Raw genomic sequence first — 72089 nt, forward strand, 5'->3', positions numbered from 1 at the left:
AATACCCGAATCATTCGGAACCTTTCCGATGTTCGAATATAGTCATCCAATATATCGATCTTTACGTCTCAACCATTTCGAGACTCCTCGTCATGTCCCCGATCTCATCCGGGACTCCGAACTCCTTCGGTACATCAAAACTCATAAACTCATAATATAACTGCCATCGAAACCTTAAGCGTGCGGACCCTACGGGTTCGAGAACAATGTAGACATGACCAAGACACATCTCCAGTCAATAACCAATAGCGGAACCTGGATGCTCATATTGGCTCCCACATATTCTACGAAGATCTTTATCGGTCAGATCGCATAACAACATACGTTGTTCCCTTTGTCATCGGTATGTTACTTGCCCGAGATTCGATCGTCGGTATCTTAATACCTAGTTCAATCTCGTTACCGGCAAGTCTCTTTACTCGTTCCGTAATACATCATCTCACAACTAACTCATTAGTTGCAATGCTTGCAAGGCTTATGTGATGTGCATTACCGAGAGGGCCCAGAGATACCTCTCCGACAATCGGAGTGACAAATCCTAATCTCGAAATACGCCAACCCAACATGTACCTTTGGAGACACCTGTAGAGCTCCTTTATAATCACCCAGTTAAGTTGTGACATTTGGTAGCACACAAAGTGTTCCTCCGGAAAACGGGAGTTGCATAATCTCATAGTCATAGGAACATGTATAAGTCATGAAGAAAGCAATAGCAACATACTAAACGATCGGGTGCTAAGCTAATGGAATGGGTCATGTCAATCACATCATTCTTCTAATGATGTGATCCCGTTAATCAAATAACAACTCTTTTGTTCATGGTTAGCAAACATAACCATCTTCGATTAACAAGCTAGTCAAGTAGAGGCATACTAGTGACACTCTGTTTGTCTATGTATTCACACATGTATTATGTTTCCGGTTAATACAATTCTAGCATGAATAATAAACATTTATCATGATATAAGGAAATAAATAATAACTTTATTATTGCTTCTAGGGCATATTTCCTTCAGTCTTCCACTTGCACTAGAGTCAATAATCTAGTTCACATTGCCATGTGATTCAACACTAATAGTTCACATCACCATGTGATTAACTCCCATAGTTCACATCGTCATATGACCTATACCCAAAGGGTTTACTAGAGTCAATAATCTAGTTCACATCGTTTATGTGATTAACACCCAAAGAGTACTAAGGTGTGATCATGTTTTGCTTGTGAGATAATATTAGTCAACGGGTCTGTCACATACAGATCCGTAAGTATTTTGCGAATTCTATGTCTACAATGCTCTGCATGGAGCTACTCTAGCTAATTGCTCCCACTTTCAATATGTATCTAGATCGAGACTTAGAGTCATCCAGATCTGTGTCAAAACTTGCATCGACGTAACTTTTTACGACGAACCTTTTTGTCACCTCCATAATTGAGAAATATTTCCTTATTTCACTAAGGATAATTTTGACTGCTGTCCAGTAATCTACTCTTAGATCACTATTGTACTCCCTTGCTTAACATAGTGTAGGGTATACAATAGATCTGGTACACAGCATGGCATACTTTATAGAACCTATGTCTGAGGCATAGGGAATGACTTTCATTCTCTTTCTATCTTTTGTTGTGGTCGGGCTTTGAGTCTTACTCAATTTTCCTTGTAACACAGCCAAGAACTCTTTCTTTGACTATTCCATTTTTGAACTACTTCAAAATATTATCAAGGTATGTACTCATTGAAAAAACTTTATCAAGCGTCTTGATCTATCTCTATAGATTTTGATGCTTAATATGTAAGCAGCTTCACCGAGGTTTTCTTTGAAAAAAAATCCTTTTAAACACTCCTTTATGCTTTGCAGAATAATTCTACATTATTTCCGATCAAGAATATGTCATACACATATACTTATCAGAAATGTTGTAGTGCTCCCACTCACTTTCTTGTAAATACAGGCTTCACTGCAAGTCTGTATAAAACTATATGCTTTGATCAACTTATCAAAGCGTATATTCCAACTCCTAGATGCTTGCACCAGTCCATAGATGGATCGCTGGAGCTTGCATACTTTGTTAGCACCTTTAGGATTGACAAAAACCTTCTGGTTGCATCATATACAACTCTTCTTTAAATCCATTAAGGAATGTAGTTTTGTTTATCCATTTGCCAGATTTCATAAAAATGTGGCAATTGCTAACATGATTTGGACAGACTTAAGCATCGCTACGAGTGAGAAAATTTCATCATAGTCAACACCTTGAACTTTGTCAAAACCTTTTTCGACAAGTCTAGCTCTGTAGATAGTAACACTACTATCAGCGTCCGTCTTCCTCTTGAAGATCCATTTATTTTCTATGGCTTGCCGATCATCGGGAAAATCCATCAAAGTCCATACTTTGTTCTCATACATGGATCATATCTCAGATTTCATGGCCTCAAACCATTTCGCGGAATCTGGGCTCATCATCGCTTCCTCATAGCTCGCAAGTTCGTCATGGTCTAGTAACATGACTTCCAGAACAGGATTACCGTACCACTCTGGTGCGGATCTCACTCTGGTTTACCTACGAGATTCGGTAGTAACTTGATCTGAAGTTACATGATCATCATCATTAGCTTCCTCACTAATTGGTGTAGTAGTCACAAGAACAGATTTCTGTGATGAACTACTTTCCAATAAGGGATAAGGTACAATTACCTTATCAAGTTTTCTACTTTCCTCCTACTCACTTCTTTCGAGAGAAACTCCTTCTCTAGAAAGTTTCCGAATTTAGCAACAAAAAGTCTTGCCTTCGGATCTGTGATAGAAGGTGTATCCAATAGTTTCCTTTGGATATCCTATGAAGACGCACTTCTCCGATTTAGGTTTGAGCTTATCAAGTTGAAACTTTTTCACATAAGCATTGCAACCTCAAACTTTAAGAAATGACAGCTTAGGTTTCTTGCTAAACCATAGTTCATACGGTGTCATCTCAAACGGATTTAGATGGTGCCCTATTTAACATGAATGTAGCTGTCTCTAATGCATAACCCCAAAACAATAGCGGTAAATCTGTAAGAGACATCATAGATCGCACCATATCAAATAAAGTACGATTACGACGTTCGAACACACCATTACACTGTGGTGTTCCAGGTGGCGTGAGTAGTGAAACTATTTCACATTGTTTTAACTGAAGACCAAACTCGTAATTCAAATACTCTTCTCCACGATCAGATCGTAGAAACTTTATTATCTTGTTACGATGATTTTCCACTTCACTCTGAAATTCTTTGAACTTTTCAAATGTTTCAGACTTATGTTTCATCAAGTAGATATACTCACATCTGCTCAAATTATCTGTGAAGAACAGAAAATAATGATACCTGTCGCGAGCCTCAATATTCATCGGACCACATACATCAGTATGTATGATTTCCAACAAATCTGTTGCTCGCTCCATTGTTCGGAAGAACGGAGTCTTAGTCATCTTGCCCATGAGGCATGGTTCGCAAGCATCAACTGATTCATAATCAAGTGATTCCAAAAGCCCATCAGCATGGAGTTTCTTCATGCGCTTTACACCAATATGACCTAAACGGCAGTGCCACAAATAAGTTGCACTATCATTATTAACTTTGCATCTTTTGGTTTCAATATTATGATTATGTGTATCACTATGATCGAGATCCAATGAACTATTTTCATTGGGTGTGTAACCATATAAGGTTTTATTCCTGTAAACAGAACAACAATTTATTCTCTTACTTAAATGAATAACCGTATTACAATAAACATGATCAAATCATATTCATGCTCAACGCAAACACCAAATAACACTTATTTAGGTTCAACACTAATCCCGAAATTATAGGGAGTGTGCGATGATGATCATATCAATCTTGGAACCACTTCCAACACACATCATCACTTCACCCTTAACTAGTCTCTGTTTATTCTGCAACTCCCGTTTCGAGTTACTAATCTTAGCAACTGAACTAGTATCAAATGCTGAGGGGTTGCTATAAACACTAGTAAAGTACACATCAATAACATGTATATCAAATATACTTATGTTCACTTTGCCATCCTTCTTATCCGCCAATCACTTGGGGAAGTTCCGCTTCCAGTGACCAGTCCCTTTGCAGTAGAAGCACTTAGTCTCAGGCTTAGGACCAGACTTGGGCTTCTTCACTTGAGCAACAACTTGCTTGCTGTTCTTCTTGAAGTTCCCCTTCTTCCCTCTACCCTTTTCTTGAAACTAGTGGTCTTGTCTACCATCAACACTTGATGTTTTTCTCGATTTCTACCTTCGTCAATTTCCGCATTACGAAGAGCTTGGGAATCGTTTCCGTTATCCCTTGCATATCATAGTTCATCACGAAGTTCTACTAACTTGGTGATGGTGACTAGAGAATTCTGTCAATCACTATCTTATCTGGAAGATTAACTCCCACTTGATCCAAGCGATTGTAGTACTCAGACAATCTGAGCACATGCTCACTAGTTGAGCGATTCTCCTCCATCTTTTAGCTATAGAACTTGTTGGAGACTTCATATCTCTCAACTCGGGTATTTGCTTGAAATATTAACTTCAACTCCTGGAACATCTCATATGGTCCATGACGTTCAAAACGTCTTTGAAGTCCCGATTCTAAGCCATTAAGCATGGTGCACTAAACTATCAAGTAGTCATCATATTGAGCTAGCCAAACGTTCATAACGTCTGCATCTGCTCCTGCAATAGGTCCGTCACCTAGCGGTGCATCAAGGACATAATTCTTCTGTGCAGCAATGAGGATAAACCTCAGATCACGGATCCAATCCGCATCATTGCTACTAACATCTTTCAACACAATTTTCTCTAGGAACATATCAAAATAAACACAGGGAAGCAACAACGTGAGCTATTGATCTACAACATAATTTGCAAAATACTACCAGGACTAAGTTCATGATAAATTTAAGTTCAATTTAATCATATTACTTAAGAACTCCCACTTAGATAGACATCCCTCTAATCCTCTAAGTGATCACGTGATCCAAATCAACTAAACCATGTCCGATCATCATGTGAGATGGAGTAGTTTCATTGGTGAACATCACTATGTTGATCATATCTACTATATGATTCACGCTCGACCTTTCGGTCTCCGTGTTCCAAGGCCATATCTGTATATGCTTGGCTCGTCAAGTATAACCTGAGTATTCTGCGTGTGCAACTGTTTTGCACCCGTTGTATTTGAACGTAGAGCCTATCACACCCGATCATCACGTGGTGTCTCAGCACGAAGAACTTTCGCAACAGTGCATACTCAGGGAGAACACTTCTTGATAATTAGTGAGAGATCATCTTAAAATGCTACCGTCAATCAAAGCAAGATAAGATGCATAAAAGATAAACATCACATGCAATCAATATAAGTGATATGATATGGCCATCATCATCTTGTGCTTGTGATCTCCATCTTCGAAGCACCATCATGATCACCATCGTCACCGGCGCGACACCTTGATCACCATCGTAGCATCGTTGTCGTCTCGCCAATCTTATGCTTCCATGACTATCGCTACCGCTTAGTGATAAAGTAAAGCATTACAACGCAATTGCATTGCATACAATAAAGCAACAACCATATGGCTCCTGCCAGTTGCCGATAACTTGGTTACAAAACATGATCATCTCATACAATAAAATTTAGCATCATGTCTTGACCATATCACATCACAACATGCCCCGCAAAAACAAGTTAGACGTCCTCTACTTTGTTGTTGCAAGTTTTACGTGGCTGCTACGGGCTTAAGCAAGAACCAATCTTACCTACGCATCAAAACCACAACGATAGTTTGTCAAGTTGGTGCTGTTTTAACCTTCGCAAGGACCGGGCGTAGCCACACTCGGTTCAACTAAAGTTGGAGAAACTGTCACCCGCTAGCCACCTTTGTGCAAAGCACGTCGGGAGAACCGGTCTCGCGTAAGCATACCCGTAATGTCGGTCCAGGCCGCTTCGTCCAACAATACCGCCGAACCAAATTATGACATGATGGTAAGCAGTATGACTTATATCGCCCACAACTCACTTGTGTTCTACTCGTGCAAATAACATCAATACATAAAACCTAGGCTCGGATGCCACTGTTGGGGAACGTAGTAATTTCAAAAAATTTCCTACGCACACGCAAGATCATGGTGATGCATAACAACGAGAGGGGAGAGTGTGATCTACATACCCTTGTAGACCGACAGCGGAAGCGTTAGCACAACGCGGTTGATGTAGTCGTACGTCTTCACGGCCCGACCGATCAAGCACCGAAACTACCGCACCTCCGAGTTCTAGCACACGTTCAGCTCGATGACGATCCCCGGACTCCGATCCAGCAAAGTGTCGGGGAAGAGTTCCGTCAGCACGACGGCGTGGTGACGATCTTGATGTACTACCGTCGCAGGGCTTCGCCTAAGCACCGCTACAATATTATCGAGGATTATGGTGGAAGGGGGCACTGCACACGGCTAAGAATATGATCACGTGGATCAACTTGTGTCTAGAGGTGCCCCCCTGTCCCCGTATATAAAGGAGCAAGGGAGGAGGAGGCCAGCCCTAGGAGGGGGCGCGCCAAGTGTGGAGTCCTACTAGGACTCCCTAGTCCTAGTAGGATTCCACCTCCCATATGGAATAGGAAAAGAGGAAGGGAAAAGGAGAAGGAAGGAAGAGGGCGCCCCCCTTCCCTAGTCCAATTCGGACCAGACCAAGGGGAGGGGTGCGGCCACCCTTGAGGCCCTTTTTCTTCTTTCCCGTATGGCCCAATAAGGCCCAATATGTATTCCCGTAACTCTCCAGTACTCCGAAAAATACCCGAATCATTCGGAACCTTTCCGATGTCCGAATATAGTCGTCCAATATATCGATCTTTACGTCTCGACCATTTCGAGACTCCTCGTCATGTCCCCGATCTCATCCGGGACTCCGAACTCCTTCGGTACATCAAAACTCATAAACTGATAATATAACTGTCATCGAAACCTTAAGCGTGCGGACCCTACGGGTTCGAGAACAATGTAGACATGACCGAGACACATCTCCAGTCAATAACCAATAGCGGAACCTGGATGCTCATATTGGCTCCCACATATTCTACGAAGATCTTTATCGGTCAGACCGCATAACAACATACGTTGTTCCCTTTGTCATCGGTATGTTACTTGCCCGAGATTCGATCGTCGGTATCTTAATACCTAGTTCAATCTCATTACCGGCAAGTCTCTTTACTCGTTCCGTAATACATCATCTCACAACTAACTCATTAGTTGCAATGCTTGCAAGGCTTATGTGATGTGCATTACCGAGAGGGCCCAGAGATACCTCTCCAACAATCGGAGTGACAAATCCTAATCTCGAAATACGCCAACCCAACATGTACCTTTGGAGACACCTGTAGAGCTCCTTTATAATCACCCAGTTACGTTGTGACGTTTGGTAGCACACAAAGTGTTCCTCCGGCAAACGGGAGTTGCATAATCTCATAGTCATAGGAACATGTATAAGTCATGAAGAAAGCAATAGCAACATACTAAACGATCGGGTGCTAAGCTAATGGAATGGGTCATGTCAATCACATCATTCTTCTAATGATGTCATCCCGTTAATCAAATAACAACTCTTTTGTTCATGGTTAGGAAACATAACCATCTTCGATTAACGAGCTAGTCAAGTAGAGGCATACTAGTGACACTCTGTTTGTCTATGTATTCACACATGTATTATGTTTCCTGTTAATACAATTCTAGCATGAATAATAAACATTTATCATGATATAAGGAAATAAATAATAACTTTATTATTGCTTCTAGGGCATATTTCCTTCAGGTATCTCGATACCTTGTTCAATCTCGTCACCGGCAAGTCTCTTTACTCGTTCGTAACACATTATCCCGTGATCAACTCCTTGATCACATTGTGCACATTGTGATGATGTCCTACTGAGTGGGCCCAGAGATACCTCTCCGTTTACACGGAGTGACAAATCCCAGTCTCGATTCGTGCCAACCCAACAGACACTTTCGGAGATACCTGTAGTGTACCTTTATAGCCACCCAGTTACGTTGTGACGTTTGGCACACCCAAAGCACTCCTACGGTATCCGGGAGTTGCACAATCTCATGGTCTAAGGAAATGATACTTGACATTAGAAAAGATTTAGCATATGAACTACACGATCTTTGTGCTAGACTTAGGATTGGGTCTTGTCCATCACATCATTCTCCTAATGATGTGATCCCGTTATCAACGACATCCAATGTCCATGGTCAGGAAACCGTAACCATCTATTGATCAACGAGCTAGTCAACTAGAGGCTTACTAGGGACATGGTGTTGTCTATGTATCCACACATGTATCTGAGTTTCCTATCAATACAATTCTAGCATGGATAATAAACGATTATCATGAACAATGAAATATAATAATAATAACTAATTTATTATTGCCTCTAGGGCATATTTCCAACACCCGGCGCACGCCTTTTATTGGTTCCCGCCTCCGAATCCGGCCTTGGAGCCTGGCTTGTGGAGGCGCGGTTGGTAGCCTCTCCGGGTATAGTCCGGCGAGCGCTCTTTTTTCTGAAAAGAAGGCATGTGCGTTAATATGCCTCTGAGAATAATGTCTTGCAATAAAGACGGCGCGCCGTACCGCTGCGCCGGTGTCTCAATCCGGACTGCGGATCTTTTCAGCCTGCCTGGCCTCGCGGCCCCTTGTTGGCTAGTTGCCACGGGCTTGGCCTTCTTCCCCGAGGACCTCCCCTGCAAAACACGGCTGTTATACGACAATCAAAAAAGCGCAAGGACAGATCCCTTTTTAAGTGCTGGGACTTCGGTCTCAGTCACCTGTGAGGCTGGAACTAGCCTAGGGTAATCGGCCATAATGGCCACCAAGGCGTTGTCATTACTCCATTGGTAAAATACCCCATCGATCAGCTCCACAGATATGTCCGGATCCTCCTGGGAGGCCGGGTCAAGGGACCGTCCAGGGTCCTCGGGTTGTGGGGGAGGGCTGTTTATCTCCTTTACTGCCTGGCGCAGCTCCTGCAATGAAATCGCTAGAATGAATACTTAACTACGGGAATACGAAATGGATGGGCGATAAAAAGTCTCCGCTTACCCAGCTCGGAGGATTGTACATAGAAAATTCGCCCTGCGGGTTGACACAAAGGAATTCCTCCTCTTCTCCCTTGTACAAAGTGGATAAGATCTTTATTAGATCGGCAGCTGATCCCGGCCCTTTGCGGCCGTGGCGGGTGGCGTCGTCCTCCCCATTGAAATCCCACATGGGGTGGCCTCTATACTGAAGTGGCTGCACCCCCCGCATGATGCATGTGGCCATGACCTCGATCATGGTCAATCCGGATCGAGCTAGAAAACTTATCCGGCTCATCACGTAAAGAATATCCCTGTCATCTTCCTCCAGGGAGCTCCGTGGACGCCAGCTCCGGCGCTTCTTCAAAGGGGCGTTATCGAACTCAGGAAGGCCGATCCGAATAGGATCCGAAAGGGGGACGTCTTCTATATAAAACCATTCTGAAGGCCAGTCTTCGGACGTCTTCTTTGGGGTCCCGGATAGGTATCCGGTCCCGGCAATACGCCACACTTCGGCTCAGCCCACTTCATATATTGACCCCTTCTGAGAACGGGGCACAAGGCAGAACTGATTCTTCCACAGAGCGAAATGAGCTTCATAGCCCAAAAACAACTCACAAAGGGCTACGAATCCCGCGATATGCAGCAGGGAGGCGGGCGTAAGATTGTGCAACTAGAGGCCGTAGAACTTCAGGAGCCCCCGGAGAAACAGATGAATTGGGAATCCGAGCCCTCTTACCAAATAAGGGACAAGGCAAACCCGCTCTCCCTTGGAGGGATTGGGAAGGCTCTCCGCTTGCTCTCCGCCATTATAGGTGGCAAGCCCGGCTCGAACCGGGACCAGGTACGCTGGGGGAAGAAATCCCTTGGTCTGAAGCATCACTAACTTGCTGTGCGTGACGGAACATCTCTCCCAATCTCCAGGCTTGGAGCTAGGGGCGTGAGAGGAGGAGCTGCGTCGACCGGCCATGATGGAATGGATCTCTGTCGAGGGCGCTCCGATGAAGGCTCACCGAGGGAGGATGGTGTGATTTGGATCTGAATCCTCATCTTTTTAAATAGGCGGCTAATTTGCATAGCTAGGGGGTAAATGCGAAAACACCCTGGCTCTTCACATTCGCTCAACACGTGGAAAGCGGCCATTATTGGGCATGGAAGCCAAGGAGTGCAACATTCACAAGAAACCGGACACTATTTCGATAGGTACACAGAATTTGGAGAGAAACCCGCCTTGCAATGCCGAAGACAATACTGCGCGCCGGACTCATCGTCATTGAAGCCTGGTTTGGGGGCTACTGAGGGAGTCCTGGATTAGGGGGTCTCCGGACAGCCGGACTATCTCCATTGGCCGGACTGTTAGACTATGAAGATACAAGATTGAAGACTTCATCTCGTATCCGGACGGGACTCTACTTGGCGTGGAAGGCAAGCTAGGCAATACGGATATGGATATCTCCTCCTTTGTAACCGACCTTGTGTAACCCTAACCTTCTCCGGTGTCTATATAAACCGAAGGGTTTTAGTCCGTAGAAAGACAATCATAACATACAATCATACCATAGGCTAGCTTCTAGGGTTTAGCCTCTCTGATCTCGTGGTAGATCTACTTTTGTAAACACCCATATCATCAATATTAATCAAGCAGGACGTAGGGTTTTACCTCCATCAAGAGGGCCTGAACCTGGGTAAAACATCGTGTCCCCTGCCTCCTGTTACCATCCGGTCTAGACGCACAGTTCGGGACCCCCTACCCGAGATCCGCCGGTTTTGACACCGACAGTCAGGGTCGTCGTCTTATAGCTACTCTTATTGAAATCCTAAAAACAAAAAAAAACAGTCTTACTCAGAGCGTGCCATTCCCACCACGAGTATCAAAGTTATATTTGTCTAAATACGAATATATCAAGTCATATTTTAGTATTATATATCCATATCTAGACAAATCTAAGATAAGAATTTTAGGACGGAGGACGTATATTCTTATGAGCACTTGCCATATATTTGCGTGATCATGAGCTTGGTCCGAGTCGTCTTAGCTAGTTTTATGCAGACCATGACATTTCGCTTTAAGTATTCATTCAAAGTTATACTATATACAACTTGGGAGAAGACGGGTATATCTGTGTTTGACAACGAGTTCTTTTTTTCTTTTGCAACTTATTTGTTTTAGAATATAATTTGAGATGCACGTCGGTCCAGAACAAGCAACCACACAAGTATGAGCATGACATTAAAATTTGTTAACGGGGCTCACCTACATCCTCAGACATGATTACGGTCACACATCCTTGTGTACCAAATCACATGATACAGATTGATGATAAGCCCTTTAAGGCCACTAGACAGCTCTCCGACCATCATGCCACGGACGGTCCTGCACCCCCTTCCATTGGCCCCAAACCGTCTCTCTCGTAATCTCTATCTTAACCTACAATTCATGTGTAGTCTATTTCACTACCTGGCCTGGGTTTCATGTGTCAGACTTAAACACCTAACCCTTTGCTAATTACAAATCCAACTGTAGCATACGTATATGCAATATTCTACACATATTTTAACACTCCACCTTAGCGAATATGACCTCACTATCTTGAAAACTTCATGAACGAAACCTCCATGTACCTTGGACTTGAACAATTAATCATAAGCTCTCCTACTAGTCTCTTCACATCACATGACTACGCCTGCAACTGTAGCCCCTTCCTTTTCTCCATGATAGTCAAAACTCCCACACAAATTAAGTTCTTCAAGTCCTGCTTGTGTTCCTTATCTCCCGAAGTACCTGTCCAACGCCATCACACGTCGCCCATAAAGTAACCATATCCTACAACATTGATGCTTGTCACCTCCGGTAGCATTTTCCTTGATCTGTGTGAGAGTGAACAACTCGCATATTGGATGTCACATATAAGAATTTCTGAACTCACCATTCTCGCTATTGTTGACTGCATATTTGAACTTGATGGAATTTTTTGTTGCTCTTTAGTCATCTCTAGTCAAATTCACATTTGTCTAGTCTTTTACATGCCTTACAGCCATAACACTCTGCCTGCTTTTGCATCTGTCATCCACACTTTGCCATGTGCGTTAAACATCACATAATATACTGCCATGTATTATCTAAACTTTTGACACTTTTTTCAGACTTTTCATCACTTTCGTAGATTCTTCATGGTCAACTTTCTTCCATCTCCAAATCCATCCATCTTGATAGACACAGTCACCAACTTGAACCTGATACTTGCCAAAACTGCTTCAACATCTTCTCCATGCTTAGTCTAGCCATAATATGACTATCGGTGTCTTGGTCTATCTTCGTGTTCCCATGCTTATCGCACACCTCGCTGTTATTACCGCGTCGAACCATCGTTGCCCCGATCGAGTATCAAGGGACGTGAACCAACACCACCTCAAACCCAATTGCGGAGAACCACCAATCTTCGCCGACCGATGCCGAGTTTCATGTATCCCTCGAAGCACTGGATCCCAGCCCGAACATGTCCGTCTCTTTTTCCAATGAAATAGTCTTTGACTTTCCGCCAACTTACGTTGTAGCATCTCCATCAGCATTGAGTGAAGTCTTCCATCATACTCTAGCTCCACCTTCAACATGACTCCATGGTAGATGATTGGTCCACCCTCGCGGTCGTTGACATCGAGCTCCAGTGTGTACACACTCTTGAATCGAACATGTGCCATCGCCATGTCAAAGGGCACAAGCCCGCAGACCTACACCACATTTCTCCACGCCCATATGTCGGTCACTATCAGCATCACGCTCAGACGCCGTCGTTGCTAAAATCACCGCCATCTTCTATTTCTGATTGACATCCCTGTGGATCCGCCAGATTCTCCAGGCCACACACCTTACAGTCAAACTCGTCCACTTCATCTTGCACCATATTAGCCCAGCACATCATCATGTATTGCTCGATGTCTTGTAGAACATGATCCCCACGCACGCACTCCAGGCTGCTCCAAACCTTATGCACATGTCCTTTGCCCCTGTCGTACACACCCCGAGCACTTCCCGCAAACAAGATCCACCAGAAAAAAATGTCCTTGCAAACTTGGTCCTGATGGATACTTTCTGTGGATTTTTTTCTCTTTTTCTCTTTTTGCTGGTACTTATGTATATGCAGACCTTTTTTCAGAACTTGTCCCTGATGGCCTTCTGTGTGTCTTAGCATAACAAGACCACATGTTCCACACGAAATGTTCCAATACAACAAGCATGTATGTGGGGCTTGCTCCATTTACTGGCGCTCACATCTACTTTTGCTAACTAAGGATAAGGAAAAACTTTGCCCTCTCCCTCCTGGGTCACTTGTGCGGGCAGTTCCGAAGGAGAAAACCCTAGCCCAGCAAGCCCCTCCTCCCTCTGATTCCCTGTCCGCTGCCGGTGCCGGCGGTGGTGGCGAGGTGTTGGTTTTCTACGATGTTATGGGCTCAATGGCGAGGTGTTGCGGCGGCGGCGATGTGACCCGACATAGATTGTGGCCCCAATCCGATGGAGGAGTGGGAGGTGTGCGACGTTATGAATGAAAATCATACCCGTCTTCGGTCGGTGATGGCGGCAGCGGTGCCCGTGGGCGTCGTTCCCCTCCTTGGAGGCGTCGCTAAGGTGTGTCGGCATCTTCTCCTCGTGCTTGGGTTGTATCTTCGGGCGAAAGCCTTGGTCTGTGTCGAATTGGCGATGGATGCATCTTGGCATTGTCACTCTGTTGGGAGCATCGCTTGCGGAGAGTTGGCTTGGAGCATTTGTGTTGTGGTTCTCCGATGCTCACTACTGGCCCGAGTAGATCTTCATGGGTGCTATGTACACAACTGCCGGTGAGTTCAAGATGATGGCTATCTCAGGACAGATAGAGTCCCGCCATCCACATGTCGTCTCCTCTTAGGTATTCAAGGGTGATGGTGTGTCAGCTAGGAAAGTTCAGCTAAAGATGTTGCTCTTCGAGGTGATTGGTGCTTGTCGAGATGCGACTTGAGGATTGGTTTAGGGTAGGCCCCTTTGCGTTGTGTTTGTAATAGTTGTGGTGGCTAATTATTTGATTAGTGGGTGTGGAGTTCACACTGCACTTGTTGTTCGCAACAAGTCATAGTCTCTTGTATTATGTTCGCCTTTCTATAGAAATACGGTACGTCATTGGCGACTCTCGAAAAAAATTGGCGCTCACACACTCTTTGGCATGGGCCGACCCATCAAGCGACGTGCTTTGCTCGCTCGGTCGTGGTTCCAGGCTTCATTCGCTCAATCAAGATTCCAGGCTTCGTTCACTCGGTTAACGGTTCACCAGTCAACCCTTCACTTTTGAAAAAGAATAGCATTTTAGAAAAGTGTTCATGAATTTAAATAATATGTTTGTGAATTTGAAAAAGTTTGAGTTTAGAAAAAACAAAGATTTTGAAAAATTGTGGATTTTAAAAAAGCTCCCAAATTGAAAAAAGGTTTGCGCATTTGAAAATTGTTCACAATTTTGAAAAAAAATGAATTAGAAAATTGTTCGCAAATTTGAAAAAAATCCATGAATTTGGGAAAACATTGACGAATTTGAAAATTCTTCAGGAACGTTGAAAATGTTCATGATTTGGAAAAAAACAGTTCATGAATTTGACTTGTGTACACTAATTTGAAAGAATGTTCATGAATTTGAAAAAAAGATTTAAATTTTGAAAAAATTGAAAAAAGTAAATGAATTTAGAACTATTCAAGATTTGTAAAAAGAGTTCAAGATTTTTTTTATGAAAAATCAAAGTGAAAACAAAACTGAAAAGGAAAAGAGAAAGAAGTAAAAACGGTTGGATGCTTCCCCAAACCGGGCAGCTGAAAAAACAATTGGCGTTAACAGGTCCACTATCAAACCGATCAACCAATCACCGAGCGTTCGCCTCTCACATTATATGGGCGGGCCCAGTTATTGCGACATTTGGAAGCAGGAGTGTGCACTGTCTACGGTTAGCGAAGTAAGGGCATCTCCAGCCGTTGGCCCCTCCAGGACGCATAAAAATCATCGCCCCCAGCTCGCCCCCAGGCGTCGAAATTGGCTCACTTTGCAGCTCAATTTTGGCGAATAAAGGGTCCATATGGGCGAGAATAGGCCCATATTCGGCGTGGTTTCGCCGTGTCTCGGTGTTCAATTATCAACAGAATTATTTCTTATCACATATTTCACCACAGAAAAATCAAATACTTCAACAAAATAGTACAACAACAAATAGTTCAATACAAATTATATAGTTCAACAAATAAAAACTCGTATTTTATCACACGGCGTCCCCCTTAGCCTCCATAGGTGCTCAATCAGATCTTTCTGCAGTTGATGATGCACTTGTGGGTCTCGGATCTCCTGACGCATACTGAGATAGGCAGTCCAAGTTGCCGATAGATGGTGATCAATTTCGGCTAGAGGACCCTGCCTGTAGTATGGTTCAGTGTCAAACACTGGGTCTTCTTGCTCGCTCCCGATGATCATGTTGTGCAAGATGACACAGCAAGTCATAATCTCTCACATTTAATCTTTGGACCAGGTCTGAGCGGGGTACCGAACAACAGCGAATCGAGATTGGAGCACACCAAATGCCCGCTCGACATCCTTCCTGCAAGCCTTCTGAACTTTCGCAAACCAGGCATTCTTGCCTCCTGCCGCAGGGTTTGAGATCGTCTTCACAAATGTCGACCATCTCGGATAGATGCCATCTGCTAGGTAGTACCCCTTGTTGTATTGGTGCCCATTGATCTTGAAGTTCACCGGAGGAGAATGGCCGTCAACAAGCTTGGCAAAAACAGGAGAGCACTGCAGCACGTTGATGTCATTGTGAGTTCCTGGCATACCAAAGGAGTGCCAAATCCAGAGGTCCTGTGTGGCTACCGCCTCAAGAACTACACTGCAACCGCCTTTGGCGCCTTTGTACATCCCCTGCCAACCAAATGGGCAATTCTTCCATTTCCAATGCATGCAGTCGATGCTTCCAAGCATCCCAGGAAATCTTCTTGCTGCATTCTGGGCTAGGATCCGAGCAGTGTTTTCCGCATTGGGTGTTCTCAAGTATTGTGGCCCAAACACTGCCACCACTGCCCGACAGAACTTGTAGAAACACTCTATGCCGGTGGACTCGGCCATGCGCCCATAGTCGTCGAGTGAATCACTGGGAGCTCCATATGCAAGCATCCTCATCGCTGTCGTGCACTTCTGGATGGAGGTGAATCCAAGAGCGCCAGTGCAATCCATCTTGCACTTGAAGTAGTTGTCGAACTCCCGGATGGAATTCATAATCCTGAGGAAGAGCTTTTGGCTCATCCGATAACGGCGCCGAAATGTTTTCTCGCCATGAAGTGGAGCATCGGCGAAGTAGTCGGAGTAGAGCACGCAGTAGCCTTCGAGACGATGCCGGTTCTTTGCTTTCACCCGCCCCGACGCCGAGCCACCTCGCCGCGACTTTTCATTGCTCGCCAGCAGCTGGGCGAGGGCGGCGAGCACCATGAGATGCTCTTCTTCCTGGACGTCGGCCGCGGCTTCCTCCTCCAGCAGCGCGGCGAGCTCTTCCTCGTCATCCGAGTCCATCGCCGAGTCAGCCAAAATGCCGAACACCTTGCGCTCGGTGGGCGTGTACCCACCGCTAAACCGCGCCTCCGCGACCGGAAACGGCGGCTGGAAACGCCCAGCTGCTGTGGGAGGGGCTGCCGCGGCGAAGCGCTGCTATTTTCTGGAGGGGAATGGCTATCTAGCGGAGTAGGGCGGCGGCCATCGCCGGGATATAGCTAGTGGTGGCCGAGGGCGCGGGGGGTGCGAGGCGAGTCCAGGGAAGAAAACCTTGACTTTTCCCCTGTCGGTGTGGGCCAGGCATGCTTTTCCCTAGCGCCAGAGCCCCCAACTGCTCCCCAGCGCGCCGGGTTCGGCCTGTAACGGCCGGGCAGAAAAAGGTCCGAACCGGCGATTTTCGGCGTCCTGGGGGCGCAACTGGGCCGTTTTTTCGGCGCCGGCGCCGAAAAAGTGGCCTGGGGGGGGGGGCTGTTGGGGGCGCGGCCAGAGATGCCCTAAGAGCATCTCGCACACCCCGTATAAATCGTCGGAACTATCAAATTTCGGCAATTATACAGGTTTGGGCCGTTTTATCTATAAGAATAGATACCGTCAACGTATCCTGACCCGTAAAACTTCTGCGGTGGTCCGGAAACGCGCCCCCTCGACCAGTATATATGCGGGTTCACCTAAAAAAAGTATATGTGCGGGTTCGGCTGCTAGATACGGGCTGGAACCCTATCCCTTCGCCGCCGCGGAAATCCCCAATCCCTCACCGCTGGTGCCTCAGATCCGCCGTCCGTGCCTTCAATCCGCTGCCCGCGCCTCCACTCCGCCCCCCGCGATGGCCAATTCCACCCGCCGTGACAATGAGGACCCCGAGCGGGCGCGTTGCGTCAGATCCGACGGGGCGCGGAAGCGCGCCGCCTTGCGGTACACACGCCACGGGAAGTCGTGGCCATCGTCGCTCCTCTGCCGCGAGACAGAGGAGTACGACCGTGCGCGCGGTCGCCTCTTTTCTGGCACCGACAGCTCCTCCAAGACGTCCAGCTCGCGCTCCTCTATCACCCCGGTGAAGAAGGAGCCTGAGGCCGAGGCGGGGCCGGAGCGACACGCTGGTGGCGTCGCCGGGCCAGAGGACTTCCTCTCCCCGGCGCAGGCGGATGCCATTTTGCCCGCGTTGCTAGCGTGCAGTGCGTGGGAGGAGAGCAAGAAGGAGGAGTGGTGCCGCGAGACCGTTGAGCAGGAGCGGATCTTTGTCGACCTCACCTCCGACGATGACTCCGATTGAGCATCCCCGCTAGTCAGCTGCCGCACGTGCTCCGGTGAGCTCCATTTTGTCTAGTGCTACGGTAGTGTAGCTCCAAGGAGCTTTTATGTAAATATATCTATGTTGTGTACGAATGATCTACCCCTATGTGAAGAATGATCTATGCTTATGCGAGTTTTTTCGTTAAATTTCTGGCGCGATATATGTTTTTTAAATTTTACACAGTTTTGGATACAGTTTCTGATCTGCCCCCCCCCCCCCCCCCCCGCAGACCCCTTATATCGCGGTTACAGTTCATGAAAAACCAGTTTTACGGATTGGCGCGGGCGGCGGCTGAACAGACCCCGTATAATCAACCTGTAAAAAAGAATATTATCTAAGGCCCTCTTTGATTCGCAGGATTTTCAAGAATAGGAAAAGTATAGGGTTGGAGTGGTATGCACACATGAATCCTACATGATTAGCATGGAGTGTTTGATGGCACAGGAAAAGAAAAGGAATTGTAAAAAGAGGTTGGAGTGGATGTTAGATTTCCTATGAAATGTAGTACAAAAGATTCCATAGGAAAAATTCCTATGTGATCCAATCCTATGAATCAAAGGACCAACATAGGAAAAATTCTTAAGGATTTCAATCCTCCAAAAATCCTATAGAATTCCTTTGAATCAAAGGAAATATACGTCTTCTTCTTCTTTTTCCTCGCGCCAATTTGAAATCGACCGTCGACCGACGTACGGACGAGGAAGATACGACCAGAGCGGAGGCCGATGAATGGACGAATGAGGGAGACGCGGGATGGCCACGACGTGTGGGCGGAGGCCAGGGCAGCACGGGCGGCGGCCGGACTTAGCTAGCTAGGTGAATCGATGCGAGCTACGGCCGTAGCTACCATGCAAACACTTTCGCCTCTCTATAACTTATGTCTAGTCTATTTGACTACTCCGTGATGCATATAAATAATAGGCCCGGGTTACGTGTGTCCGACTCAAACACCTAATCCTTCGCTAATTATAAGTCCAACTGTAGACTGATACGTACACATAATATTCCACATATATTTTAATAGTTTGACAACGAACTTGCTGAGGGTCAATATAAATAAGGTTATGTCTTATTTTGGAACTATCTATCTATCTATACCTATACTAATTACAGACTCCCAAGTAATTACCACGTTAATTAAAATCTCACGTGCAGGGCATCTCTCCGCCATGGATGATCTATATCGGCCGCCTCCTCCGTCTGCTGCCGGCGTCAACCCATCCCCTCACTCTAATCAGTCTTCTTACCGCCGTCAACGATGCCACAGGTCAGCATGGCCTCTTGCCTTCTTTCTCCATCATCTACCTCACGACCCACGTTCTTGGAAAAGTCGCCTCTTTCTGTGATCGACGCCGGCCTGCCGCAACAGGACTCTCCTCATCCCCTTGACACCGCCTTCTGTTTCTCCTCCGATTATCTCTCTCCTCCCAGGATTCCACTTCAATTACAAAAGACAACAATACCTTTCTCCATGATCTCTGTACTGGGTTCAGTTCAAGTCCATTGCTGAAGAAACTTCCTTTCCAGTCATGAGATCATCGATCCATGGCAGACAGATGCCTTGCACGTGAAAAATTGTGATCTCATGGAGGTGGAGCGGAGACGTGCACTGATTAGGGTGAGGGAGATGGCTGGTTGACGGCAGCAGATGGAGCAGGTGGCTGATGGAGATTGCCCACTAAGGATGGATGGCCTTGACGTGAGAGTTTGTGCGTAATCTAATCTGATGGAGGTGCAGAGGAGACCTGCGCGAGAAGCGGACAGGAGGTGTGGCGTGTGCGTGTACCTTTATCTAATGGCTAGATCTTTCTGCTATGGATGTTCATACCTCCCTTAAAAAATTCTTCCATGATCTTCTTGACGTTTCAGCTCACTTATCAATGTTCCAATAGCCGGCAAAATATTCTGTAGAATTTACAGCAGACTCAAGCACGACTCTTACCATTGTGCTCACCTCCCATGGACTCCTTCCGTGCAGGAGCTAGCTACACACACCATAGTTCTTCTCTCCCTCCTATCTCACTACTAGGAAAAGACCTACTAATGGCGCACCTAATTTGGCCATTAACGGCGCATTAGAGGTGCGCCATTAGTGCCACGCCATTAGTATATTTTATTAATGGCGCACCATTGATACGCCATTAGTATCTGGTATACTAATAGCGCACCTCAGATGCGCCATTACTATATACAACAGTGCACCATTAGTATGCCTCCCAGGGGGCCATGTATACCCAGGTGCTTTGGCATACTAATGACGCACAACAACAAGATGCGCCATTAGTAACTTCGGCATACTAATGGCGCACTGTTTAATGATGCGCCATTAGTATCCTTTGGCATACTAATGGCGCACTGTGATGTGATGCGCCATTAGTATGAATATTAGGTTTTTTTTATTTTTTTATTTTCTATTTTTTGCACAGGTTACAAAATGTATAATTGGACAAAATAGAGACAGCGCACATCAACAACAGATTCATCGAATACAATAGAAGATTAGTCTCTGAATACAATTCATCATATTAGTCTCCGAATATAATTCATCATATTAGTCTCCGAATTGAAAAGACCGAACAAAGATAGAACATTAATTACAAGTCTCGAGACCGCGAGTAGCGAGTTTGTCTTCACATTACAAGTCGATATCGATCATCTAAACTACCATCACATAGAAGAGAGCTGCGGTCATCACGATGAAACTCGTCTTCATCCGGTTCCTCCAGCGCTCCCTCCCCTCTCCCGCTAGATAGCGGGCGTATCTAGATTCGGCCTCGGCCCTAGTGGTGTACCCTTTGTAACTGTTACCGCTGAATCGGTGAACCTGTCTCCGACACTCCTCCCAGTCGTCGTAGACTCCGGGAACCTTACCCTTGTACACGACATACGACGGCATCGCTATGCAGTAGCCAAACGAAACGTTAGTACCAATTCACAGACAATACATAAGCAATATATAAGTATGCAACAGAACGATCGGAAGAGAAAAGCAAAACATTAATATCATCAATTACATCTAAGTTGAACGACTCTCGAAACCAAAGAGACATACTACAAGTTCATTAAAGTTTAATTACAACATGAGTCAATCGATGTTTCAGAACTAGACACAGCATCACTGCTTTCGACTCGACTCAAGGGACCGGAGTGTGGATGAAGCCGCCATCTATCGTGGGAGTCATGAAATAACGGTCGTTGTCAGCCTGCATTTGTAGCATTGTGTCGATGTCACTGTTGGACGGTTGATTTCTGAGGTAGAACTGCCCCGAGGAACGAAGGACATCTTGATGGATGATTTCCGCAAACTCCGACTGGATGCGAAAGAATTCTTGTCTGATGTCCGCGTCCTGGATTGCCGACACGCTCGCGGCCCAATCTTTGAGTTTACTCGGTAGCAGAAGTTGATGCTGGTCCCGTACGATCGCCCGCATGTGATGGATGGCGTAGTAGGCACCCTTCTGACCGCCAGGCGGCTGCTTGACGCAGCAGAACGTCGTATTGTGGGAGAACACGTGCTTGCCGTACTTACGAATAGGCCTGGTGAAGGTGCCTCCAGATTTGGCGTAGCCGGGGAGAACATCATCAAGAACCTTCTTGACATTTGTGTAGTCTACGTTCGAATGACGGTCCAGGTCGAAATACGTGGCCATGGAATATTTGGGGCTTAGGAGGATGAGCGTGCAATGTGTGTCACTGCAGAAAACACGGAATGTTAAAAGAAAAACGATCGAAATCTAAGAATTCATATGTTACGGGGCGGTTGAGGGGAGGACTTACTCGGGAAAGTAAGGCACGAGGAAGTTATCCTTATCTTGGTTTGCCAGAATGACGCCTTCGAGGTAAGAACTCACGACTTGCCGGTCCCCAGCGCTGCCCAAGATCTTGGCACGCATGTAGAAGGGGTCGACTATCACGATGTCCGGGGTCTTGTCGCGAATGATCCGCATCTCCATACTTAGCGAAAATAGCCGAACGAAGGTGTAGTGCAGCGGATGAAGGTTCAACATAGCGTGGAAGTCATCAAACCGCAGGACGATCGTATCCCCGATGGAGTTATCCACAAAGCCCTTGCCCTCTGGCACCTTGGCCGCGAAAACCGGGTATGCCACATCCTTCTCTCTGAGACGCCGCTTCTCCAAAGAAAGAACACTGTCATGCAGACTCCGCATAGCACCGGTTGCAGCATCGAGCATATTTCTCGGTAGCATCAGCCTACCCGCCACATGCAGCCTCCTCATTAAATCCTCAGGTGAAGGTGGCCCGTCCTGAGCATGGATCGTACTCGGTGTCGGCTGGCCCGCACCCTTGTTAGTCTTTCTTTTGCGTGCCTTCTTCTTCTCCTGTAATGGGACTGAGTTCTGCTCACAGACCGCCTTCTTGAGTGTGTTGGGGCTGATAATATTTCGCACCTCGCCTATTTGAGGCTCGGTGAAGTCGGCAGCTGGAGGCGTCTCCTGAGAGCTGAACTGCAGACGACGCCTGTTGCAACTTGGCTTCTCCGCGGTACCAGCTAGATCGCGCACATCTTTTGTTGGGTTGGGTTCTTGAGAAGGAGGCCCCATGAAGTAGCCACCGTACCCATGATCGGCAAAGTACTGATCGACGTTGGCAAATGTATCGTCGTCGTTGTTCTGATCCTGTGCCATATGCATGTTTGGATCCAGTGGCATAGGGATGTCCGGCACCGTTGCGGCGGTCTTGCCATGGGGCCGACTTGGCGCCGGCACGACTGGCGGTGTTGTCTTTGGGGTGGTGTCCCCCGTCCCCAAACGAATCTGGCTCTTCGGCCAAAGCAGGGGCCAGCTCAGGCAGGCGCTGAGGGTCATCACGTCATCATCGTCGGCCCCGACGGGTCGAATCGGAGGTAACAACTCGTCGCAGCCTGGCAGCACCCAAACCAGTTGAACCCTAAACAAGTTGGGTGGCATCTGGGTACCGTGGAACAAGGGGTTGCCCGGTTGAACGATTTTTCCCTTGGCGACATCGACCAACTCGTTGTTCACGAAGTGCAGGAGAGTGCACGGAACGTCGGCGGCGCCCTGCGAAAACATGTAGGGCGTCAGGGATGCCCAGTCAAAGGCAAGGAGATGAAGTCCTCGGCCGAGAGAGGCTTAATTAGTTACCGTGATGATGGCGTCGAGCTCGGCTAATGTCGAGGCACCGCCAACAGCGAGCGTGCAGTTGACGGAGGGGCCACTTGCTGCAGAGGTGCCGGCCGGCGTACACCCGGGTGCATTAAGCTCCCGTGCCGGTGTCGGAGACACCAATGGCCCCGCCATCGCGTTCTGCGAGTTGCTGGCCGTGAAGCTAGGAATCGGGGGCGGCCCCTGTTGGCCGCCCGCAATCCACGCACTAATCCCCTGGATCAAGGTAGGCACAATGGCGGTGATCGTCCTTCCGAGTTGTTGTTCCACTTGCTCTTGGAAAATCTCCGGAATCCGTGCCACCTGTGCCCTGAGTTCTTGAACCTCGCGCGCCTGGCTTTCCGAGCTGGTCTTTTTCTCCTTTCGCCCACCAGTGTTATAGTATGACGACCATTTTGTCGACAAGCCTTTGCCGGCCACACGACCAGCTGACGTCGGCTTACTGAGCTTATCCTTGTTCTTCATTACATTCAACGCCCTATTTAGAGTGGTGTCCCAAGGGTTGCTCTTAGTCGATCCCGCGCTACTGCTTTCAGTCGCCCGCGGAAGGAATGTGAACCATTTAGAATTTGGCTTCATTAATTAGAATGCAACCATATGGAGCTAATTACGCGGGGGTGTATTCCTTACCAGAACAAGCTCAAGCGCCTTGGTCTTCGGATCCGTGGTAAGCTCCTTTGTTTTCGGGTCCGTCTTGTACCGGGCCCTGACAAAGTTCCTGGTCTGCTTGTCACCGTATTTATCGAAGAGGGACGGTAGGCCTTGATCGGCACGGTCCGCCTCCTCCTTGTCCCATATAGGCTCCGCCACTCTGTAACCGCTGGGACCGAGTGTGTGTTCCCCTAAGTTCAGCTCCCGCATTTCTTTCCCCCACTTACTTGATTCGGAGTTTGCGGTGCTCGAGCAATTGATCTTGAAGTCGTTGTAGTCATCTTCGGTGATCGAAGGATTTTTCTCCTTGATCTTCTCATAACTCTCACCTTTCTCGATCATTCTCTTCACATTGCTTTTCCAAGTAGACAGGGCCTTGCTCATCTTCGTAAGGGCAGCATTGTTCACTTTATTCCCTTTGAGGCTTGTGTTTTCAAATTCAGCAGGGAACTTGTATCGTTCGTGCAACTTCGTGAAGAGGAGGTTGCGCAAATTCCCTCGGTCAGGATGCCTCAGGTTCTCGGTGTTGATCGAGACGGTGCTCCGGAGAATGCACCCGAGCTGAAGCGAGTACCCTTTGACTATTCGTTCGGGCGCCGTTGGATTCCCGTCGGAGTCCACTTCAGTAACTTCCTCCTTGAGGGTGCGGAGCATGGTCGGGCGCCGGTCCTTCCGTTGCCTCTTCGGTTGGCTGCCATCTGTGCGTGCGCCGCCATCATCAGTGGTGGCATCCTCGGCGGCACCATCAGTGGTGGCATCAGTGGGGTCATCCTCGGCGGTACCATAAGTGATCTCAGGATCGGTGGGGAAGGCGGCGTCCTCGTACAAGTGAGGTTGTTCCTCCATCTCCTGGGACAGCTCCCAGAATGCCTTGCCGCCCGAACCCCTGGCCTCATCGTTGTTGGCCATGTTTCTCTCTAAATAGGAACAAAGTTTGGTCAAAAAGTTGGTTATTGTCAAGGAACAAGATCATGGTCTCATCATTTAGGGTTTGTCAACACCGAGGCATCCTAAAAGCTAAGCTTTTATCATTGAGGGTTTTTCGACGCCGAGGCACCCTAAAAGCCTAAGCTTTCATCATTTCGGTTTTTATCGACACCGAGGCACCCTAAAAGCCATGCATTAGTCACAAGTACGCCGGGGCACTTGATCCTACTTAATTAACTACTAAGATACCCCGGCCCATGCATTAGTCACAAGTACCCCATATGTCCTATTTTTAGCAAAGTCATGCTAAAATTCACGGAAAATTTCAGCATGACCTTTGCTGAAAATAGGACATATGGAGTACCCGAATTTGCCGGAACGGAAGTTAATCGACATTCCAGCAAACTCAAGGGCCTCTCGGGTGGACAAGGCAAAAAAGGCCTCCATCACAACATGGAAAATACATTGGCATGTGAAGAGGTGAAACAATATATGCATCTCCAAGCAGTATCATTCAACATTTTGGACAAACCACTACAAGCAATACTGGATCAGATACAAGAAGAATGTGAGAAAATGCAGACAAATACTAACAGATTCAAGTCAAAACCTTTTCTGGTTAGTAAGTGTTTCTTGAGCATATGTATGTAGTAAGTGTTTCTGCTCTCGGTGTTTCAGAACACATATTTTAGCTACCTAGTACCAGTGCTATTACCCAGCAGTTAATTAGCTTTTGCTTTTGCTTTTCAGTGCCAAATTCTAGCTAGTACCAGCAAATTAACATCTAGCAGCAATCATTTTCAAATATATATACACTGGACATTTTAATATTAACCTAAGGAAAAAATAATAGTTAGGTTAATATTAACCCAAGATACATCAACTATTGCACTGTCCTGCCTAATAAAAACAGTCATGCCAGCATATAGTATATAAATCTGAATTTGTGTTTACAAGAAGAGTGCCCATTGCAATGTAAACCTGAGAACACAACTCACCTCAAGTGCAGGATATAGCAGACACCTACTTCTTCAGTCAAGTGCAGTAAAAGACCGTTTGCAGAACCTGTTTAGTCAGAGTTGAACATTACATAAGATGAGAACTCTACATAACTAATATTGGTATGACAGATAGAAAACTGAGAATGGATAAAAAAACTAAGCATGGCAGCAAGACGCTGATGCATCTTCTGTGTCGCCAACTGGACTAAAAGATGAGTGTTTTTTTTATGGTTCTTAGTTAGGCATGAAAACTAAAGCAGCAGCAGCCTGCAGAAAAGCAAGCACCAGCAGGGAATAATGGCCAACCAAAAAAAGGAAGAACTTAATTGCATTCATCACCGGCGGCTTTAATATTGATAAGATGACAGTGAAGCAGTTTCAGTTTCCATGTAAAGGTGCTGGATCAGAAAATACTGAAAACAGAGCAATGACTTTCCCTATATATATAGCAAGCAAATAACCCCCCCCCCTAAATAACTGCACCGAGAATCTAAAAATACTTTGCGCGTAGATCATGGAGCAAACACTCATAAGATTTTACAATTAACCAAACCGATAAAAGCCTTACAAAAAATACGAATGGACCAGGAGAGATCCATGTGAGTTATCACAAAAAAAGAAGAAGAGATAAGACCATGTGTTGGGTATTTTGTATGAAACACCCTATGCCCAAAACAAAGCTACTGAAGAAACCTGTACCTGTAGTGCTGCACAAGTGCCTAGACACAAACTGCCCAGAAATCAGTATGAACCAACTCAGAGAACATGGTAATAAATTCCCAACAAGTACCATCTCAGCAGCACAAATTGGGCAAAAAATGAATGCTTTCTCTCCGTAAGATCGTCGCGTACACCCTACCCATGAGAACAATAGTGCTATCTGAACTCTGAAGTCCTTCCTTCCTTCTCTGTAGAAGCAAGAGAACATGCTAGTACTAATACTAACTGTACCACTCTACCAAGTGGAGTCCATTGCTTAGGATGCACTGCCACTGAAGCATTGGGTACAAGACTGTTACATGAAAGTAAATGCAGCAGTTGAAGCAGAGATTGGTGTACAAGCAAGAACAGAGCAAGTTCTTCTTATCCTCTGCAATTATAATAGGAGCCAATCAAATGGATAAAAGGAGAATTGGTTGATTGGGCATGAAAACTAAAGCAGCAGCAGCAGCCCTACAGAAAAGCGAGCACTAGATAGGGAATAATGGGCAGCCAAAGAAGGAAGAAGTTAATTGCGTTCATCACCGGCGGCTTAAAGAGTGTATCATCATCGCTTTGATGCGCCTGCCTTTTGACACGGCGGTTAAAGGAGGGAGGAATGAGGATGAAGCCCATGCGCAATGACACAAAGGAGGCTACAAAGGTGGCGTTGCTGGCTATCTTTTTCTCACGCAAGCACACACAGGCTTGACTTGCTTTGCAGCAGCAACCGCCAAATCTTCTCTAATTTCAGAAAAAGAAGAAGTAGAAGAAGAGAACATATGCTCGTTTTCAAAGTCTGCCATTCTAATAATGGAGCTAAACTACACAGCACATGGCAAGTCTCTGGCAATTAACTTCAGTTTCCATCCTATCTCAAGCATCACTCAAAAACACATTTTTCAATGAACATGGTTATTTTAAATACCTTGTACAATATAGATACTAAAAACCTGCATCCGTATTATTCGATCCCAGAAGTGGCTACGCTTGACAACATAGAAAATTTAACAAGCAGGACACATATACATTTGTAATTTCACACATCAGAATCATCCATCCTAAGCTACGGCGGGGGAGGATCCGCACGAGGACGGATCCGGGGCCGTGCAGCGGCGAGGGAGGATAGGAGGGGAGGGGAAGGGAAGGGCGGCGGTTGCTCACCTGCGCTTGGCAGCGGGAGGGGAGCGGCGATGAGGAGGACGACGAGAGGGAGCGGGAGCGCGAGCGCGAGCGGGAGGAGCCCGAGGACGCGGAGCGGGAGGAGGAGCCCGACGAGGTGGACGGGGCGGTGTGGACGGGGCGGCGTCCGGGCCGCCGGCGACGAGGGCGGCGGGGCGATGGCGTCCAACGAGGTGGGGCGACGGGGAGAGCGGCGCCGACGTCGGGGCGTCGAGGCGGCGGGGCAGCGGCGTCGGGAGAGGAGAGGGGAAGGGGATCGAGGGCGAGGGCGAGGGAGAGAGAGAGGATAGGTTTGGGCCGGGGATGAAATATGGATGGGGGCGGCACAATACTAATGGCGCACCACCCCTCGGTGCGCCATAAGTACATCCATACTAATGGCGCACCTCACCCTGGTGCGCCATTAGTATTTTTTTTTGATTTCTTCTCGAGCCAATAGGTTATCTTCCACCTGACCTGATCCACACCAAGTTCCCTCTACTAGCTCGACTGGTTAGCAGCCAGTTCTCACACCAAGAGGTCCTGGGTTTGATTCCCAGGCTCCACAATATTTTTATGCATTTAAAATGCTGTTTGATACTTATTTGTGTTTAAATATGTTCAAACTTGTTTAAATCATAACAGTAATATTTTTTTATAAGACGGTAATAATTTTTTTAAAAATATCATCAAACAGTAATGCCGGTGGAGCGGGGGAGGGTGCGGGGGGTGCGGGGGGTCGGCGGCGGCGGTTGAGTAGGGGAGGGGTGCGGGGGGTCGGCGGCGGCGGTTGAGTAGGGGAATCGAGGGTGCGGGGGGTCGGCGGCGGCGGTCGGTGGACCGGGGGGTGCTCGGCGGCGAGGGGGACCGGATCTGGCGAGGTGGGATAGCGATCGAGATGGAGGGGGATCGAGATCGAGTGTCCATGAAATTTAAAAATATTCATGATAGTTTAAAAAGTGCCCATGAAATACAATCGAGAAATGAAAGCTACAATTTAAATACAATCAGATCTGATTGGACTACCACGCAGATATAGCTTGGAGCAATCAACGGCTGCATAGAAATTTAGCACACATCCATTGCCAGTTGCTAGCCATCGCTTGCACCAGTCCATCCAATAAGGTCTGCAAGGAGCTATACTGCAGTAGGTTGAGGTTCTCCTTATTTGGGGATTTCTATGTTCTCCATCCTGCAGTTTCAGACATGGTCTCTAATGAGCATGTACAGTCTAGGTTTCTGTTTTGGGGAGATTATGATGGCAGGCGTTCATTAGTTTCATATATTTTTTACTCTTACATATGTACTGGGATGATTTTTGTAGGTGATATTTAATCCAATTAGGGGATTCATGACCAAAAATGTTCACGTACTTTCATGCAGTGAACTCAAGCATCCCTTCTAAGTTTTTTTTTCAAGCGACCTTCTATAAGTTTATTGGATAGGGGATAAGTTGTTTTGTAGCATTACTTGGTTTGTTCAATCTACTTCTCGATATTTCTTTACAACCAAAACACTACGGTTCTATTAACTTGGATCTGTTCTTTCAATTTTATGGCCGCACAATGATCTAATTAGACACGTGCATATCGCAGAAGCGCAAAATATGTTGTTCGAATGGTATTCTTTTTAATAGCGCTCTTTGCCAAATGGAGCGTATAAGCATTCAGGAGGTCAAGAAGGCGACGTTGCGGCAATATTTATTCGAAGCAACAAGGGACATCAAAAAATGATGCTCAATTTAACATCTTGGTAGTTCTTCCTCATATATTTTTTACTACATGGTAATTTAATGGCATTCCTTTTCTTAATTGATTTATTATATGTGAGTTGATTTATGTACAGTCTACGTATTCTATTGTATGGTGCTAGCACTAGCGGCTACGTAATTAAGATCTGATTAGTAATACCAAGAAACTGCAAAGAAATTTATATGTAGTCACTGCTTCCATGGCTTTAATAGACAAGCAAAAAAAAAACCCTGCAAAACAAAAACTAGCACGCATTGTGCCCAGATAAAGTTCAGTCTCTATTTCTTTCCTGAAGCAGAAATATGGCCTTGCATGCATGCATTTCCATTTCATATAATCGTAAGAATCATGTTATATGATCTTATACCTTATATATAAATGTTAAGGAGGAAGATATGACTAAACTAATTCTATCATCATCTTGGATAGCCAGTGTCTTTGTTTTACAGAGACAGGATGATTATGCAACTATTCCACGTACCACCTTTGGTGCTACAGTTTTTGTTCAACAGGCAATCAAACAGCTGTGCAAAACTTTGGACTATTCATGGGCGGTTTGATCAGCAGCATCATACATATTGTACAACATTTGTCACATGTGTAGTAACACTCGGATGATTATGAAGAGATCCATGGTATGTAAACTTTGAATGCTCTTAAGTTCATGTATACCAGATTTAACTCAGTTGTTTATTTTGCATGACCCAATTAATGCCAATTAAATATGATCAACTCAAAAAGCACAGTAGGGGAGTCATTTTTTAATTCCGATGATCTTTTAATTAAAGGCGTACTTTGCTGAATTTTGTGCAATAGTTCATTATTTATGGCTGCTCTTATTCTTTTCTATTTTTAGGTGAAGTCAATTTATAATGGACGGACAAATAGGATGTTTGTCCATAAATCTATATAGATGGTCGAACTTGAAATTATTATGTCTTTGTATGAAATGAAATTCTTTTTATGTATGTGCACATCCTCGATTATGCATCACATCCATAATTAAATGAAACTATTTGTTCGTACACAACAATTTGGGTTGGAATGACCACATGAGCCTGTTTTTTTACATGGCATAAGGTTGTGCTTCTACACTTCTGCAAGAATGCTAAAATAATGTATTGTTCTTTCTTTACAAATATTTATTGATGCAAACAGACCGCTTTGTCCGATCGGCATATGAGATCATGGATCAATATATTTCCAAAATTTTCAAGTTAAACCGAATCTCTTTGATAATTTTCTATAATTTACTTTTTTCAAATAAATATTTGCTTCTGCACATTATTGTGGGCCGAATGGACAAACGACATCGATCATATGTACTAGAAATTCATAAAATTCGGCCAACGACCCTTTGATAGATTTCTTTAATGGCAAACGAAGTGTAAACAAATTGGATGAATGTGCTAACACTTTTAGAAAAACTGATCAATATCACATTTTTCATGTTGAACCATTACTTTTTGTGATCTTAGAACTACTTTTTATATATTATTTTTTCCTTTTATGCATATGATATTATTGTAAATGAAGTAATATATTTGTTTATTCCTTTTGACGTTGAGTGAGTGTATTTTGGGTGTTTATACATTTTGTTACTTTACTTTGACTTCTAACCATTGTCTGCATAGCTAAGTATATCACATTGGTGTCTTTGGTTGTTTTGTTTATGAAAGTGCTATTTAGTATTTTAGCTGTGCATTTTTATCATGATGGCGCATGGAGTAAAATCATAGTTTGTACCACGTTCATTGGAATTATCCTTTTTTAATGATTAGCTATCACGTGGTGTCGGACTACTTGCCAGCTATATTGTCGGTTCATTGGACATAGATAATGATTTACAACTTCGTGTGCCATGTGTACATGCGACAGGTATGTGTAATAATGATCCATATCGCCATGGAGCGTTGGTGTTTGACAGAATCTAGGAGAAGTAACAAAAGGAATACTGTGTCTATGGTTGCTGCATAATCGTGCTGCATGGTCTTCCTTCGAATTGATTAAGTAGTTCCATTCTAGCATTACTATCTGCTTAACTGAGTTCTTAATTAAATTCTTCTTTTATTTCATCACAATTGCGCGTGGGCATCCATTCTTCAAATTTTCAATCATATTCAATGGTAAAGTGGCAAACTCGACTGAAAATTATTGAAGATACCAAATAAGCGATACTGTCTTGGTTATATATGGTTGGTCAAAAATAGTGGAAAAGTTGTTGGAGCAATAATTTTGATACATGTACTACAATCCATCATTTAAAGAAAGCTCACATATAGCACTAAAATTTTAAAAACCTAGCCCGTGTGAAAGCACGGGTTGACGACTAGTCTACTTAATAGCTAGCCGATTTCTAGTTAGATAAGACTCGGATGGCATGTACAATGGTGCTATCTTAGGAGTGCCACATAGGATAGATGATGAGGTGGAAGAGAGAGAACTCATAAGAAAAGGCTTGTCTTCTCTTATTTAAGAGAAGACAAGAGGTGGTCTCTTATCAACCATTGTACATGCCCTAAGCCTATGGAAGTGCTCAAGGTGACCTCGTCAATTTCAAAATATGTCGACTTAGTCCTTTGTAGATGCTCAAAGGGTAGAATGCGTACGCATGCATTTATAAGGGTAAGTATACGTGTTACAAACGTCTGCATCTATATTATGTTTAGAAGAAGGGTGTAACTAGGTCTCAATCGACTGAGATTTAACCAAATCTCAGTCAAGTGACGTAACATGCAAGAGAGAGAAAAAAACTAAAATGAAAATTTTACACGAATTTTAATGTGAGATGTCACGGATATAACATCGACTTAGACTTTCGCAAGACTGTTCAAAAAAACTCATGGAAGTGCACCAACTATCGGGCCAACAGAACAATTTCAGTTGTGTGGGTCCAGTTTTCTTTCTTTTTTATTCATCTAGATGACGACATGAGAAGGTTATGCGAACAATATGACAAAAAGAAAACAAGTGGTGACAAAAGAGAATTATGAAAGATAGACTTCACTGTGCTACAAACATTTTTAAAGTATATTTTTGGTCCCTTAAGTTTTCGAAAGTCGGCAAAGTCCCTCATCTTTTTTTGGTCAATATGTAGTCTGTCATGTTTCAGAACTGAAGACATTTCATTCAAAACCGGAAATGTTTGGAAAACCGCTGACATGTCACCGTTTTTTTTTACTCTCCTCCCTCTCTCGTACAATATCAACATTTTCTCGAGCACTTTGTGTGCGTTCGTCCCGCACACTAACAACGACACTGCCAAGCTCAAAGTCGGACATCACTTGCTACGGGTAGCTGCACCACGACCACCGCATCTACTGGTACCTGAGACTTGGCCTTGTTCGATGGCACGAGCGTTATGTGCTGGACAATGGCATTCAGTACACCACCGTCTCCGACGTCAACTTGGACACGCTCTTGCCGGCGCTTACTGCGGCCGGCTCTCGGGAGCCTGTCGGCGGTCGTCGGTGAGGTCAGCTGGCCATGTCTGGCGACAAACATGCGACGGCGGCCTATGGGTAGCACTTTCTGGGGAGTCATGGGTATGCTCATCCGTGTACCCCGACAACAGCACGTCCGCCGGCGGCATCGTGCGGTTGTGGTTGCCCTCTTACGTGGTGATGAGCACCATCCGGTCATCGACGCACCGCCGCAGCTTCCGTTCCGCACCGGGCAGCCGGCAACCATGGTGCACCGGTGGCCATCTTCTGCCCCTACTTGCTCCACTGGCACCCGTTGCTGATCTGCAAGACCATCGCAAGAAACGATTAAGCCCAAGGCATGTCATCATGGTTCATGGATGACTATGATGACGAGTGTACGTACGTACCGTACCGTGGCAGCTTTGAAGCAGGCCTTGTGCAAGGTGGCGGCAGCGGATCGGGGCCCTTGACAATACACGGCGGGGAGGAATTTGAATGAGAGTGAGTGACGGTGCACCGCCGGCCTACGCCATGCCTGCCCGCCCGCAACCGCAAGGCAGGAGTAAATTGCTCAGAAGTACCCACAATTGAAGCATTGGAATCAGATTGTTATCAAGATTGGTAATTTTTACATGTCAATATCAAGATTGGGGCGAGCCGTTGTAAAAAGACTAAAAGTGCGTTTTATATATATTGACAGAAAAACTGACTGGTTAGGCCCGCCCGTCAGGCGCCACGCTGGCCAGTGCGCGCGTGCCCGCGCGCTGACTGCGCGTTGACTAGGACGAGGCTGGCTCGCACCATTATAGTCGCGCCTGTGCGACCGAGCCAGACCCGACCCCGACCCCACTCGCCTTCTTCTTCCTTTCTTCTTGCTCTCTGCCTCGCCGTCGCCTGCACCCGCCACCGCCGGCCGCCACACCACGCCGCCGCAGCCATGGTTCTGGAGGACGAGAGCAGTGATGACAACTCAAGCCTCCCGTACATGCACTCCGAAACCTCCATCGATGGGCTGAGCCAGGTAAGTTACTCCATTGGAGCTAGGGTTAGGGTTAGGTTTAGGAAATTTGGGGATTTTTGTGTGTAGGTGGTCTTTGTTGTGAGGATTTCGTTTGATTTGCTGTGTCCTCCTGCTGTGCTTTTGACTGTGCAAGTGCCTTTCTCACTTGAGGACCCAGATTACAAGGGCCTTGAGCTAGATCTGATGGCGTTCTGCGAGAAGCATGGGAAGCCATCAGAGAGGCTTGCTGCGTTTGAAGGAACAATGACTGGGAGAAGGTTCTTAGCATGTGGAGAGCCGGTATTTTTCTTGCCTTGGTGATTAGCACTGGTTGTGTTCATTGAAAGTGGCAGAGTCTTGTTTGCCACCTGTGATTCAGTTATGTGCATGCTCAATTTGTTAGTCACTAGCAAAAGAGCCCGTGCGTTACAACGGAAGAGAAAACATAATACACGCTCTTAACTCAACAACCATCACTCAAGACCACAATAGGTCCATCTCCTTTATTTTTGCGAGGCAATATATATGTGTTGCCGCTTATCCTCCTTCTCACCCTTGCCGGCGATGGCCTCGGTGTTCACACAAAACAACAAAAAATGTGTGTTGAATATGGTTAATCCTATGGTGTCTCTCTCTCTCTCTCCCTCCCCCCCCCCTCTCTCTCTCGCTTTCTCTCACTCTCGCGATGGGAAATCTGTTGTTTTCCCCTGCGATATTTTTTAGAGGTATGCATGTGTAGTTATCAATGTTTTGTTTTCCGTATATGGTTATAGTGGGGTGTTTATTTGCAATCCGGATCGCCACCGATATGAAAAAAAACAAATCTTGCGCTATAAATTATAAGTTTGCTTTCATAACAATATTTAAAAATACTTAACAGGTAAAATTAACATCATATTTAGGTTCCACACATTTTTCTAATAAAATTTCATATATAATATGTTAAAATCGAAGTTACGGTTTAAAAGATACAGATAATTTAGAAAATCATTTGGTTTGACTCAAATATATTCCAAAATAATATTTAAAAATACTTAACAGGTAAAATAATCTCATATTCATATTCTACATATTTTTTAATCAAATTTCATATATAACATGTTTAAATTAGAGTTACGGTTTAAAAGATATATGGATGATTTTAAAAAGCATTTGTTTGACTTAAATATGATCCGCGAATCAATTACCTAAAGCATCAGGGGGGTTTTGAAAAATGTAAAATAACAGTTCGGGTGTGACTTAAATCCGGACGGTGGATTGATTTCAAGAAAAGACAGGGACTTTTATGTAAAATACAAATATAACGATTTGTTTTAACTTAAAGCAGGACTGCGGGTTGAATTCACATCAGGGGGGTTTCAAAAAATGTAAAATAACGGTTCGGGTGTGACTTAAATCTGGATGGCAGGTTGATTTCAAGAAAAGACAGGGACTTTTATGTAAAATACAAATATAACGATTTGTTTTAACTTAAAGCAGGACTGCGGGTTGAATTCACATCAGGGGGGTTTCAAAAAATGTAAAATAACGGTTCGGGTGTGACTTAAATCTGGATGGCAGGTTGATTTCAAGAAAAGACAGGGACTTTTGTGTAAAATACAAATATAACGATTCGTTTTAACTTAAAACAGGACTACGGGTTGAATTCTCTGAAATAGAGGGACTTTTTTGAAAAATGCCATGACGGACAAAAGAAACCTAATTTGCTTTATTATCAGGTAAAGATATGTGCCCTACTGTAGTGCTCATCGTGGGAATGCTCATTATTAAGTTCAGTGGAATGCATTTCTGCTAAAATATATGATCCTGTTGTGTGCACATGCTATTTATTTACACTTCTTTCCAAATGCAGTGTTGCTCAATATTAAGTTCACTGGAGCTAGTTAGTAACTATTGCTTACTGCTGACAGTAGGTAGTCTCATTAGCTAGTTTGTTGCTGCAGGCTAGTGTAGTGTATTTAGCTGGGGAAAGTAGTTCACATTGTATTGCTTATTACTGTTAGGATTCCATTATATTAATGGTCAATTCTTAGCAACTGCTGTTGCTTAGCACATGGCTGCTTAGCAACTTCTAAGTTGAATGGAGTGTTACTCTGCTGCCTGGTAAATATATTGATCATCCATTGTAGGGTTACATCAATTTATTTTACAATGTGCTCCTGTTGCTTAGCAAATGGCTGTGCAAATTCAGTTAATGTCAGTGCCAACATTAGGTACTGCCATGAACTAACTGTTGCTTAGTACTCTTAGTAGTTGTATTGTACTAAATTTTGCCCTTCTAATTTTTCCAGGAAGGTCAGAATTGTGGGTTTTTTCAGTGGGTTGATGAGCAGTGGCCCCCAACAATGGAGAATGCATTGCTGAAGCTTTGGTCAATGGTTGAAGAGAGCAAGTCTGCTAGGGTGAATGATAATCTTCAAAGTGCTTTAACTACTCATCATTTGACAGAAGAAAAGAACAAGCTGGATGCAGACTATGACAAGTTAGTGAAAGATGTGCATCAACTTGTGGACTTTCAGCAGGATAGGGTTGTGGATTTCAGTTATCTGCAGTCCGCTGTCACATATCAGCACCAATGCAGAGCTGAATTGGTGGCTGGTATGAATGCAGAAATGGCAAAGAAAGATGCAGCTACAGAGAAGCTTCAACAGAAGTATGAACTCCTGTGCAACCTGACAAGTGCTCAAGCAACTGTCATCCAAAACCTGAAGTTGAAGAATATGAAAGAGAAGGAATTGATGAGTGAGGCTAGGATGAATTTGGAGTTGAAGAATGCAGAGTTCACAAAGTTTGAGGAGAAGCTCACCCAAGAGAATCTAGAGTTGAAGTTCCAGGTTGCTGATCTGCTGAAGCTCAAGGAAAACCATAATGAAGAGAAGCGGATGCAAGAGTTTAATATTACTAAGCTCATGAAGGCAGATGAGAAGCTGAAGGAGAAGATCAAGGGGATCCAGGCCATCTTGCAGAACTGAACAAGATGAATTGAGATTAGTGGGCATTGCAGACCTTTTGGGAAGGATGGCTGTGCAATGACCTAGTAACTTAGAATTATGGTTGTGTAATGTATGGTTCTAGTACTAATTGTGAACTCTCGCTCTTTATGTACCTAGTAGTTATGCTATTCATCCTTTTGTGAGAAAAGGATGGATTGTGCATTTGAACTCCACTATGTAATGTGAACAATGGTTGTGTATTCCTATAATGTGTTGAACTCAAGTTAGTATTGTTTGCTTTCAATGTTAGACTAAAAATGATGACATAGTGATGCTTATATTAGACTGAAAATGATGACATAGTGATGCTTATGTTAGACTGAAAGTGATGACATACTGATGCTTATGTTATACTGATGGTTAAATGCTTAAATGCATTTGCAAAAGGAATAGTTACATATGTTAGAGTGATGCTTAAATGCTTAAATGCATTTGCAAAAGGAAAAGTTTGTTATGTTACAGTGATGCTTTAGGTGGTTCCGTCGACCCCGAGCCACCCTAGACCAAAGTTGATGGCTTTAGGTGGTTCCGTCGACCCCGAGCCACCAAAACCCAAAATGATGGCTTTAGGTGGTTCCGTCGACCTCGAGCCACCCTAGACCAAAGTTAATGGCTTTAGGTGGTTTCGTCGACCCCGAGCCACCAAAACCCAAAATGATGGCTTTAGGTGGTTTCGTCGACCCCGAGCCACCCTAGACCGTAGTTGATGGCTTTAGGTGGTTCCGTCGACCCTGAGCCACCCTAGACCAAAGTTGATGGCTTTAGGTGGTTCCGCCGACACCGAGCCACCAAAACCCAAAATGATGGCTTTAGGTGGTTTCGTCAACCCCGAGCCAGCCTAGACCCTAGTTGATGGCTTTAGGTGGTTCCGTCGACCCCGAGCCACCCTAGACCAAAGTTGATGGCTTTAGGTGGTTCCGTTGATCTCGAGCCACCCTAGATCAAAGTTGATGGCTTTAGGTGGTTTCGTCAACCCTAAGCCACCCTATACCCTAGTTGATGGCTTTAGGTGGTTCCGTCGACCCCGAGCCACCCTAGACCAAAGTTGATGGCTTTAGGTTGTTCCGTCGACCCCGAGCCACCCTAGACCAAAGTTGATGGCTTTAGGTGGTTCTTTCGACCCCGAGCCACCAAAACCCAAAATGATGGCTTTAGGTGGTTTCGTCGACCCCGAGCCACCCTAGACCCTAGTTGATTGCTTTAGGTGACTCCGTCGACCCGAGCCACCCTAGACCCTAGGCTTTAGGTGGTTCCGTCGACCCAGAGCCACCCTAGACCAAAGTTGATGGCTCTAGGTGGTTCCGTCGACCCCGAGCCACCCTAGACCAAAAATGATGGCTTTAGGTGGTTCCGTCGATCCCGAGCCACCCTAGACCAAAGTTGATGGCTTTAGGTGGTTCCGTCGACCCCGAGCCACCAAAACCCAAAATGATGGCTTTAGGTGGTTCCGTCGACCCCGAGCCACCCTAGACCAAAGTTGATGGCTTTAGGTGGTTCCGTCGACCCCGAGCCACCCTAGACCCTAGTTGATGGCTTTAGGTGGTTCCGTCGACCCCGAGCCACCCTAGACCCTAGTTGATGGCTTTAGGTGGTTCCGTCGACCCTGAGCCACCCTAGACCAAAGTTGATGGCTTTAGGTGGTTTTGTCGACCCCGGGCCACTAAAACCCAAAATGATGGCTTTAGGTGGTTCCGTCGACCTCGAGCCACTCTAGAACAAAGTTGATGGCTTTAGGTGGTTCCGTCGACCCCGAGCCACCCTAGACAAAAGTTGATGGCTTTAGGTGGTTCCGTCGACCCCGAGCCACCAAAACCGAAAATGATGGCTTTAGGTGTTTTCGTCGACCCCGAGCCACCCTAGACCCTAGGTGGTTCCATTTTGAGTACTCATCAACATATCAATCATAAAAAGAACCATTTTGAGCATAGAGAACATATCAGTAACTCCATTAATATATCCAGCATATCAATAACTCTATTTTGAGTACTCATCAACATATCAATCATAAAAAGAACCATTTTGAGCATAAACAACATATCAATAACTCCATTAATATATCCAGCATATCAATAACTCCATTTTGAGTACTCATCAACATATCAATCATAAAAAGAACCATTTTGAGCATAGACAACATATCAATAACTTCATTAATATATCCAACATATCAATAACTCTATTTTCAGTACTCATCAACATATCAATCATAAAAAGAACCATCCAGGCTTGTATAATATAATGATTACTCATCAATAACTCCAGCATATCAATAACTCCAGCAATATATCCAGCAATATATCCAATAATATATTGAGTACTCATCAACATATCACATGAAGATAGTCCATTCCAGGCATTCACTCATAAGATGCATCCACATGAACAAAAGCCATATATGGCATTGATTCTTAAAGTACACCACCAAAGCAAGATCACATTGTATCATAGGATGCAAGAACACACACATGAAGTATCTAGTTACCACTTGCATAGAAGTAGCTCCTCCATCCACTATGTCTACCACCAGCACCTCTCCCAGCAGTAGATGTGGAGGGACCAGATTGCCTTGGGGCAGAGAATGTACCTCTCCCTCTCCCAACACCTCTCCCAGCACCTGGTGCAGCACCTCTAGCTATCAACACCTCTCCCAGCACCTCTCCCAGCAGCTGCAGCTGCAGCACATCTCCCAGCACCTCTCCCAGCTCCTCTCCTAGCACTTCTCCTAGCACCTCCTGTTCCAGCTGTTGGTGTTGTTGTAGGAGCTGGATGAGAAGTTCTTGCTGCTGGTGTAGTAGCAGCAGCACCAGCATTGGAATTCCCTGCAAAAGGCTTGCATAAACAAGAAGGAAAATGAGTTAGTACTTAAAAATGGAATGTACAAGAAGGAAAACATGTTACTACTTACAAGAGGATTACCACATGTTTGTTCTTCCTCAAAGCCAGCTCAGGCTTCAACTGCTTCATGCAGCATATGTACCTATGTCCTTGCAGTCCACAATTGCCACATGTTATAGTCCCCATTCTTGATGTGTCCTTAGGCTTTGGAACTTCAAATTTCCCCTTGATCCTCTTCTCTTTCTTTCTTCCTCTCTTCACTTTAAATGCAGGTGGGTCAATGTCTGGACCAGGGGTCCTTGTCCAGTCATGCTCACCAGGAACTGGATAGATCATTGGTTCATAAGCTGCCACATAAAATTCTTTCTTGAAGAACTTGCTGACATAATCCTCTAGTTTTCTTTTGCCCTTGTTTATTGCTGAGATGGTATGGTTACATGGGATGCCACCGAGGTCCCATTTTCTGCACCCACATGTGTGCAATTGCAAGTTAACAGCATGGGTTTGCTGCCCACTTGTAACTTGCCACAAGTCCACAGCAGCTTGAATTGGTTTGCAATATTTGGCCCTCTCCTTCTCAACCTCTAGCTTCTCACTATAATGGGGTGTTATGTCCCATCTAGCATTCTTTCCACTCTCCCTATTCCTATGCCACCTCATAATCTGCTTATCCTTTATTCCACCACACATTGTCCTAGTTGGTTTCTTCCTAACATCTAGGACATACTTGTTGAACACCTCAGACAAATTGTTAACTACAAGGTTAGTCTTGCAGTTTGTGTCAAATGCATGCCTTGCCCATGTTTTCTTGGGTATTTGACAAAGCCATTCCCAAGCTTCCTCACATTCAGCTCTAAGGTCATTCATTGCAATGTTAAATTTGTGTTCACTATATGCATAGGCAGCATTATCCATACACTTCTTCAGATCTTCCCCCCTAAACCCAGCATTTTGGAAGTTTGCATAGATATGCCTAAGGCAGAACCTTTGGTTGCACTTAGGAAAGACAACATTCACTGCATTTAGTAGGCCCTGGGACACCCAATTAAACTAGCTAAGCTACTATCTAGCACAAAACAACCATATAGGAACACGGACATAAGATGCAACCACATACCTTTTGTCTATATGCCATTATTGTATATGGACCAAACTGTCCCTCTTCTCCTCCTAGGCAGATTTTAAGTTGGTGTAGAAACCAACACCAGTTAGGTGTGTCCTCTTGCCCAACAATACCAAATGCTAGTGGGTATATATTGTTGTTGCCATCTCTACCAGTGGCAGCAAGTAGTTGAGCACCAGTAGTTAACTTAATGAAGCACCCATCAACACCTGAATGAGCAAGCAAATTCAATATTTAAAACATTCAAATGCATTTCAAGATGAAACAATATGTAACTAATGCACAAGGTGAACAAACTAACCAATGAATGGTCTGCACCCCTTGAGAAACCCCTCCCTTGCTCCATTGATGCAATAGAACATAGCATGGAATCTTGGACCTAGATGGGGGATTTTTTTAGTGGGTATTGGAGTTACAGTAGTGACTACTACTCTACTCCCAGGGTTTGTATCCATTATTATCTGAGCATAGTCTTTCAACCTAGGGTATTGCTTCTTGTGGTCTCCTAGCACAACATCAATAGCTAGGTTCTTTGCCCTATATGCCATTGACTTGGGCACATCCACACCATGCTTCTCCATGCAGGCATCAATCAAAGTCTGAATGCCAGTTGTTAGATCAGATCTAAACAGTGACTCATACTTCTGTGCAAGCCACTTGGCACTTACCCTTGTTGTCTCTGTACTAATAGGGCAAGTGTGCTTAATTCTCATCTTCTTAATTACAAAAGTAGTTTCACCTTTTATAACTGCCGCCACCATAAAGAAGTTGCAATATTTTTGGTTGCATTCTACAATTATTCTTTGATCTGAGTTCCTATTGAAGGAAATATTCCCTAGAGGCAATAATAATGTTATTATTTTATTTCCTTATATCATGATAAATGTTTATTATTCATGCTATAATTGTATTATCCGGAAACACAATACTTGTGTGAATACATAGACAAACTAAACGTCACTAGTATGCCTCTACTTGACTAGCTCGTTAATCAAAGATGGTTATGTTTCGTAACCATAGACATGTGTTGTCATTTGATTAACGGGATCACATTATTAGGAGAATGATGTGATTGACATGACCCATTCCATTAGCTTAGCACCCGATCGTTTAGTATGTTGCTATTGCTTTCTTCATGACTTATACATGTTCCTATGACTATGAGATTATGCAACTCCCGTTTGCCGGAGGAACACTTTGTGTGCTACCAAACGTCACAACGTAACTGGGTGATTATAAAGGAGCTCTACAGGTGTCTCCAAAGGTAAATGTTGGGTTGGCATATTTCGAGATTAGGATTTGTCACTCCGATTGTCGGAGAGGTATCTCTGGGCCCTCTCGGTAATGCACATCACATAAGCCTTGCAAGCATTGCAACTAATGAGTTAGTTGCGAGATGATGTATTACGAAATGAGTAAAGAGACTTGACGGTAACGAGATTGAACTAGGTATTGAGATACCGACGATCGAATCTCGGGCAAGTAACATAACGATGACAAAGGGAACAACGTATGTTGTTATGCGGTCTGACCGATAAAGATCTTCGTAGAATATGTGGGAGCCAATATGAGCATCCAGGTTCCGCTATTGGTTATTGACCGGAGACGTGTCTCGGTCATGTCTACATTGTTCTCGAACCCGTAGGGTCCGCACGCTTAAGGTTTCGATGATAGTTATATTATGAGTTTATGAGTTTTGATGTACCGAAGTTAGTTCGGAGTCCTGGATGTGATCACGGACATGACGAGGAGTCTCGAAATGGTCGAGACATAAAGATTGATATATTGGAAGCCTATGTTTGGACATCGGAAGTGTTCCGGGTGAAATCGGCATTTTACCGGAGTACCGGGAGGTTACCGGAACCCCCCGGTAACCTAATGGGCCTTAATGGGCCTAGTGGAGGAAGAGGAGAGGAGGCCTAGGGGCTGCCGCGCGCCCCTCCCCCCCAAGTCCGAATTGGACAAGGAGGGGGGCGGCGCCCCCCCTTTCCTTTCTTCCCTCTCCTCCTTCCCCCCAAGTCCTAATCCAACTAGGGAAAGGGAGGGGAGTCCTACTGCCAGTAGGAGTAGGACACCTCCTGCGCGCCTCCTCCTAGGGCCAGCCGTGCCCCCCTTGGCTCCTTTATATACGGGGGCAGGGGCCACCCCTAGACACACAAGTTGATCTCTAAGATCGTTCTCTTAACCGTGTGCGGTGCCCCCTTCCACCATAGTCCTCGATAATATTATAGTGGTGCTTAGGCAAAGCCGTGCGACAGTTGAACATCAAGATCGTCACCACGCCGTCGTGCTGATGGAACTCTTCCCCGACACTTTGCTGGATCGGAGTCCGGGGATCGTCATCGAGCTGAACGTGTGCTAGAACTCGGAGGTGCCGTAGTTTCGGTGCTTGATCGGTCGGGCCGTGAGGACGTACGACTACATCAACCGCCTTGCCATAACGCTTCCGCTGTCGGTCTACGAGGGTACGTAGATTACACTCTCCCCTCTCGTTGCTATGCATCACCATGATCTTGCGTGTGCGTAGGAATTTTTTTGAAATTACTACGTTCCCCAACAGTGGCATCCGAGCCTAGGTTTTATGCGTTGATGTTATATGCACGAGTAGAACACAAGTGAGTTGTGGGCGATATAAGTCATACTGCTTACCAGCATGTCATACTTTGGTTTGGCGGTATTGTTGGACGAAGCGGCCCGGACCGACATTACGCGTACGCTTACGCGAGACCGGTTCTCCCGACGTGCTTTGCACAAAGGTGGCTAGCGGGTGTCAGTTTCTCCAACTTTAGTTGAGCCAAGTGTGGCTACGCCCGGTCCTTGCGAAGGTTAAAACAACACCAACTTGACAAACTATCATTGTGGTTTTGATGCGTAGGTAAGAACGGTTCTTGCTAAGCCCGTAGCAGCCACGTAAAACTTGCAACAACAAAGTAGAGTACGTCTAACTTGTTTTTGCAGGGCATGTTGTGATGTGATATGGTCAAGACATGATGCTAAATTTTATTGTATGAGATGATCATGTTTTGTAACTAAGTTATCGGCAACTGGCAGGAGCCATATGGTTGTCGCTTTATTGTATGCAATGCAATTGCGCTGTAATGCTTTACTTTATCACTAAGCGGTAGCGATAGTCGTGGAAGCATAAGATTGGTGAGACGACAACGATGCTACGATGATGATCAAGGTGTCGCACCGGTGACGATGGTGATCATGACGGTGCTTCGAAGATGGAGATCAGAAGCACAAGATGATGATGGCCATATCATATCACTTATATTGATTGCATGTGATGTTTATCTTTTATACATCTTATCTTGCTTTGATTGGCGATAGCATTTTAAGATGATCTCTCACTAATTATCAAGAAGTGTTCTCCCTGAGTATGCACCGTTGCGAAAGTTCTTCGTGCTGAGACACCACGTGATGATCGGGTATGATAGGCTCTACGTTCAAATACAACGGGTGCAAAACAGTTGCACACGCGGAATACTCAGGTTATACTTGACGAGCCAAGCATATGCAGATATGGCCTCGGAACACGGAGACCGAAAGGTCGAGCGTGAATCATATAGTAGATATGATCAACATAGTGATGTTCACCAATGAAACTACTCCATCTCACGTGATGATCGGACATGGTTTAGTTGATTTGGATCACGTGATCACTTAGAGGATTAGAGGGATGTCTATCTAAGTGGGAGTTCTTTAGTAATATGATTAATTGAACTTAAATTTATCATGAACTTAGTACCTGATAGTATCTTGCTTGTTTATGTTTGATTGTAGATAGATGGCCCGTGCTGTTGTTCCGTTGAATTTTAATGCGTTCCTTGAGAAAGCAAAGTTGAAAGATGATGGTAGCAATTACACGGACTGGGTCCGTAACTTGAGGATTATCCTCATTGCTGCACAGAAGAATTACATCCTGGAAGCACTGCTGGGTGCCAGCCCTGCTGCTAGAGCAACACCAGATGTTATGAACGTCTGGCAGAGCAAAGCTGATGACTACTCGATAGTTCAGTGTGCCATGCTTTACGGCTTAGAATCAGGACTTCAATGACGTTTTGAACGTCATGGAGCATATGAGATGTTCCAGGAGTTGAAGTTAGTATTTCAAGCAAATGCCCGGATTGAGAGAGATGAAGTCTCCAATAAGTTCTATAGCTGCAAGATGGAGGAGAACAGTTCTGTCAATGAGCATATACTCAAAATGTCTGGGTATAATAATCACTTGATTCAATTGGGAGTTAATCTTCCAAATGATTGCGTCATTGACAGAATTCTCCAATCACTTCCACCTAGCTACAAGAGCTTGGTGATGAACTATAATATGCAAGGGATGAATAAGGCTATTCCCGAGCTCTTCGCAATGCTGAAAGCTGCAGAGGTAGAAATCAAGAAGGAGCATCAAGTGTTGATGGTCAACAAGACCACTAGTTTCAAGAAAAAGGGCAAAGGGAAGAAGAAGGGGAACTTCAAAAAGAACAGCAAGCAAGTTGCTGCTCAAGAGAAGAAACACAAATCTGGACCTAAGCCTGAAACTGAGTGCTTCTACTGCAAGCAGACTGGTCACTAGAAGCGGAACTGCCCCAAGTATTTGGCGGATAAGAAGGATGGCAAGGTGAACAAAGGTATATACGATATACATGTTATTGATGTGTACCTTACTAATGCTCGCAGTAGCACCTGGGTATTTGATACCGGTTCTATTGCTAACATTTGCAACTCGAAACAGGGACTACGGATTAAGCGAAGATTGGCTAAGGACGAGGTGACGATGCACGTGGGAAATGGTTCCAAAGTCGATGTGATCACGGTCGGCACGCTACCTCTACATCTACCTTCGGGATTACTATTAGACCTAAATAATTGTTATTTGGTGCCAGCGTTGAGCATGAACATTATATCTAGATCTTGTTTGATGCGAGACGGTTATTCATTTAAATCAGAGAATAATGGTTGTTCTATTTATATGAGTAAAATATTTTATGGTCATGCACCCATGAAGAATGGTCTATTCTTATTAAATCTCGATAGTAGTGACACACATATTCATAATGTTGAAGCCAAAAGATGCAGAGTTGATAATGATAGTGCAACTTATTTGTGGCACTGCCGTTTAGGTCATATCGGTGTAAAGCGCATGAAGAAACTCCATACTGATGGACTTTTGGAACCACTTGATTATGAATCATTTGGTACTTGCGAACCGTGCCTTATGGGTAAGATGAAAAAAACACCGTTCTCCGGTACTATGGAGAGAGCAACAGATTTGTTGGAAATCATACATACAGATGTATGTGGTCCGATGAATGCTGAGGCTCGTGGCGAATATCGTTATTTTCTCACCTTCACAGATGATTTAAGTAGATATGGGTATATCTACTTAATGAAACATAAATCTGAAACATTTGAAAAGTTCAAAGAATTTCAGAGTGAAGTTGAAAATCATCGTAACAAGAAAATAAAATTCCTACGATCTGATCGTGGAGGAGAATATTTGAGTTACGAGTTTGGTGTACATTTGGAACAATGCGGAATAGTTTCGCAACTCACGCCACCCGGAACACCACAACGTAATGGTGTGTCCGAACGTCGTAATCGTACTTTACTAGATATGGTGCGATCTATGATGTCTCTTACTGATTTACCGCTATCGTTTTGGGGTTATGCTTTAGAGACGGCCGCATTCACGTTAAATAGGGCACCATCAAAATCCGTTGAGACGGCGCCTTATGAACTGTGGTTTGGCAAGAAACCAAAGTTGTCGTTTCTGAAAGTTTGGGGCTATGATGCTTATGTGAAAAAGCTTCAACCTGATAAGCTCGAACCCAAATCGGAGAAATGTGTCTTCATAGGATATCCAAAGGAAACTATTGGATACACCTTCTATCACAGATCCGAAGGCAAGACTTTTGTTGCTAAATTCGGAAACTTTCTAGAGAAGGAGTTTCTCTCGAAAGAAGTGAGTGGGAGGAAAGTAGAACTTGATGAGGTAACTGTACCTGCTCCCTTATTGGAAAGTAGTACATCACAAAAACCAGTTTCTGTGACACCTACACCAATTGGTGAGGAAGCTAATGATGATGATCATGAAACTTCAGAACAAGATACTACTGAACCTCGTAGATCAACCAGAGTAAGATCCGCACCAGAGTGTTACGGTAATCCTGTTCTGGAAGTCATGCTACTAGATCATGATGAACCTACGAACTATGAAGAAGCGATGGTGAGCCCAGATTCCGCAAAATGGCTTGAAGCCATGAAATTTGAGATGGGATCCATGTATGAGAACAAAGTGTGGACTTTGGTTGACTTGCCCAATGATCGGAAAGCAATAGAAAATAAATGGATCTTCAAGAAGAAGACTGACGCTGACGGTAATGTTACTGTCTACAAAGCTCGACTTATCGCAAAAGGTTTTTGACAAGTTCAAGGGATTGACTACGATGAGACCTTCTCACCCATAGCGATGCTTAAGTCTGTCCAAATCATGTTAGCAATTGCCGCATTTTATAATTATTAAATTTGGCAGATGGATGTAAAAACTGCATTCCTGAATGGATTTCTGGAAGAAGAGTTATATATGATGCAGCCGGAAGGTTTTGTCGATCCAAAGGGAGCTAACAAAGTGTGCAAGCTCCAGCAATCCATTTTGGACTGGTGCAAGCCTCTCGAAGTTGGAATAAACGCTTTGATAGTGTGATCAAAGCATTTGGTTTTGTACAGACTTTTGGAGAAGCCTGTATTTACGAAAAGGTGAGTGGGAGCTCTGTAGCATTTATGATATTATATGTAGATGACATATTACTAATCGGAAATGATATAGAATTTCTGGATAGCATAAAGGGATACTTGAATAAAAGTTTTTCAATGAAAGACCTCGGTGAAGCTGCTTACATATTGGGCATTAACATCTATAGAGATAGATCAAGACGCTTAATTGGACTTTCACAAAGCACATACCTTGCAAAGTTTTGAAGAAGTTCAAAATGGATCAAGCAAAGAAAGGATTCTTGCCTGTGTTACAAGGTGTGAAATTGAGTAAGACTCAATGCCCGACCACTGCAGAAGATAGAGAGAAAATGAAAGATGTTCCCTATGCTTCAGCCATAGGCTCTATCATGTATGCAATGCCGTGTACCATACCTGATGTGTGTCTTGCTATAAGTCTAGCAGGGAGGTACCAAAGTAATCCAGGAGTGGATCACTGGACAGCGGTCAAGAACATCCTGAAATACCTGAAAAGGACTAAGGATATGTTTCTCATATATGGAGATGACAAAGAGCTCATCGTAAATGGTTACGTTGATGCAAGCTTTGACACTGATCCGGACGATTCTAAATCGCAAACCGGATACGTGTTTACATTAAACGGTGGAGCTGTCAGTTGGTGCAGTTCTAAACAAAGCGTTGTGGCGGGATCTACATGTGAAGCAGAGTACATAGCTACTTCGGAAGCAACAAACGAAGGAGTCTGGATGAAGGAGTTCATATCCGATCTAGGTGTCATACCTAGTGCATCGGGTCCAATGAAAATATTTTGTGACAATATTGGTGCAATTGCCTTGGCAAAGGAATCCAGATTTCACAAGAGAACCAAGCACATCAAGAGATGCTTCAATTCCATCTTGCAAGATACATACGGATCTGAATGTTGCAGACCCGTTGACTAAGCCTCTTCCACGAGCAAAACATGATCAGCACCAAAGCTCCATGGGTGTTAGAATCATTACTGTGTAATCTAGATTATTGACTCTAGTGCAAGTGGGAGACTGAAGGAAATATGCCCTAGAGGAAATAATAATGTTATTATTTTATTTCCTTATATCATGATAAATGTTTATTATTCATGCTAGAATTGTATTATCTGGAAACATAATACTTGTGTGAATACATAGACAAACTAAACATCACTAGTATGCCTCTACTTGACTAGCTCATTAATCAAAGATGGTTATGTTTCCTAACCATAGACATGTGTTGTCATTTGATTAACGGGATCACATTATTAGGAGAATGATGTGATTGACATGACCCATTCCATTAGCTTTGCACCCGATCGTTTAGTATGTTGCTATTGCTTTCTTCATGACTTATACATGTTCCTATGACTATGAGATTATGCAACTCCCGTTTGCCGGAGGAACACTTTGTGTGCTACCAAACGTCACAACGTAACTGGGTGATTATAAAGGAGCTCTACAGGTGTCTCCAAAGGTAAATGTTGGGTTGGCGTATTTCGAGATTAGGATTTGTCACTCCGATTGTCGGAGAGGTATCTCTGGCCCTCTCGGTAATGCACATCACATAAGCCTTGCAAGCATTGCAACTAACGAGTTAGTTGCGAGATGATGTATTACGAAACGAGTAAAGAGACTTGCCGGTAACGAGATTGAACTAGGTATTGAGATACCGACGATCGAATCTCGGGCAAGTAACATACCGATGACAAAGGGAACAACGTATTTTGTTATGCGGTCTGACCGATAAAGATCTTCGTAGAATATGTGGGAGCCAATATGAGCATCCAGGTTCCGCTATTGGTTATTGACCGGAGACGTGTCTCGGTCATGTCTACATCGTTCTCGAACCCGTAGGGTCCGCATGCTTAAGGTTTCGATGTCAGTTATATTATGAGTTTATGAGTTTTGATGTACCGAAGTTAGTTCGGAGTCCCGGATGTGATCACGGACATGACGAGGAGTCTCGAAATGGCCGAGACATAAATATTGATATATTGGAAGCCTATGTTTGGACATCGGAAGTGTTCCGGGTGAAATCGGCATTTTACCGGAGTACTGGGAGGTTACCGGAACCCCCCGGTAACCTAATGGGCCTTAATGGTCCTAGTGGAGGAAGAGGAGAGGAGGCCTAGGGGCTGCCGCGTGCCCCTCCCCCCAAGTCCGAATTGGACAAGGAGGGGGGGCGGCCCCCCCTTTCCTTTCTTCCCTCTCCTCCTTCCCCCCAAGTCCTAATCCAACTAGGGAAAGGGAGGGGAGTCCTACTCCCGGTAGGAGTAGGACTCCTCTTGCGCGCCTCCTCCTAGGGCCGTCCGCACCCCCCTTGGCTCCTTTATATATGGGGGCAGGGGGCACCCCTAGACACACAAGTTGATCTCTAAGATCGTTCTCTTAACCGTGTGCAGTGCCCCCTTCCACCATAGTCCTCGATAATATTGTAGTGGTGCTTAGGCAAAGCCCTGCGATAGTTGAACATCAAGATCGGCACCACGCCGTCGTGCTGACGGAACTCTTCCCCGACACTTTGCTGAATCGGAGTCCGGGGATCGTCATCGAGCTGAACGTGTGCTAGAACTCGGAGGTGTCGTAGTTTCGGTGCTTGATCGGTCGGGCCGTGAAGATGTACGACTACATCAACCGTGTTGTCATAACGCTTCCGCCGTCAGTCTACGAGGGTACGTAGATTACACTCTCCCCTCTTGTTGCTATGCATCACCATGATCTTGCGTGTGCGTAGGAATTTTTTTGAAATTACTACGTTCCCCAACACCTATGATATTTGAAGTTTCTGCCTTGAGTGACGTGTAAGTTCAACAAAGCCTCTCTGAATTGATGTTGATCCTTGAAACACATCTTTAGACATAATTGCTCATGTGGTGGCTCCATTTGCTCATTGTACCATTTTCTAGGAGGCCTCTGCTTTGTCCTGCTGTTCCTTTTCCTTGGCAGCACAAATGACAATGGCTCATAACCATCATCATCAGCCTCCTTCAACAACCCATTCTCCTCTTCATCAGATGAAGGCTTGAAATCAGGTTCGTGCTCTTGAACTACACTTGAATGTGTCCTTGTTGTAGGCCCTTTCCTAACTGGAAGCTTCTATTTCTTCTTCTTCTTCTTCTTCTTCTTCTTCTTCTTCTTCTCTTCATGTACAATTACAGTTTCTTCATCCTGTGAAACAACTTTGCCATCTTCATCCATTTGAAAAGGTTCCTCAACCTGTGTGTCACCCTCATAATGTACCACTTCTTCCTCCTTAGATTCTTCACCATCTGTTTCTTCCTCTTCTATTTCATCATACTCTCTCTCTTTCTTCCTTCATCCATATCTATGTCATCAGCATCACCCATATAAAAAGGGTTTACATCACTGTCATCTTCACCTTCACAATCAGAACCACCACTGCCATCATATCCCTCTTCTTCTTCTATTTCCAAAACAGATTTCAGTTTTCCTTTTACATTCTTGCTCTCTTGTGTGCAAACACCAGTACCATGAGCTACACTGCAGCTGCTACTCTGACTTTCAAAGGAAACTCCTTCTTCATTAACAGCATAGATGGGTGGCTCACTGAGATCATATAACACATGCTCTTCATACACAACAGTGGATAATTCTTGCCTCTCAAACTGGCTGCAAGGAGGTGGACATGCCCTCACTACCAAATTTAGAACCTTACACTCCTCAACCTGCCTCTTTACTAGTTGCAACCCAGCATTACTCTCTACCATCTCCAATCCTTTGTCCCCTAAATCTGGATTCTCAATGTGAAACAACATATCATATTCACTAAATCCTTGGGTTTCCATCACTCCAATCATATTCAGGTATGTTACATCTGAATTGCAGAGCTTCCGCTCAAACATTTCTGAAGCATCAAAATGGAACCTAACAACCAAAATGTCATCATGCAAACTGCAAAATGAAATAACAGACAAAATTGGTTAATAAACAATTTTACTTAACAGATAGGCTAACATATAAACAAAGCTTTGTTTAAGTTAACATATAAACAAGTTAACAGATAAACAAAGCTTTGTTTAAGTTAACATATAAACAAAGCTTTTATTTACCCTTACAATATGAATAAACTAAACAATTACTACAAAATCAAACAATGTAAACAACTATCTCAATGCAACCCTAATTACAGAGTGGGTACTTAACTCACAACACACTAATGTTTTGTATTTTCAAATAAGTAGTTAACAGAATTGTCCACTAATGGTGCTCTGCTCTAGTTAGGACTCATTTAATGCACTATGCTTCTCTGTTCTGCTCTGCTCTAGCTAGGTAACACCTAATGCTGCTCTGACAATTTGGACTAAGAAATAACAATGTAATCCACTAATGCTGGTCTGTTCTGCTCCAGTTAGGTAATACATAATACTGCTCTGCTCTAGTTAGGACTCATGTAATCCACTATACTTCTCTACTCTAGTTAGCACTAGCAATTAGAGTGCTAAACATGCATGTAGTAAACCCTAACACTAATCCCCAATTTCAGTGAGCAAGAATGGAACAGTGGAGCACTTACAGAACACCACCGAAGCCATGAGTCCAGTGATGGGCGGTGCTAGGGTTGGCCACCCAAATTCGCGCCATCCGTAGCCTCTTCTCCATTGACAATGCCGGCTCCGCAAAATCTTCGTCCTCGCTACTGTACTCCGAGCTAGAGTAGCCGCCACTGCCATCGAGGCCTAAGCGGGGGAGGTCACCGCCGCTCGGATCGCCCTGGCCATCGCCGCCTGCCGGAGTCGCCGAGGCCATCGTCGCCAGGGCACAGCAGCCGCGGGGGAGAGGAGGGCGCGAGGGAGGAGCAGTCGCGGGGGAGGTGACAATAATGATCCTCGGTGGGAGGACGCATTTCTGTCGTCAGACTACGCCAGCGAGGAGGACGACAACAAGGAGTAGTTTTATCTAGTTTATCGTCGATGCATTTTATCTACTTTATTTGCATTATAGTATCATTTTTTATCTAGGTTTACTTGTATTGAATAGACTAGCTTGTGATGTTAGGCTTCAACTATGCTATAGAATAAAATCTATAAGTTGCATCGTAGTACCGGTTGCTCGCGCGTGCTGCATTTTGCAGCGCCTGCTGGAGCTATAGCCCTGCGCCATATTTTGCAGTGACTGCTAGAGCAAGCGCCCTATTGCGCGCTAAAAAAGACTATTTCGAAACTGTAAAAATAATTTAGCGCGTCGCGCGGTTGCGCGTCTGTTGGAGATGCTCTTATATCAGTCTTAAACGCGTGGACTGAACAGCACCCCCATGCTAGCCCAAATCCGTGGTGGATATAGGACGGCCCGGACGTGTCTGCCATGTTGGATCCAGCCCACTCTAAACCCAGATATATTCATCCCACCCGTTCTGCGGACAAAACCCTAGTCACTCCACTCCACTCCAATCCGCCCCAAGCTCCCTTCTAGCGATCTTTAGCCCTCTCAGGCATGTTGGGCAGCGGATCTGACTCCGACCACTCCCGATCCGTCGGCTGGGGCGGCGTCCCATGCGAGGCGGAGGGGGCAATAGCCATTCGTCTGGCCCTCCGCCGCTCCCGGGACGTGTGCGCATGACCGATGTCGGAGCCTGCCGTAACAAGCAAAGAGAGACGGAGCACGAGACCTGCCTCGCTGCTGATGTGGTGGAGCCAGGATGTAGCGGCGCACGCTACCGCTGAGGGAGTCTTGGAATAAGGGGTCCTCAGGCATCCGGCCTGTTATCCATGGGTTGGACTGATGGGCTGTGAAGACATGGAGGCCGAAGACTGTACCTGTGTCCGGATTGGACTCTCCTTGGCGTGGAAGGCAAGCCTGGTGACCGACTATGAAGATCCCTTCTTATGTAACCGACTCTATGTAAACCCTAGATCCTCCCGGTGTCTATATAAACCGGAGGGGTTAGTCCGGAAAGGATATTCATTACCGTAGTCATACGGGCTAGGCTTCTAGGGTTTAGCCATTACGATCTCGTGGTCAATCAACTCTTGTAACACTCATATTCATCAAGATCAATCAAGCAGGACGTAGGGTATTACCTCCATAGAGAGGGCCCGAACCTGGTAAACATTGTGTCCCCCGTCTCATGTTACCATCGATCCTAGACGCACAGTTCGGGAACCCCTACCCGAGATCCACCGGTTTTGACACCAACATTGGTGCTTTCATTGAGAGTTCCACTGTGCCGTCAACGAAAGGTTCGATGGCCCCTCCAATCGTCTATAGCGACGCTGCCCAAGGAGAAACCTTCCTCCCTGGACAAATTTTCATGTTCGACGGCTTCGTACTGCGGGCCAACTCGCTTGGCCATCTGGAGCAGATCGATAGCTATGCGCCTGGACACCAGGTCAGATTTGGAATCTTGAACTACGTCGTGGATATCCGTGGAGACTTGATCTTCAATGGATTTTAGACCGCAGCGATCGCTCCCCCTCGCCCCGATGAACATGACTTAAATCTGTCATCGGATCACATCTAGGAGATGCTCCCTGTTGCTGCAACGGCCTTAGAACCGGAGCAAATCGTGCCATCCCGGGCCACCGAGTCTGCGGTGTTGGAGCCGCACGCTGACTCAGCACCCCACAATATTTGCGGCAATGGAACTCCGGACTCGTCTCCGGCTCTAAGTCCCGGACCGGGTACGCCTGCGGACACCGAGCTGGATCGGTTATCGATTCTTGAATTTAGCGCCGCAGACATCTTCCAGCACTCACCTTTGGGTGATATGCTAAACTCTTTAAAGAACTTGTCCTTGGAGAAGGACTCGCAGCCGAACTATGTTCAGTTCAAGCCAGAGGCTGATGATGGGAAATTTCGCTTCCCACCCGCCACCCACTTCATAGCCACTGTTGATGACTTAACCGACGTGCTTGATTACAGCTCTGAAGACATCGACCGTATGGACGACGATGCTGACCAGGAGAAAGTCCAAGACCCGCCATTTACTGGACGTTGGACGGCCACCTCTTCGTACGATGTGTACATGATCGACACAACTAAAAAAGCTAGCGACGATGACAAAGGAGATCCAGTTGCGAATAAACCTTCTAAGACAAAGTCCATGCACCGGCACCCTAAACGCCGCCCTACGCCTCGTCGCTCAAAAGATGATGACACTGGCACCGGAGAAAATACTCCGGGCGACGCCGAAAACAATGAAGACCCTTGTCGGTGTACAAAAGTAGGGGCACATCTTTGTACCCCTTCTCCTGTGCACGGGCAGTCAGAGCCGCGCCCGCGGCCACACCAAGCAGAACTAGGGAGGTGAGCAAAGGTAAGATCGAAGCCCAAGAGAATCAAAGCAATGCCAAGGCCAAGACCACAAAGAGCAGAGGGACAAAGCAGGCTCCCCCGACAAGACCCTTGCCAGGTGGCCTCAGCGGCCCCGGCAAGAGTCTTGCCGGGACAGCTCGCCCACGCCAACAGAGCGAGCCACCCTTGAGCCCACGGCCCCTAGTACCATCATCAGCATGGGGCCAGGGCTCGGGAAGGCACCCTTGTGGTGGCATACGGATCTTTGTGAAGACATATTCAAGATCAGATTAGAAGACGACGATCGTCGGCAAGATCCCTGCCAAGGAAGGCCACCAGACCCCCGGCAAGATCCTTGCCGGGGACGACAACACGCCATGGCGAGACCCTTGCCGGGCCACCCGGCAAGGCCCTCGCCAAAGCCGCCGGCAAGGCCACCGCCAAGCCCACGTCAACCAAGCTCCCACCGCCGTTCACATGCAGCTGCCAGCCCAACCAGCTGGGCGGGCACCTGCGTGGCAACATGCTGCTCCCAGGCCAACTCATCAAGTTCCTGTGTGGCGGCATGCAGATCTTCGTGAAGGCTCCATCACCGCGCCAACTCAGCTGCCTGCCTGCCTACATGGCACCGCACGCATCCCTGGCCGAGGCGCGTGTCGAAGCAAGGAGAAGCGGCGACGGATGGGATGGGCCTCACCCCGTCCCCGATAAAGCAAGAGGACACCTAAGCGGTGCATTAAATGCACCTTGTCCTGTAATACGAGGGATAACCTCATGCCACTGTAGACCTTTCCGCCTCCTGTGTGCCACTGTGGCAACCCCTTTTTCCTATAAAAGGAGGCCCGGGGCAACAAGGAGAGGGATTCGGCTCTTTCGAACCACACGCTGACCACAACTAGTTCAAGAGCTCAAGAACTCTCAGAAATACACCCACCAAAGCGGGACTAGGGTTTTACACATCCTCGCGGCACGAACCTGGGTAAACGATCCTTGTGCTATCTACTAGCCCTGCTCTCCTCGCAACCCTGCGCCCCGGCAACCGTAGTAGGGATCCTCGTGATCCCATAGGTGTCGTTCTTAACCCCGACAACCCTGTCGGGGCTGCATCCGAACAGGAGGAACAAGACAACGGGCAAGATAACCCTGATAAACAGGCCATGACCAATGATCCAGATGATGATAGTTATCATCTAGTCTTCGTGGATGATGAGAGCCTCGGCAATGAGGACTTCATCCTGCCTGAGGCACCCCTCGAGCAGGAGCGCTTCAAGCGCCAGCTAATAGCCACTGCAAGAAGCCTGAAGAAGAAGCAACAGCAGCTCCAAGCTGATCAAGACCTGCTCATTGACAGGTGGACTGATGTCCTGGTAGCCGAAGAATACGGCCTCGAGCGCCCAGCCAAGAGTTACCCAAAGCGCAGACTGCTACCTCAGTTTGATGAGGAAGCACCAGATCCCATACCTCCCTCACGCAATGCGGACCGACCACCACGTGGCCGGGACAGTGCGGCAGACCGACCACCCCGCGGTCGGGATAAAACGACAACCCTGGCTGAACAACAGCCCGCCCCACCGCCTCGCAAAAACAGGGAGAGAACAGCTCGGGACCATACATATGACCTTCGGCAGGATCTGGACAGTAGAGCAGGACACACCAGATCAATCTACGGATCGCGAGGATGCTTCCCGACTCGGGATGACGGCTACCTATTCGGACGTGACAAACCTAGTCACACCCGGGCAGATAACCGCAGACGGACTTCATCGGAGGTGCGCCGTGACACGGCCCGATGTAGAGGCGCCGCACACCCTCTCTGCTTCACAGATGAGGTGCTAGATCACGAATTCCCCGAGGGGTTAAAGCCCATCAATATTGAATCATACGATGGAACAACCGTTCCCGCAGTGTGGATTGAGGAATTTATTCTCCACATCCACATGGCCCGTGGAGATGACCTCCACGCCATCAAATACCTCCCACTAAAGCTCAAAGGGACAGCTCAACACTGGCTAAATAGCCTGCCCGAAAATTCCATCGGCAGCTGGGAGGACTTGGAAGAAGCCTTCCTTGACAACTTCCAAGGTACATATGTCCGGCCACCCGATGCCGATGACTTAAGCCACATAGTTCAATAACCTGGAGAATCAGCCAGAAAATTCTGGACTAGGTTCCTAACCAAAAAGAACCAAATCGTTGACTGTCCGGATGCCAAAGCCCTAGCGGCCTTTAAGCATAGCATCCATGACGAATGGCTCGCCCGCCACCTCGGCCAAGAAAAGCCGAGGTCCATGGCAGCCCTCACGGCACTTATGACCCGCTTTTGTGCGGGAGAGGATAGTTGGTTGGCTCGTAGTACAAACATAGCCAACGAAGTAGGCCCCTCCGAGGCCAAAAATAGCAAGCTCTAGCGCAACAGACACAAACGCCGAAGCAATGGCAATAACACCGATGACACTACAGTTCATGCTGGATTCAGTGGCTCCATGTCCGGCCAGTGAAAGAAGCCCTATAAGAGGAACGGCGGAGGACCATCCAGCTTGGACCGCATACTCGATCGTCCGTGCCAGATACATGGCACCCCAGACAAACCGGCCAACCATACTAACAGCGATTGCCGGGTCTTTAAGCAAGCCAGCAAGGTAAATAGCGGAAACAAGGAAGGGGAATCGCAGAGCGAGGACGAAGACGAGGAGCCCCGGCAGCCGAACACTGGGGGGCAGAAGAAATTCCCGCCTCAAGTCAAAATGATGAACATGATATATGCTACACACATCCCCAAAAGGGAGCGCAAGCGCGCACTCAGGGACGTTTATGCGGTTGAGCCAGTCGCCCCAAAATTCAACCCATGGTCGTCATTCCCGATCACCATTGATCGTCGTGATCATCCAACTAGCATATGTCATGGCGGTTCGGCTGCATTGGTACTCGACCCAATCATCGACGGATTTCACATGACATGAGTCCTAATGGACGGTGGTAGCAGCCTCAACTTGCTCTATCAGGATACAGTACGCAAAATGGGCATTAATCCCTCACGAATCAAGCCCATGATAACTACCTTTAAAGGAGTTATACCAGGTGTAGAGGCCCGTTGTACTGTCACATCCCCAGTTCTGGTATGCACTAGGCTAGCCCTTCATGTGAGCATCATGTTTAAATTCAAATGAAATTTGAATTGAGGAATTTTCAAAAGCCTCAGAAGACCTCTAAAAATAACCAACATTTAAATCTCATCAAATGAATCCAAGAAAATGTTCCTGTCAATCTCTGGAAATATTGGGAAGGGATAAAATTCAAACCAATATTTCTAGAATCTCAGAAACAATTATTTTGGGCCTTTGAATTAATCCAATAAATATTTGAATTGGATCTATATTTGTTATATAATAAATATATGTTCAATAATTCTGGAAATTGTTGTGTAGCTTTGGATAAGTCCATTTAGTTCACACAATTATTTTCATGAATTTTGAAAATGGTTTGGTCTTTGAACTAAATCAAAACATAATAGCAAAAATAGAAAAACAAAAAACAAAATAGAAAACCAGAGAGAGGAAAGAGCTTACCTGCAGCCCACCTGGCGGCCCACTTACCTGGCCCAGCCACCAGGGGCAAGGTTGTCTTCAACCTTGCGCCTACTGGCAGCCAGCGCACGCGCCCGAGCGGCCACCTCCTGCTTCGCGCTGTCGACGCCCCCTGCGCCCTCCTCTGGCGTCGTTGAGCTGCCCTGGACGCCCTGAACCTTCTCCCTCTCTCTGCTCTCTCCCTCGGACTCTAGCCCTCTCTCCCAAATGTGCCCAAGCGCCTCCGTCGCCACCGTCCGCTGCCACCATGGCCACCGCGCTCCCCTCGCCCCTCCTCTTGGTCCACGAGCTCCGCTACGACACGAAGCTCCTCCACGCCGAAGCACACAAGCCCGGAAGCACCATAACGTCACCATCGATCGTTCTTCTCCCAGCACGGCCGCCGGACTCCATCAACGGATTCGTCACCGTCATGACTTCCCCGAGCCCGCTGAGCTTCCCGTCTGATGCACCGTGAGCTCCTCTCCATTCCCCCCCTGTCCCCTTCCTCTAGCTTGTTCTCTAGCACCGATTCTGCCATGGAAGAAGCTCACCGTCCGCCATTGCCGGTGCTCTACTTGTTGTCGAGCTCGTCTCTCCTTGCACTGCTTCTCGTCGTGCTCCGGGTGGCCAGGTGATGCCGCCCAGCCACTCCTTTGGGTCGCTAGCACCACGCGGTCCCGCGCACACGCACCACCGTAGCTCCGGCCGCCGCCCAACTTGCCGTCCCCGCCGTTGCACGCCACCCCAGCGCCGCCCGAGGCCACCAATGGACGCGCCTCCTTGCGCCGCTTCCAACGCGCCCGGCCGCGCGACCTCTCGTCGCCGGAGTTGGCCGGACGTGCAGCCTCGCCGTGCTCTATTTACGCCGGTGGTTATAACGCCGGCGATGATGACGTGGCACCGTCATTAGCTGTTAAATACCCCACTAACCAACCCCCCTACTCCACTGACACATGGGCCCTGCTGCCTAACTAACCCTGGTTTAAACCCCTGTTTAGATTAAACTAACCCACGGGCCCCACAGGTCAGCTTGACCTGGCCACGTCACCATTGACCGGACCCACACGTCAGCCTCTGTAGTTGACATTGTGTCACTGACCAGTGGACCCCACTGGTCAGGTTTGACCAGGACCCGTCTAGTTGACCTGCTGACATCACCTTGAGGTAGTGCTGACGCAGTAAAGTTTTTTCTGGAATTAAAATAAATCAGAAAATAATTAGAAATTCCACAATATAGTATAGACTTCAAAAATTCATATAAATTTAACTATAACTCCAAATGAAATAATTTATATATGAAAAATGATCAGAAAAATCCAATCTATCCATCTGTACCATTTTCATGCATGTTTGAGCAAGTTAACCTCACTGTTTAGGATGAAACATGATTAGGGCAAATTTCATAATAGGTTTGGTGTTGGAATTTGATGTAGTTTTGAATTCCACTTCAATTAAAATGACTTTTTGTTGCATTAGCCCAAATCACCTCATGTTGCCATGTCATGATCATGCATCATATTGTGCATTGCATTGATTGTGTCTCTTTCTCTGTGCAGGTATTTGTCCCCTCTCGATAGACGTTGCTTCGACGATGTGATCGATGACACCGATGGAGAACTATATTATCTTCAGAAGTGTCAAGCAAGCAAAAACCCCTTGTTCATTCCGATACAATCCCAATCTCTTGCTCTTGCTCTCTGTTACTGCATTAGGACAACAACGTTTGAACTGTTACATGCTGCGGTAGCTGAACCCCTTTCCTCTGCATGACATGTCATTGCAACAGTAAATAGATGAAACCCACTAGCATGAGTAGGAGTTGCTTGAGCCCTGATGTGCCTACTCATTCATGTTTGTTTGTCATGCCAGCTACTGCTTAAAGTTGAGTCAGGTCTGATTCATCGGGGATGAATTGGAATGGTGTTGAACATGTCCTATTGTGTGTGAGCTAAGTTTGTGAACACGATTTAGTAAAGGTAGCGGTGAGAGGCCATGTAGGAGTACATGGTGGGTTGTCTCATTGCAGCCGTCCTCAGGAACTGAGTTCTGTGTTTGTGATCCATGAACAGCTACTACCACACATTGGGTTCTGGTAACTCGGCCCCTCTCGGCTTATTAATCAACTCGATCTCTGTCCAGGAGTTGCAACTAGTTTCTGGTGTTTGTAGGTTGTGTTAGTAGTCTAGCAAGTGGCACCCGGTACGGGTGGGCTTGGGACAGGCTAGGCACAGTGGCACGGTGTACCAAGTGGCACCCGGATGGTGGGCTTGGGAAACCTGCTCACATCGTTTGGGGCCGTGAGCGACACCCCGGCCGGATCTCCTTGCGGATGGAACCTGAATAGGCGATAAACCTGGACAAGAGACTTGTTGGTTAGTCAGGTCGTGGCCGACTCCCTCGCCCGGCTTCTGCTTGAAGGTTGCCGAGGTACATGACGTGTACATGGCGATAAGTGGCGAGAGCGTGTGTGAAGAAGTACACCCCTGCAGGGTTATCATTATCTATTCGAATAGCCGGATTCCTCGGATATGGAAACTTGGACCCCTTGCATAGTTCATAGACAAGTGAAAGTGGATACTCTAAAAATGCGCAAGATAAGCGTGAGTGCTATGGATGGCCTTCTCGTAGGGAGACGGGAGCGGATCCATAGTGGAGTATTGATATGGTGAATATGTGGACTCGTGTGCGCCACCTCAAAAGAGTTACTTGCAGTCGTAGTTCAGGTTAGCCACTGAGTCAAAGCTGGCGTGCTGCAGTTAAACTCCACCACCCCTTTGTTGATACTGATGCATATGTAGATAGTTCTGATGTAAGTCTTGCTGGGTACATTTGTACTCACGTTTGCTTATTCTATGTTTTGTAGAGAGACGTCGGTCTCGCTAGCAGTTCCATGTGGACTTTGACGTTTAGCTTGTTACCTCAGCTAGGATCTTGTACCCTTGGGAGGGTCTGGTAGATAGTCAGGCTCCTCAGCCTTCTTCATTTTTAGTTGTCTGTACTCAGACAAGTTAAGCTTCCACATGTGCTTTGACTTGTATGCTCTGAATGTTGGGTCATGAGACCCATGTTTGTAATATCTCGCTCCTCGGAGCTTAATGAATAAATACTCTGAGTCGTAGAGTCTTGTTGTGATGCCATGTTGTATTGCACATATTGAGCATATTGTGTGTATGATTGAAATGCTTGGTATGTGTGGGATCCGACAATCTAGTTGTTTATCCTTGGCAGCCTCTCGTATGGGGAAATGTAGTCTAGTGCTTCCATGAGCCATAGTAGTCTGCTACAGCCCGGTTCACTGGAGTCCTGCTAGCCCAGCACTACTGCTCAGGACACTTGACTGGCCGGCATGTGATTCACTTCGTTCCTGTGTCTATCCCTTCGGGGAAATGTCACGCGGTGACATCCGGAGTCCTGTTAGCCCAGTGCTACAGCCCGGATTCGCACACTGCTGACCGACATGCTCGATGTTGATTCATGTATGCCTGTCCCCGTAAGTTAGTGACACTTTGGGTTCACGACTAGTCATGTTGGCCCGGGTTCTCTGTCATATGGATGCTAGCGACACTATCATATACGTGAGCCAAAAGGCGCAAACGGTCCCCGGCAATGGTAAGGCGACACCGTGGGAATACCGTGCGTGAGGCTGCAAAGTGATATGAGGTGTTACAGGCTAGATCGGTGTGACTTAGAATCGGGGTCCTGACAACTTTGGTATCAGAGCTTGACTACCTGTAGGATTATCAAGCCAAACTGGTCGAAGTTGAGTCTAGAAATGCTTTAGTTATATAAGGGAATTGATTGTGGAAGGGAACGTAAGGCTCTTTTTACTCCTTTATCCTCATGACCTTCTGATCTAAGTCATCTTATATTTCTACGGGGTTAAGAACTAGGCTTCTCTTCTATCTCTCAGGATGAGGTGTTACTAAACCGTAGTTGCCTAGGATTGTTGAGTTCAAGCCCCAGTTCAGTTTCTACTACCTCCGTGTGATGACAATTGATCTCAGAATCTTGATATTGTGATGTTGAGTGGTTATGCCACCATTTTGCAGGATGTCTCAAATCATTTTGAGCATTTACAGCCGTTATGCTGTCCGAGTCATCCCAGGTTTCTAAATAGTCTGATGCATTTGCAACTCCCTTCTTTCTGTTCCCGATGTTCCTTTGGGCCAGATTAACCACACTAACCGGTGCGTTGAGGTACTCTATTGCCTTGGTATATATGTTGGGGCTATTATTATGACCCTAGGTGTTTTAGGGAGTCACCTAGTAATCTAGCCATGTTTTGTGTTCCCAGTGTGATGATTCTGGCCACCATTCTCGAAAGCATCCCGTGATGCCATTTAGTAGTAGGTATTCTACTCCTGGGTTCTTGACCCAAGATTCACTCTACTTACCTCGTGTTGATAGTGTTGCTCATACCTTTAGGATATTAGTAACCTTTGCGATAGTCCTCGAGGTCCGTGGTATTTCCTTCTTCCAAATACCATGAACCATTAAGGCAGAAGTTCTTTGAACCAAAAGCTCACAATCGGAGTACTCTTGAGGAGTTCTCCATCCATAATTGTGATTCTGCCAGTTCTACCTTTCTGCATGGGTTATCTGGAAGAAACCTGTTGAACTTGGTTCGACATATTAATCTACGCATCCGCAACTCAGAAAGATGTATGTCCCCTTGAGTTGTCCCTCTTCATTTGTATTCCGACCATCATCTATCAATTGATAGTCAAGAGTATGCGTGCATTCGTTCATCAGCGCCTATCATTCTTGTGGTCCGTCAAGCCATTCTATTCCAGAATGACTAGGAGAAACAAACTCCAGAACCTTATCCATTTCTAGGATTGTGTCAAAGCAGATGTAATCCGCAGATCCAAATGCCAATCTAGCTTTTGCTCTGTTCTACCGTGGAGTGTCACCTTCTCTCTTATCAAGAGTGTCATGAGAATTGCACCACCTCTTATGAATTCTTGATTTAGTGATACTTCCTGCCATCATTGTTCATTCCTCGGTTCCGTGTTGTTGTAACCGGAATGCCGACAAGTGAATTGTGATGTGTGAAATCAATACTCCGAGCAACTCGTTACTTTGTAGTAAATGGACAATATTCTCATTCTTAGCGTGTTGGTTATTGAATCATCATCCTAAGATTGATCGTGCTACCTAGTCCATATTTCTGGTGCACACTTCGATCAATGAGTTGGGATTGTGCCAACCCCTCACTTATTTGATCATATTGTCTTGCCCTGAAAAGCAAGATTGTTCTCGAGCTTAATAACATATCGGTGGTTCGTGATTTTCTGATTATCTTCTAGGAAGTATCACCAGGTTGTCCCCTGACTGTTATGTTGAGCTCGTGATTAAGTTGGTTTCTTGCAAACCACCCCTTCTCCAAGAATCTGTGTTGGATACCCCCTGAGCTAGTTGGATAAGCTAAACAACAACTTGGAGAGTTGGAAGATAAAGATTTGTCTGACTTAGTTCATCTCTAAGGGATATATTTGGTGTGTGTGTTGAAGAAAGATGATATCTTCATCAATTGGTCCTCGTGATCAGTTATTGGATCTATTGTCTTGTCCAAACTTTGATTTGAGTGTGGGCTATCCTCAAATCAAATCAGAACCAATGATGTTCATAATGTTGTCTTACTCGTGGTTGATCCCTCGAGCATACACCATTACATCCTTTGGTCTGACCAATGCTATCACCATGTTCACTTAATTGTGGAATTCCATCTATATGGAAGCCTGGATGGTTTGATATTGAACCCATTGACAACATTTTCATCGTGTCCATGATTCATGTTGAACATCTAAGTTAGTGTTGGAAACTTTTGAAAGCATTTTCTTCGTGCTAGCTCATGAAGTTTATGTTTGATGGAAGAAGTGACTTACTCTAATTCACGTGCACATGATGCAAGTTGCAGCCGTGAACTTGAGACAGTTTGTTTCGCTTCCTCTGGAATTATCCCAAGTCAGTCATGCATATGTGCGAAGTATTCTGTGGTCTGGAGACTTGCAACCTTCATTCTATATGAATCCCTAGCACACCAAGCCACTGATTGACTTGTTCAAGGAAAAGAAGTCTCTTGGGATCTAATCCATGGACTAGTGTAAAGACTTCGAAATCCTTGATGATGGATCCTAACCAGAACTCGGTAGTGTTTTATCGTAAGACTTCTACGGGGTCATGTTTGTCTTGGACAATGTGTTCACATGTGTGTAGCAGAACGAGCTCATGTTTTGGAGCTTGCCATCGTAGTTCATTTCCCGAGAATCTTGCAACGTCATCTTGTCGACTTGTGTTGCAAACTTTCGTTTTTCTCTCCGGACTTGATGAGTCTGGAATATCCTGACACCAACCAGATCTGAATCTCAGGCAGATAGGATGGTTGGACCTTTTCCCAGGAGTTATAATGTTGGTCTTTCTAAACCGGTAAGGTGGATGTCGTGGCCAACACACCCAGCCGGAAGACCTATCATTGTAGTATCTTGATTGAGGAAGTTGGCCACCTCCCCATAAGGATTTCGTAGGATTTACTCTAGTAGTTATTCCTTATGGATTCTTGTGCTCCCGAAGTCCGACCTTTTACTTGATGTTCTAGATACCAAACCATATCTATAAATGGGTTACGCTACCACATCAAGGAGAACATTAGAAGCGGAGTGCTAAATGTCTCTCGGTCGAACATCTAGATTTGGTTTCCTTGGCATCGCTAAGGTGAAATCTGAGAAAGTGTTGTCCTCCTTTGTATCTGCATTGACCATCACTATTGATCATGGTAGTAGGATGCGTTGCCAGGATCCTCGGCACGGATGTTGGTAGAACCTTGATGAATATGGAAACACTCAAGTTCTTGAGAGCACATGCAAGCAAAATCATCCCTTGCGTTGTCTTCAACAAGGTAGTCCACATCATCCATTCTAGTCTCGGTATGCCATCCCTACTTACTCCGCCAAACGATTGCTCGAGATTTTCCCTAGGCTGGTATAGAGAATTTTATTGATCTCTGGATCAAAAGTAATTCTTTTTGCCACTTAAGGGATGATTCTACGGGTCACCCTCCTCCAATATGTCTCATTTTGGTGTCATGGCAACTCAATTCCTCGCTACGTTGGCAACCGTCCACCACCCTCTTAGGTGTGGAATTGTTGCCTACCTAGTGAACCTTTGTCATGTGTTTCACTCCATTCCTCTCGATGTATGCTTCGCGTCTCAGCTCGAGAGTTGTTTCAACGTCTCACTCCACGAGTTGATCCTAACTTGTTCGATCTTCGATAAAATCAATCCTTCTAGAGTTTTCCCTTTCCTCTCATTATCATGTTAGTTGTAGTTCTCAAAGCAAGACGTCGAGATCAAGGTGATGCAATGAATCAACATCCTCGAGAAAGACATCTGGATCGTGAAGATTGTGTTAGCTTGTGTCCCTCTGTCTTCTTACCTCACGATTTGAATCCTTGTTTAGTAGGGGTGAGCTGTCACATCCCTAGTTCTGGTATGCACTAGGCTAGCCCTTCATGTGAGCATCATGTTTAAATTCAAATGAAATTTGAATTGAGGAATTTTCAAAAGCCTCAGAAGACCTCTAAAAATAACCAACATTTAAATCTCATCAAATGAGTCCAAGAAAATGTTCCTGTCAATCTCTGGAAATATTGGGAAGGGATAAAATTCAAGCCAATATTTCTAGAATCTCAGAAACAATTATTTTGGGCCTTTGAATTAATCCAATAAATATTTGAATTGGATCTATATTTGTTATATAATAAATATATGTTCAATAATTCTGGAAATTGTTGTGTAGCTTTGGATAAGTCCATTTAGTTCACACAATTATTTTCATGAATTTTGAAAATGGTTTGGTCTTTGAACTAAATCAAAACATAATAGCAAAAATAGAAAAACAAAAAACAAAATAGAAAACCAGAGAGAGGAAAGAGCTTACCTGCAGCCCACCTGGCGGCCCACTTACCTGGCCCAGCCACCAGGGGCAAGGTTGTCTTCAACCTTACGCCTACTGGCAGCCAGCGCACGCGCCCGAGCGGCCACCTCCTGCTTCGCGCTATCGACGCCCCCTGCGCCCTCCTCTGGCGTCGTTGAGCTGCCCTGGACGCCCTGAACCTTCTCCCTCTCTCTCTGCTCTCTCCCTCAGACTCTAGCCCTCTCTCCCAAACGTGCCCGAGCGCCTCCGTCGCCACCGTCCGCTGCCACCGCGCTCCCCTCGCCCCTCCTCTTTGTCCACGAGCTCCGCTACGACATGAAGCTCCTCCACGCCGAAGCACACGAGCCCGGAAGCACCATAACGTCACCATCGATCGTTCTTCTCCGAGCACGGCCGCCGGACTCCATCGACGGATTCGTCACCGTCACAACTTCCCCGAGCCCGCCGAGCTTCCCGTCTGATGCACCGTGAGCTCCTCTCCATTTCCCCCCTGTCCCCTTCCTCTAGCGCGTCCTCTAGCACCGATTCCGCCATGGCCAAAGCTCGCCGTCCGCCATTGCCGGTGCTCTACTTGTTGTCGAGCTCGTCTCTCCTTGCACTGCTTCTCGTCGTGCTTCGGGTGGCCAGGTGATGCCGCCCAGCCACTCCTTTGGGTCGCTAGCACCACGCGGTCCCGCGCACACGCACCACCGTAGCTCCGGCCGCCACCCAACTCGCCGTCCTCGCCGTTGCACACCACCCCAGCGCCGCCCGAGGCCACCAACGGACGCGCCTCCTTGCGCCGCTTCCAACGTGCCCGGCCGCGACCTCTCGTCGCCGGAGTTGGCCGGACGAGCAGCCTCGCCGTGCTCTGTTTATGCCGGTGGTTATAACGCCGACGATGATGACGTGGCACCATCATTAGTGGTTAAATACCCCACTAACCAACCCCCCTACTCCACTGACACCTGGGCGCTGCTGCCTAACTAACCCTAGTTTAAACCCCTGTTTAGATTAAACTAACCAACGGGCCTCACAGGTCAGCTTGACCTGGCCACGTCACCATTGACCGGACCCATACGTCAGCCTTTGTAGTTGACATTGTGTAGCTGACCAGTGGACCCCACTGGTCAGGTTTGACCAGGACCCGTCTAGTTGACCTGTTGACATCACCTTGACGTAGTGCTGACGCAGTAAAGTTTTTTCTGGAATTAAAATAAATCAGAAAATAATTAGAAATTCCACAAAATAGTATAGACTTTAAAAACTCATATAAATTCAACCGTAACTCCAAATGAAATAATATATATATATATATATATATATATGAAAAATGATCAGAAAAATCCAATCTATCCATCTGTACCATTTTCATGCATGTTTGAGCAAGTTAACCTCACTGTTTAGGATGAAACATGATTAGGGCAAATTTCATAATAGGTTTGGAGTTGGAATTTGATGTAGTTTTGAATTCCACTTCAATTAAAATGACTTTTTGTTGAATTAGCCCAAATCACCTCACGTTGCCATGTCATGATCATGCATCATATTGTGCATTGCATTGATTGTGTCTCTTTCTCTGTGCAGGTATTTGTCCCCTCTCGATAGACGTTGCTTCGACGATGTGATCGATGACACCGATGGAGAACTATATTATCTTTAGAAGTGTCAGGCAAGCAAAAACCCCTTGTTCATTCTGATACAATCCCACTCTCTCGCTCCTGCTCTCTTTTACTGCATTAGGACAACAACGTTTGAACTGTTACATGCTGCAGTAGCTGAACCCCTTTCCTCTGCATGACCTGTCATTGCCACAGTAAATAGATGAAACCCACTAGCATGAGTAGGAGTTGCTTGAGCCCTGATGTGCCTACTCATTCATGTTTGTTTGTCATGCCTGCTACTGCTTAAAGTTGAGTCAGGTCTGATTCATCAGGGATGAATTGGAATGGTGTTGAACATGTCCTGCTGTGTGTGAGCTAAGTGTGTGAACACGATTTTGTAAAGGTAGCGGTGAGAGGCCATGTAGGAGTACATGGTGGGTTGTCTCATTGCAGCCGTCCTCAGGAACTGAGTTCTGTGTTTGTGATCCATGAACAGTTACTACCACACATTGGGTTCCGGTAACTCGGCCCCTCTCGGCTTATTAATCAACTCGATCTCTGTCCAGGAGTTGCAACTAGTTTCTGGTGTTTGTAGGTTGTGTTAGTAGTCTAGCAAGTGGCACCCGGTACGGGTGGGCTTGGGACAGACTAGGCACAGTGGCACGGTGTACCAAGTGGCACCCGGATGGTGGGCTTGGGAAACCTGCTCACATCGTTTGGGGCCGTGAGCGACACCCCGGCCGGATCTCCTTGCGGATGGAACCTGAATAGGCGATAAACCTGGACAAGAGACTTGTTGGTTAGTCAGGTCGTGGCCGACTCCCTCGCCCGGCTTCTGCTTGAAGGTTGCCGAGGTACATGACGTGTACAGGGCGATAAGTGGCGAGAGCGTGTGTGAAGAAGTACACCCCTGCAGGGTTATCATTATCTATTCGAATAGCCGGATTCCTCGAATATGGAAACTTGGACCCCTTGCATAGTTCATAGACAAGTGAAAGTGGATACTCTAAAAATGCGCAAGATAAGCGTGAGTGCTATGGATGGCCTTCTCGTAGGGAGATGGGAGCGGATCCATAGTGGAGTATTGATATCGTGAATATGTGGACTCGTGTGCGCCACCTCAAAAGAGTTACTTGCAGTCGTAGTTCAGGTTAGCCACTGAGTCAAAGCTGGCGTGCTGCAGTTAAACTCCACCACCCCTTTGTTGATACTGATGCATATGTAGATAGTTCTGATGTAAGTCTTGCTGGGTACATTTGTACTCACGTTTGCTTATTCTATGTTTTGCAGAGAGACGTCGGTCTCGCTAGCAGTTCCATGTGGACTTTGACGTTTAGCTTGTTACCTCAGCTACGATCTTGTACCCTTGGGAGTGTCTGGTAGATAGTCAGGCTCCTCAGCCTTCTTCATTTTTAGTTGTCTGTACTTAGACAAGTTAAGCTTCCACATGTGCTTTGACTTGTATGCTCTGAATGTTGGGTCATGAGACCCATGTTTGTAATATCTCGCTCCTCGGAGCCTAATGAATAAATACTCTGATTCGTAGAGTCTTGTTGTGATGCCATGTTGTATTGCACATATTGAGCATATTGTGTGTATGATTGAAATGCTTGGTATGTGTGGGATCTGATAATCTAGTTGTTTATCCTTGGCAGCCTCTCTTATGGGGAAATGTAGTCTAGTGCTTCCATGAGCCATAGTAGTCCGCTACAGCCCGGTTCACCGGAGTCCTGCTAGCCCAGCACTACTGCTCAGGCCACTTGACTGGCCGGCATGTGATTCACTTCGTTCCTGTGTCTGTCCCTTCGGGGAAATGTCACGCGGTGACATCCGGAGTCCTGTTAGCCCAGTGCTACAGCCCGGATTCGCACGCTGCTGACCGACATGCTCGATGTTGATTCATGTATGCCTGTCCCCATAAGTTAGTGCCACTTTGGGTTCACGACTAGTCATGTCGGCCCAGGTTCTCTGTCATATGGATGCTAGCGACACTATCATATACGTGAGCCAAAAGGCGCAAACGGTCCCGGGCAATGGTAAGGTGACACCGTGGGAATACTGTGCGTGAGGCTGCAAAGTGATATGAGGTGTTACAGGCTAGATCGGTGTGACTTAGAATCGGGGTCCTGACATGTACGGGCTCGATCACGCTGGAGGTGGTCTTCTGTTCCCCGGATAACTTCCGAAGTGAAGAGATAATCTTATATATCGTCCCCTTCCGCAATGGCTACCACACACTACTTGGATGAACCGCGTTTGCTAGATTCAATGCGGTGCCACATTATGCTTATCTCAAGCTCAAGATGCCCGGTCCATGCGGCGTCATTACAGTAAATGGAAACACGGAACGTTCCCTCCGTACAGAGGAGCATACCGCAACCCTAGCAGCAGAAGTACAGAGCGGCCTTGTCAAGCGGCACCATAATCCAGCCCTTGGTATAGCTTCTCCGTAGACATCCCTTCTTCGGCTCTATAATGCTCGGCAACATCTGATATACTGTGCGGAAGATCCGTGAATGCCCCTAGAAAACCCAAATTCGCATAAGTACAAGGAACGTTTCTTCTACATACTTGCTTTGTAGGGTGAAAGAATTACCCGCCGCAATCTCCTTGGCCGCCTGAATTTCTTGGAGGGCGTTCTGGGCTTCGGCTCGTGCATCCTATGCGCTCTGGCGGGGCTTCGCCAGTTCGGACTCTTGCGGCTTACAATCATGCTCCAAGGACTCAAATCTCTCGATCGTGCCCTGGAGCTATTGCTGTGCCTCGCCAACCTGGGCCTCGTGCTTCTCGTGCGCGGTGCGTTCCTTGGCCGCTTTGTCCTCGGCCTCGACCAATGCCTTCTTGAGGGCTGCCACCTCGGTCGTGGCCCCTAATAATGTTCATGGCAACTCAATCTGGATGGACTATTCAGTTTTTCTTAAAAGGTACCCGCAGGTTACGACATACCTTGGCTATCCTCCAGCTACTTCTTTATGAGGCCGAGCTCTTCCTCGGCCGCTCCAGTTTCCGCTTCAGTCCGGAGACCTCTTCAGCATGAGCGATGGCAGCCTGCAGCGATACCTGCTTATTCACATAGACAACTTATGTTAGACTCCTATGATATTTCTTCTTGATCCTTTGTTCAGCTTTTTCTTTCTGATCACCAAACAGAGCATCAGGGGCTACTGTCTATACTGTGATATTATTCCTCCAAACACATTACTTACCTCAAAGGGCGATAGAAGGCTAGTGCAGGCTTCAGTCAGTCCGCTTTTTATGAACTGTACCTTCTCTATTATCGTGCCCATAAGGGCGCGGTGTTCATCCACAATAGAGGCGCCTCGTAGCGCCTCCAGCAGGTTATCCGGTGCCTCTGGTTGGATAGAGGTCACCGGCGGAACAGGCACATTCCCTCCTTTTGGGGAATGCTGTTCGCTGGACTCCGGAGCCGCATAGATCTTCGGAATGGTATCCGGCTCAAGTCCAAAGGGAACTCGGTCCCCGTCACCAGCCCCATAGGGGCTTTTTCCCCCATGTGTCCGACGACTAAGGAATCATCCTGGGGCGCCACCCCGACGATCTCCGGAAGCCCCCCCGATCGGGGAAGGTCTTTTGCGACACCACCTCGTCGTCACCCTTGGAGAGACGGAATGAGCAAGTGGCGGAGACATGCTAGCCATCTCCTTTGAGTCTAGCGACCCCTCTATCGAGGATCGCGGGGAGCCATCGCGTGTTGGACTGGAATAACAAGGTTTAAGGTATATCAATATTACAAACCAGGAAGGCTAGACGTTTTTGGATTCTGGTACTTATGAGGCGGCCTGAGGCTTGGTCCGGCGAGGTCGCTCCGGACTGCTATCAACATCCCACATGGAGTTATCCATGAGGGAGTCTCTAACCCTCTTAGGCGCTTTCGCCTCTGTATTTGTGGGGGCCGCTCTCTTCTTCCTCCCCACTTCAGGTGAGGAGTCGCTTTCTTCTTCCTCTTCGTCGTCATCATCAGTGGACGAAGAGGAAGTCTCATCTTCGGACATCATGTCCGTAGCGCCCTTTTGGCGAGGGCCCTTCTTGGCCCCTTTGGCCACTTTCTGGGCCGTCTTCTCTGGCACCTCATAAGGTGCTGGAAAGAGCATTTTCGTCAGTAATGGGAATTCTTGGTCTTCGGGCAGCGGAGCCGGACAGTTAATCTCCTCAACTATCTAGATCCAGGCCTGAAAACACGGGTAGGAAAGCTTAGGCTTTTTCTCAAAATATGCTAGTAAAGGGTATGCCTTGAAAACATTAAAAGAACTTACCGGGTTAGCCTGGCGTTTTAAGCTAAGCCCGCGATCTTCGGTCGTGGGCGGTGGCATCTCGCCGGCCTTGAAGAGCACTTTC

At 46.1% G+C, this 72089-nt stretch overlaps 2 protein-coding genes across 2 annotated transcripts; one reads left to right on the top strand and one right to left on the bottom strand.

The window, feature by feature from the left end:
* The first annotated feature begins 33856 nt into the window (after positions 1-33856).
* On the top strand, positions 33857-36672 carry LOC147973851 (uncharacterized). Its single transcript, XM_087525118.1, has 2 exons — positions 33857-34000; positions 35992-36672. The coding sequence occupies exons 1-2, from the start codon at positions 33905-33907 to the stop codon at positions 36670-36672; spliced, it is 777 nt and encodes a 258-aa protein (XP_087381244.1). The 5' UTR covers positions 33857-33904.
* Positions 36673-39167: 2495 nt separating this feature from the next.
* Positions 39168-41412, bottom strand: LOC147973852 (uncharacterized). Its single transcript, XM_087524810.1, has 4 exons — positions 40953-41412; positions 40646-40860; positions 39599-40560; positions 39168-39522 (listed from the first exon to the last, which is right to left on the bottom strand). The coding sequence occupies exons 1-4, from the start codon at positions 41410-41412 to the stop codon at positions 39168-39170; spliced, it is 1992 nt and encodes a 663-aa protein (XP_087380936.1).
* Positions 41413-72089: the final 30677 nt, after the last annotated feature.

Source organism: Triticum urartu, chromosome 5A, assembly GCF_056163025.1.
Source record: "Triticum urartu cultivar PI428250 chromosome 5A, HENAU_Tu73, whole genome shotgun sequence".
Classification (NCBI taxonomy): domain Eukaryota; kingdom Viridiplantae; phylum Streptophyta; class Magnoliopsida; order Poales; family Poaceae; genus Triticum; species Triticum urartu.

Coding starts and splice junctions, on each gene's coding strand:
- LOC147973851 (XM_087525118.1), top strand. CDS start 33,905: ATGGCGTTCTGCGAGAAGCATGGGAAGCCATCAGAGAGGCTTGCTGCG. Junction 34,001..35,991: donor TCTTAGCATGTGGAGAGCCG/GTATTTTTCTTG, acceptor TAATTTTTCCAG/GAAGGTCAGAATTGTGGGTT.
- LOC147973852 (XM_087524810.1), bottom strand. CDS start 41,412: ATGGTGGCGGCAGTTATAAAAGGTGAAACTACTTTTGTAATTAAGAAG. Junction 40,861..40,952: donor GGGGTGCAGACCATTCATTG/GTTAGTTTGTTC, acceptor TTGCTCATTCAG/GTGTTGATGGGTGCTTCATT. Junction 39,523..39,598: donor AAACATGTGGTAATCCTCTT/GTAAGTAGTAAC, acceptor TGTTTATGCAAG/CCTTTTGCAGGGAATTCCAA.